This window comes from Ricinus communis, chromosome 6 (genome assembly GCF_019578655.1).
Source record: "Ricinus communis isolate WT05 ecotype wild-type chromosome 6, ASM1957865v1, whole genome shotgun sequence".
NCBI classification, from domain to species: Eukaryota; Viridiplantae; Streptophyta; class Magnoliopsida; order Malpighiales; family Euphorbiaceae; genus Ricinus; species Ricinus communis.
The window spans coordinates 13,298,711-13,352,519 of NC_063261.1; the positions used below are offsets into that span (position 1 = coordinate 13,298,711).

The following is a 53,809-nucleotide window of genomic DNA, read 5'->3' on the forward strand; positions in this document are numbered from 1 at the left end:
CAATAACAAAGAAGCAAATGTGAAATTGAATGTGATTTCACCCTCCACCACACCTATTTATGTAGAGGGTTTTTGCTGAATGTGTGTGGTGTATAGAAGAAACCCATGATTCTTTTGCAATCTAAAGGAAGATTTGCATAATCTTATGAAGTGTAGAGAGAGTCAAAAGATTAGCCCAGAAAACTAGACATTATTTATTGTCTGTTTGGACTTTGAGCAATGGATGAGAGCAGTGACATGTCACTTGTAAGCCCAATCAAAGTCACACTTCCCTTCCTATAATATGCAATGCTTCATTTTTCAGTTTTACCCAAAAGGGGAGAGTGAGAAAGGACAGCAAAACTACAAAAGGATAAAAGCAAAACTATTAAGTCATATAGACACAAAAGGAAAGACAAAGGGTAATGGTATTGTCTAAATTTCAACAAATGTTCTTAAATACTTATTGGACATAGATGATTTGCAGGATATAGCAAGATAATTCTTTTTTTTTTTTAAGAAAAGACTTGACATGGGCACTTGTTGGGCTCCTCTCCTATAACCACTCTTTGCTTAAGCAGCCAAAAAAAGAAAAGAAAGAGGGGTTGGGGATAAATTGAGTGGTGTTTGAAAAGCCAGAGGTGTCTCCTTCTTCCATATCTTACATACACTATCCTCCTTTCTACCTCTTCTGCTCTTTCTCTCATTTTTTTTTTATTGTCTTCTCAAGTGAATGGAAGGAGAAAAAGAGAGAAGTAGGTTTAAGAGAATATGTGTCTTCTGTGGAAGCAGTGCTGGATATAAGCCTTCATTTAGTGATGCTGCTCTTCAACTTGGTAAAGAGCTGGTAATCAACATAATCAAGTAGTTATGCAAGTTTCAAAAGTTTGCTCATATAATATAACCCTCCTTCTGCTTTCATCTTTCATATAATCTCCTCAAGGAGTTTCTTGCATGTGTTCCTTTTTGGATTGAATCTGTTCTTGTTATTAGGTTGAGAGAAAGATTGATTTGGTCTATGGAGGAGGAAGTGTAGGCCTTATGGGTTTGATCTCACAAACTGTGTTCAATGGAGGTTGCCATGTTCTTGGGTATATACTTCTTTCTTTGCAGTAATTTTCTCCGGGTTGCCATTAGAAACTTGACATACTTGTTTTCATGTTTCTGCTTTTACAGAGTGATTCCTAAGGCCTTAATGCCCCATGAGGTACTATATCATCCCAAATATTACATTTTTTTTTTAATAATTAAACACCTTAAATGGAAAGATTGAGTATGCATCTCCTCATGACAGATATCAGGAGAAACTATAGGGGAAGAGAAAACTGTGGCAGACATGCACCAGAGAAAGAAAGAAATGGCAAGGCATGCCGATGCTTTCATTGCACTTCCTGGTAGTACATAAATTAACCTTCTAGGACAACTATGACATGCACAAAATAAAACCTAAATAACATAACCTTAATTCAAAAAAATTTCAAGTTGTATAGGTGGCTATGGAACACTTGAAGAACTGTTAGAGATAATTGCTTGGTCTCAACTAGGAATTCATGACAAGCCAGTAAGATTGGTCTTTGCACCTTTTACTTCTCATCTAATAATTCTTCTCAGAAGAACTCTTTTATGTTTGAAGATTATGGGTTTTGTAACAGGTGGGATTGTTGAATGTAGATGGATACTACAACAGCTTGCTTGCTTTATTTGACAAAGGAGTTGAAGAAGGCTTCATTAAAGATACTGCAAGAAATATTGTGGTAATAGCAGATGCAGCAGCAGAACTCATCAAGAAAATGGAGGTACAGAACAAAGAAAGGCATTTAATTTGGTTGTATTCAAAAGTCATGATTGGGTGTACATACTGTAGTATAAAAATAGCTAGGTTATATAATATTAATAGCAGATGTATATAGATATATAAATTAAGGTTGGTTGCTGAATTATTGGAGAGGATGACAAAGCAAAGTTGCAAAGAGAGAGAAGGAGGTGGCATTTTTATTAATGGGTTAACAATTGTTAAATTGGTGCAGGAGTATACACCAGTGCATGACAAGGTTGCACCTAGACAGAGTTGGGAAGTGGACCAATTAGCAGAGTCTACCACAAGTGGGGGATTCCTAGGATCTTAGATCTTAAGAAGCCATCTGTAAATAATAATATGCATATTTTATCTTAAAGACTATATATAGTCTATATATAATATATATGTTGGTGCATTTCCATTTTGATCAAAAAGAAAAAGACAGCAAAAGATAACCCAATCCCTTTCTCTCACTATAGTGGGGAAGTCTGAAGATCCCCCATATCTTAATCATCCCCATTTGTATATTTATTATGGCAATGTATGTTCTGGTTGCTTTCAACCCAAATTGAATTGCAAGAGATTCTCATCTCTCTCTCTCTCTCTCTCTCTCTCTCTCTCTCTCTCTCTCTCTATTATTCATTTGGGCATTGACCATGTCAAAAAAGCTACAATTGAGACATGGGACAAGGTGGGGAAGAGAAAAAAGGAAAGAGAGGGATGGATGGTTGGTTTCTGTTTGTGGGGAGGGACTATTGATTATCTTGATGGGATGCTAAAATAGGAGGCAAAGAACCTTTTGTCCACTTGCTTTTATTTTCATTAGTGTGGGGCAACTTGCTTATTAGATTCTGATGTGTGGACTGTGGATTGGGAGCTTCTGGATTTTGGCTTGATTGTTCACCTAAGTTCCTGTTTGTTGGGTCCCACAAAACCCCATAAAAATATACACTTTCTTTTGTTGCTTAGTGCCCTTTTCTCAACTCTTATTATGTTATTAATACCAAGGAAAAAACTACAATTTCAGATACAAGTGTTTTTTTCTTTTCTAATGTGTGATGATAGTAAGTAAAGCCAAAGTCTTATTACTAAATTTGAAGCTATAGAAGCACACGTGAAAATGAAATGATGGTCAAGATTGAAGACCCAAAATAAATATTGAAATTGAAACGATGGGTACAGAAGTAGCCAAGTGGGTGATATGTATCAATCCTCGTTAGTGCTATATTTGATTTAAATTTATAAAAAAATTAATTTTATTTAAATAAAATGAGATAAAAAATAAAATAAAAATAATAAAATTAAAAGAGATATTATGGTGTTATGAAATGTATTGACTCGAAATTTATTTAAAAATTTTATTTATTTTATTAAAATTTAGTTTAGCTATAATCAATTCTAAATAAATTTAATTATGTAGAATACTAAATTAACTTTTACTCCGTTTAAAACATATAAATTTTAGATTTATAAATAAATTCTATAAATTTTATGAATTTTAACCAAACAATGTGTAAATATTATTTGTAATTCTACAATTAACCCTAGCATGTAATTCACCCTCACTATTTACTTTGTTTATTTTTCTATTGCATATTTTAAAAAATGAGATTGAGATTGAATATTTTAAAAGACAAATGGGCTTATTTGGCAATAGTTTAATGTATATGATTTGCTCATGAAAAGGAATAGCAAGAAGTTCTTCCTACATGTGGCATCTCTATTCACTCATTCCTATTATATTGGGACACAATTAAAAAAAGAAAAGGACAACGTAAGGAAATAGCCCAATTCTATTAAGTTTTTAAATTTTTATTTTATTTTATTAATTCTTTATATTTTTTATCTAAATTTTATTAAAAATATTTTACATATATTTTATGAGTTTTTTATTTATTTAATTGAGTTCATATATTTTTATTTTTATTTTTATTTTTATTTTTATTTAAAAAATAAAAACAAAAATATAATAGCTTAATAAATAAAATAAAATTAATAAAATAAAATTAAAAGCTAAAAAGGTTAAAAATATATTTTGCCTTCTTAGAAAATGGAGTTCTATGTGGAATTTCTGTTCTTTTTCTTTTTCCTTTCTTCTTGAGAGATCTACGTGGCATGATTTAACTTAACAATTTATATGGCATAACCCATTAGATTAAAGGTGTTTCAGCAAATGAAAACTTATAAAGTAGTTTGTATGTACATATAAAAGGATCTATTCTCAATTAGAATTTCCTTTTCCTGTCCTTTTTTTTAATCATATTATTCTCGTCTTTTTGAATCAGTTTTGTGATTGCTTTCTTCTAAACATTAGTAAGAGTTTAGTTCAAAGATTTTATTTAGCTGATAGCTATTTCTCACTGCACAGCTAAATTAAGGTGTTTGGTAAATTCTTAAAATTAATAATTGATAGCTAATTTAATTTCAATCAACTGTTAATTGTATCAGCTCTATTTTAGAGTTTTTTTCTATGAGAGTTGATAGCTGATTTAATTTTTTATTTAATTGAACACTATTATCTTTATTAAAACTTATTAATAATAACTTATTTTAAATTAATTTCATATAATTAAATTTTTATATTTTAAAATAAATATTATTATTTTGAAATTATTTTTAATAATTAAATAACTATAATATTTAAAATTATAGAATTTGAAATTAAAAATTATTATTAGTAGAATTTAAATTTAAATTTCTACTTTTAAAATAACTTTTATAAATATTTTTAAAAATAAATACAATTGAGCTAAAAAAATTAACTATAAATTTTTTTATTACTATAAGTTATTTTTATTAATTTGTATCACTAAATATAACAATAATATATAATATAATATATTTAACGATAAATTTATACATTCAATGGTAATTTAACATACTAACAGCAATCGCTAATAAGATTCTACTAAACAATTTAACTTATCAGCCATCTAAAGTTCATGTTTAATGAAATTGACACTAACAATAAATGAATATACACTTTATAAGTAATGAATATACTAACTCTGTATAAAATAAATCAGTATTCATATATTAAAAAGCAACGGGTTCATTATCTATAAGCTACAAGTTCATTAAATGTACATTTGAGGTTTATTTAATATAATACACACATTAATATCTATAGAAGAGTTATTTAGTTTCAATTAGCTGTTTCTTCCCTATAATTAAACTTATTAAATGCTTTTCTTAATCTAAATAAAATAATAAAAAATATTAATTAGTATGAACATACACTTTATAAATGATGAATCTAAATTTCATGTTTAATGAACTTAAGTAATGAATATATTATTTGTGCATAAAATAAATTAATATTCATAGGTTAAAAAAAATAATATATTCATTATCTATAAACTACAAGTTCATCAAATATACACTTGAAATTTATTTAATACAGTACACACATTAATATCTACAGAAGAGTAATTGGTCTTAATTAGCTATTTGTTCCTTATAACTAAGCTTATTAAACGCTTTCTTAATCTAAATAAAATACTAAAAAATATTAATTAATTAGTATGAAATAAAGGAAGTAACTATTAATAAAATTTTAAATAAGAAAATAATTAATATTGAATGAAAATAAAATCATTTTTAAATTTAATACACAATAAAATTATTAATTTACTAAAAATATTAAGTATAAATATCTTATTCTGAATTCTATAATTAATTAGTGTGTAATATAACTATTTTATTATCCAAAAGACTATAAAAAAAAAGTTATATACAATCAAAAAAATAACCAAACAAAGTTTTGAAAAATAAATATTATGTACGTATAAAATAACTCGGGTTCACAACGTTGTGTGACTATGAATTCATGATATAATTTATCATTTTATATATATTAAGATAATTATTATATTTATATTAAACTAATATCAATATGAAATACTTAACATATATGCATTATTAATTATGTAATTTATATTAGAAATTATATAATTTAAAAATTTGTTAATTTAACTATTATGAAGATATAATAAATTTAATTTTAAAATATGACTGTAAAATTAATTTATAAATAAAATATGTATAATTTATTAATAAAATATCTAAAGTGTGGATATTAAACTAATTTATTATAAATTAAGAGTGAGTTTTCACATGTTAATTATGAGAATATACCTCCTGTCACGATTTTTTTTTTTAGTACAAATAAAGCAAACATCTTCCACATTTTAAATCAGCCATTGATGTTGCTGTCGCTGCAGAGGTGCTTAAAGCATCTACGGCCACGTTTTCACTCGACTTTGTTGTTTATTCCGACGCATCAGGTGGGCCATTGCTGTACTCATCCTCAGCAAGACACAATGCTGCTTCTTCTTCTTTAGTTTCTGCTTTTGAGATTAGGGAAGAAAGGAGGGAGGCAAGAAGATCACAATGGCGATGTCTATAATATTAGAGAGATTTGGTTAAGTAAAAGGGGAACAAAAAGAAATGAGAGGGAGTGCTTCTAGGTGACGTGGATGCCACATCACTGACCTATGGTTTAGGTGTCAAACATATTCATCAAGTAAAGTCAAAGTACGTGAATGTCGTGTGCTATTTAACAATCGGTTAAAATGATTATTTATTATTAATTTGTAAATAAAAATATAAATAAATTATAAAGTTGAGGATGTTGATCGACTAATTCAAGTAAGCATAGGTATTTTAAGATTTGGTATCCATTATTTCAGATTTAGTACATCTAGTCATCATTTTACTATTAATTATGAATAAGAATTTTAATTTTAAGAAATTAAGAGTGGTTTACCGTATTAAAGTCTAAAATTCAAGTTATTTAAATATAATTAATTTTCTTTTATTTATAGGAGGACCAACGGACTGTGTACTAATCTAAGGCGAAAGAGATGACTCAGATCAAAATCTCTCACTTCTAAGAATAAATACTCTTTAATAATAAGTTTTAAGTATAATTATTCTTTTTCTATAAAGAATAATAGTTGTAGAGTCATTAATAAATCTTTAAGCACAAACATTACTTATCTTGAAGTAATACAGACCAAATTGTTTATTAGAATAAATCTAGAGAGGTTTTCTGGGATGCATCAATAGAGAGAGAAGAAAATAGTGTGTAGCCTTTTCAAAAGCTCAAAAAGGAAATGATAATGAAATTTCCCTCTACCAAATAATCATGATAGAGATCTAATATAGGGGAAGAAAGAGGGGAGATAGCTGCATTTATGGATCACTTAGGATCTCAAGGGTCCAGGCCATCCAAGACTGCTGTTCAGTCAATTGTATCTATTCAAAGGCAGACATGGTTCCATTTGGTGTTATTTTAGTATAAGTTATTGGCGTAGGACCGACCTAGTACATTTTGTCTTGCCAAATATCCTTTTAATGAACGTGGTGATTCACAAGTTATGATAATGTTATAGTTTTAGTTGGCAAATGAGACTTGAATTCTATATTAACAATATGAGGTTTCAATCAGGGATTTATATGGACCAAAATTTTCCATTTTAATGGTTAGCTTTCGAGATGTGTTTTTCTCGAGATTTATAATAATTGGTATCAAAGCCGCTTCTCTATTGCAAACGAGTGGTACAATATCGATATTATAGTGTTCATTTAAGACTGTATTTAATTAGTAATTATATGAGATGGACGTAAGAATATGAAATATAATAAATTATTATAATTATAATTGGAAAAAATTAAGAGTATGAGATGTTGACGAGAGGTATTATGAGTTTAAATTCTCTTATTTCAACGACTAATTTTTGAAGTTAATTTCTCTAAGATTTATATGGGATGAAAAAGTAATTGACCAAAGTACAACTCAAGCTAATAAGTTTTGGTATCTGTGAACAAATAGTGCAACCAGGCGGAGGGGGGCAAGCGGGGCCAAACCAAGGGCCTGCTCTCCACTGGCAAGTAATGGATGTTATATATTATTATTTTAATTTATTATTCCCAGTTTCAGATCAGTTCCTCCCTCAGAATTTCGAAAAAAGAATAAAAATATTCATATGTTTTTTTATTTTTTTATTAAATTATGATTTCTTTTATTTTTCTATGTTAAAATATGAAAATATGGTATTTTTTTAAAAATTTAAAATTATGATTGATTTTTAGTTTTTCTTTTTCTTTTTTATAAAATAATGAACACAATGTAGATTTAAAAAAATTAGAAAATAATATTTTTTTTTTTTAAAATTAAACAGTGAAAACTATATTTCTCATTATTTTAAGATATTTTGTCCAAATTAACTTTTACTAGTATCCTACAGAAGTGTTCAATAGTTTTAAAATACATTTAGGATGATTGTTGGCTATTGAAAAAACACTTTAGAATTTAGATCTTTTTATGTTTTATAAATCACTTTTATACTTTTAGAAAAAGTAATTCTGAAAGCTTCAAAAGTAAAATAAAATAAAAAAGTTGATTTGAGTCTCCAAAAGGTGTTTGATAGCTCAACTCAATACTTAAAATTAAATTTTGTGGATACTTATTGTTTTTAAAATGATTAAATAACTCAGTAAAACCCCAATTTAAAATTTTATTTAAGTCAAAAATTGCTTAAAATATTTAATTTAAAATTTTTCTTTAAACGTTAAGCCATTGAATTTTGACAATTTTTTATTGAGGTGACTTATATTTTATTATAAATTTTAAACTGCGATTTTTAATTTTAGGTGATATTAAATACTCACAATTGCCGTACTCATTTTATCATTTTTATTACTCATTATATCATTTTTATTATGCATTTTTAAAGCTTAATTTGATCTCTTTATTAATTTTTTTATGAGAAATAATATATTCATTATAATTATGGCTTCTAAAATTTTTATTTTATAATTTCTCTTTTAAATAATATAAAAGCTAGCAATTTACTTGTGTTGATTCATAATTATTGATAAATTTGTGTTTTAAATTTTTAATTTAAAATATTTTATTTTAATTATAAATACATTATATTACAAAAAAAGTAATTGTATTTAGCTATTTTTACTTTAATAAGTATTTAATGTTATTATTTTATTTTAATAACGTTAAAATCTAATAGTCATAAAAAATAAAATTAATGGCATTACATAATCATTAATTTTTTAATTATATTTAACTATCATTTTATTTTAATAAATATTTAATTATTATTTTATTTTATTAATATTTAGTGTCATAATAAATTATCATATAATTACATCAAAGCTATATATTTTTTATTGAAATTCTATATAATGTGATTTTATAAAATATTGTAAAATAAAGCTTCGCGGAAAAACTTGGCTTACTTTATAATATAAATATCCTTAAACTAAAACTTAATTTACCTAAATCAATCAACACAGACAAATGAATGATTTTAATAATCTGCAAACATTTCATTTCATTTCATATCAACTTAGATAAGCACAAATCCACAATATCTCATGCAGGCACTCCCTTTCCTTTTTCTTTTTTCAAGTCCCATGAAAAGTTTTACAACTTGTCAAGGAGCTATTTAGCAACAAAAGGAAAACTTTTTCCTGCTGCCTGGAAGAAATAAATCACTTGTACATTCATTCTAGTACACTACAAATTACCCTTGAGCTTTACCCAAAGTGATATGCCTATTGTACCAAGAATAGTGGAGTGGCGCAGAAGGGGATATTTCTCTACCCCAGTGCTCGGAAAATATGTCCTGTGTTGACAAACAGCAAGAGCAAGAGCACATGTCCTGAATTAGTGGGAAGCCACAACAGGACAGACAGCTTGTCCGAATACCATTACCAAGTTTAGTTGCTTCGACATTGCAAAAACATATACTGCAATTATCAACTAGAAAAGCAAAAACAAAAAATGATGCCATTTATAAGTATGTTGTTTTCTCCTTGAATCTATTACCACCAAAACCCCCTACTCATATTCTGCTTCATCTCAACAGGAAAGCTTAGACCTAATGCAGAAAAACTTTGCCCACGTCCACTTAGATACTTGGAACTCCTTCACTCCATCATTAAGGAAGCTGAACATGGTTTAATAAAACTAAGGTCTTTGGAGTTTTACACACTTCACTCTTAAGTTGAGGATGAGTATACACTTCGTTCCTAACCATAGAAAAAACATTTTCATACCTTTTTTTAATATTTTCTTTTAATTTGGGTATAATTGTGCATTACAGAGTTATTTTATCTAATTTCTTAGTAACCAGTTAAACCAAAAATAAAGGCTAATTGTTTTGCTTGTTTGAATTATATACACCGATTTCTACCTTCCATCAATTATGGCCAGCCTAAGAGAATCTTACACTCAATGTGTTAAACCATCAAGAGAATTCTTCAAATCTATTTTGGACTCGGGACATTTACCTCTCCTTAGTGCCTTCCTGTGGTGGTTCACTTGCATGTCGCCCTGCACTCATTCCAAGTCTCCTCAGTCCTCACTATTAGTTAGTACCAATAATGCCATCTCAACCTTTGGCTCTCCAGTCTCCATAAACTCTACAGCCATCACTTGATGCTACTATTGCTACACAAAGTTTCAAATATGCTAGAATTACATTTTAAACGTGAAACAGCATATTCTTAACTTCTAGGTTCCCTGTGTTTACAGGTAAGCAAAACACCCAATTGAACCAAAACTATTCAAAATCTAACTGAAATAAAATGATTCACAGATCTGGTGGTTTCAATTTTTTTTTTTGTGGTTCCAATTTAGATCTTAAGTTTCATTTTCAATTTGATTTCAGTTAATCGAGAAAACTATTTTTGTATATTTTTATTATATTATATATTATACTACCTATATACATGAAAATGACAGAGTCCGACTCAAATTAGAAGCCTAATTGGAGTCGCCCGAGATCTAATCTGTGCAAACTCGAACCTGAAATGATCTGAGACAGAAATTGCCAGAATGCGAATTATTCAAGTCTGAAATGATCTGAGATTCAAATGATCCGAAAGTGATCTGTGACCAAATCAGTCCGAGTCTAAGACAATCAAAAATACCCCAAACCTGAGTAACATGACCCAAGATTCAAAACTATCTAAGTTTATAATTGACATAGCCTGATTCAAAAGTCAAAATAACTCGAAACATAATTTTTATTAAAATAATAATATTTAATTATTTTAATCATAGTGTTTTTGTGACATTTAATTAACATATATATAAGCAAGAACTTTGATATTAATTGTTTTAATACACTTTATGTTTAATTACAATTCAAAAGATATCTTTTATAATTCTATCTCCAAATTTCTAATTTTTAAAATTTTTATTTTATAAATTGTTAATCATTAAAAAAATAATTAACTGGAATTAATATATATAACACATTAAGATATAAAACTATTAACAAGTAATCTACAAAAATATTCAAGTTGGAAAATAATTATAATCAATTTTCTAAAAAGTATAAATTTTATTTGATTAAATATTTATAAACAAATTAATCAGAAATACATTGAATCTATATTAATAGTTAAGTATATTCATAATTTTACTATATGTTAAGTTAAAAAAAAAATACTTAATACATTAATTGATAAATTAAATATTTATTAATCAATAAACCAATAATTATTTAATAATTAATTAATCAATCAATCAATTAATACTTTACTTAATTAATAAAAAAATTAGACTGTTAATTTTATAAAATTTTATTGGATAATTTAAAATCAAATAAATTAATCTAAAAATTTAATCAGAACCAATAAATTAATCTAAATCGAAGCAATTCAAACTAAATTTTACTCAAATCTAAGCTTGATCTGAACTTTAAAGAAACAGTCAGAAAAACTCAAATCTAATCCAGTATGAATCCGATCTAATTTGAACCTAATCCAAACTGAACCTTGAAGGATCCAAATTCAAAATGACTCGAACTGAAATAATCAAACCTAAAATAATTAGAAAATATCTTAATTCGACCCGCCCATTTGTCCTCTTAATATATCTATTTTATTATTTATTGTAACTTAATACATACTCTATATTATTATTTATTGTTATAATTTGGTGGTATCTTATTATTATTATTTTTATTATTATTATTATTTAAGAAATGGAAAAGAAATGGTTTGCCATCCAGTTAACCGAGATGGTTACCTAGTAACCAATTAACCGTCAAAAAATAGTTCAGTTTCAGTTCTGTCAATAAAAAGAATTAGTAATTTCGATTCAGTTCATAAAATAACTTAACGGTTTAATCAAACAGCGTTTACTCATCTACGATGTAGTACAAAGCAGTACAAACGTTAAAATCGCAACTTTCTTTCATACAAATAAAGGAATTGATCCATAATTTGATCATTCATCTAAAGTTATATTCTTGTTTGATGATACGCTGTTTTTCTTTTTCTCACTCAGAAACCAAAGGTCTCAAGGTTCCTAGAATTAGTCTTGTTGATCATATACTTTTCTGAGGATCCAATCTTACCTAATTTCTATAGCTAGAGGCTACTCATGGATGTTAAGTCCTAGGGTAAAAATACAAAGCTGAAATGCTTCGTAGTGAAATTGCATGTCATCCTCTGATTGCCTATGGTAATAGATTTAAAGAATAACACTGAGAAATACCACATTTTCTCTAATCATAAATTATGGCTTTATTTGACACCTTGATAATAAATAAATATAAAACTAATAGCCAATCACTACACATATGTTTACCCTATAAAGGAAAAGGGTGGTTATCAAAGAAATGTGGAGCAAGTCCAATAATCATGTACTTTTAAAGTTTTGCAAATAATTTCCTGTTTGGGCAAGCTCTTTTAGTGGCATTTTAACGTCACCCGTCCAATAGGCGCATGCAGATTGGATAGAGTAGACAACCTAACAGCAATTAATAGTCTGCCTAAAGCAAAATAAATAATTATCCAAGACTAAAAAACATTAGGGGGTCCAGGGTCCTCGTGAACAAGCATAATGCAAATCATTTAGTTAATAGCAGGTATACCGATCTAATCAAATTATCAATTATTTCAGTTGTAATCATTACCATCATTGCAAGCGAGAACAGACACTCAGATATCTTCTTCACTCCTGTGATTAGATACGTTGTGCCCCCATTAATACATTATTTCAAAGATGCATGATCCTGTTTGTTAGTTATTTCAGAATTACCAAGAAATTATAAGACTTGTTGCTACAGAAACAGACATTTGTTATCATAATTTATCCATGATTATAATTATTTCCAATGACTAGCAAATTCACGTCCTATAAAATGAGTAAAGATACACGAGCATATGTTAGAAAAGGTTAAGAGCTGACTAGTAACTACACTAACATACATCACAGTGTGTGCGGAAATTTTCTTTTTCCAGAAGTTCCCAACTCGGTCAATCTATGGTTTCCATCCATGATAACTACCTATTATAATACAAGTAGACAGGTAGAAATAAACGGAATAGTTGACAACTCACTTGTATTTAAATTGTCAGAAACATTTCCTGTGAACAACAGATGGTCCAGCTTCATCATAATCTGACTTGGTAACGTGCTGATTTTGTGGGAACACAACTTTAGCAAGAATGGCACCTCCCACCCATGCCGAATACTGCGTCAGCTCAGCTGGCATATATTCTGGGGGCTGTATTAAACCAGAAAAACACCAAGAAAAAGAAAATCAAAAAAAGAAAAGGAAAAGAAAAATCATTTCAACTTGTAAGGAGTTACTTAATTGCCTCAGGTTTTAAACAGTAATGCATAACCTCATATGCGAATCTATTTAAAGGTGATGTATACATTGGTGGCATCTTATCAAGCAAAATATCAGATGACCATATACAAGGAAATCAGACTCACAGATGATTTATGATAAAAGTCAATCGAATAACATGCTGTAGATCCTTTAACATTCAAAATCCATCTGATAAATTATCTAATATTCCCATGTAGTGTTTAAAATAATCTATAAGGATATTTTATTTGTTCAATACTCAACCCAACAATCTACGATAGATTCACCTGATATTACTTTTATTGGGGAACCTGCAGTTCCACACTGCTTTACAATTTGATTATGTACAACAACCAGGACAAGGATGAAATGCTCCCATCACTCGTCTTACGACTCACTCTAGCCAAAACCACCATCAATCAAGGCCATAAAAACAAATGATATCCATAAGAAAAAATTTAAAAAAAAAAAAAAAAAAAAAAAATCTAAAGACTTAAAATAGAAGCATCTAAAAGATTAAATGGATTACTTTTACAAGTGAAGGACGAATAGCTGACGAGCACAGGTTAGCTTCTTTCTGGAACCTATCTTCAAAACCTGCGGAAAGCAACAAAATAACGAACTATTAGCCCTTCCAAAGCAATAGTTCTTCCATTTAGATTGATTGTATCCGTGTGGGATAATGATAAGGAAGAGAAGAATTTAAGAAAAATGAGATTAAGAAAAAACGAAATGGGTTGTTTGGGAGAGTGGAATCAAACTAGGTGTATGTAATATATATATTGGCTATAAGCCCATTTTCTTTTTGTGAATGTTTCAAAAAATGATTTTAGAATCCGATTGAATCTAAGATATGAATAGTCTCCTATTTAAGTAGATCACATAGAAAAGTAAAAATTAAAAAATCATCCCTAGCCTACTAGATTGACTACGTAAACATGAATTAACATCAAAGTTGCATCTCCATTTCACTCTGAAAACTAAGAACTCACCAGGCATAGAAGTTATGCCACCACAAAGTACAGTATTTTCCAGCAGCTGCCGTTGGTTCTCAGAAGAAACCGTTGAAATTGTACGCACTAGCTGCTCAACTATACCATGTGCCTCTAAACCCAAAATAGATGGTTGGAATAACGCCTCACCAACAGTATATCTTTCTCTTCCAATTTGTATTACCTGTCACCACATTGTAAACTTTGTATAGTGAATCCTAACTTCCATAAAATGAGCAACTCCTGAATGTACCAAGATCAGCTGAACATCCAAGCTAACTCCGCAGAAGAAAAACCAGTTTTCCAAGGTCAGAAGTTCAATCATTGGCACAAAAGGTAGGGGTTACTTAGGTATCAGACAAGATCAACAATCATTTTCATGCAAAGCATTCAAGTTATGTATGCTAGGTATTTACAGGAATGACTTAACGGATAAACTACAATTATTCAAACAGCAAACAAATGAATATCTTTTACTGAGAACTTAGCACCAAACAGCAATTTCTCAATAGGACTGATCAGCCACTAACATCAGCAAACGCACAAAATGCCCAGGCTCTATCCATAATACAACCTATAACCAGGCAGGGTTAAGACCGCTATGTCACCCATTTGAATGGCGAACATATGAATAATATAAAGAAAAGGACATAAACATGTAAGCTTGAACACAGACAATAGACTATACCTATCAACAAGTACCATTCGCTAGGAATACATTGTTATGTAAGCTTAACAGAAAGACTATACCTATCAACAAGTAACATTCACTAGGAATACATTGTTATGTAAGCAGTTAACACAGACAATTTTAGTCCATAAAATAGTACACACTTATTTACTATTACATTTGTTTGCATAAAGTTTAAATCATGGTTCAGACCCTGGATCATGTCGTTTTGAACCCTTTATGCATTTTACTCTTGTAGTTCTGGGGAGGGTCAATTTTCACAATATTGCTGGAAACACAAACCTGTCCATCAGGAAGTGTATGCTCCTCCGTCTCACTTGACTGTTGAATCTTCTCATAAGCCACCTCGTCTTCAGCACAACACGAGTATTTTTCTTTTATTATCTCAACATCAGAGACATTGAGGTTAACCGAGGGATTAGATTTACCCAATTCCTGGACTAGTAACTTAGTCAAATCAATACCACCAATTTCATATCTTCTTGAGGCAATGTGCTGAACGGCACCTTCAATTACTGGCGCAATATCTGGCAATAAAAGGGGAAAATTCACAGTTCAACTGACGGGAGTGGAGCAAATACACTAACTCAAGCAGCCAATCTAACAGAGGATCAGCCTCTGTTGCAAATCCACCAAGTGGATTTCGTGTAAAACTTTTTTAAGGGTTATAAAGCAGCAATTCTCCACCTTCTTTAAACCAAAGATCTCCAGGTTATTCTCAGGAAGAACATAATAGATCAGAATACGAACTGTAAATCATTAAGCAATTCAAAATATTTAATTAATGTGAAATCATTTTCAGTGAGCACCTTGACATGTTTAGGACACAGAAAAAAACACCACAGTAGCCTTTTTGTACCTGCATGAGTCTATCATTATATTTTACAGGTCCATCAGCTTTAAAAGGCTTATGTGATTTGTTATGAGAAATTTTTAACATACCACCCATGGATATCATGCATATGATGTTTATGTTAACCAGGTGCATATAGCAGTTAATTTTTCCATTATATAGCTCTTCATTTAATTTGAAATATGTTTGATCTAGACTAGATTCAACCACTGGCTCAGCAAAAACTGGGTACAGAGAAGTATAAAACTTGTTAGTTTTACTTTTATGTACTAAAAATACCATCCATCAATAAATACATACATCTGCAACTAACTTATTGAAGATATTCAGGAAAATAAGTATACATTCTTTCTTACAGGCACCATTAGGCTAACATATAAATCAGATGCCAAGAAGAAGCATGTTTTGGAGGACTCATATCAGATGGAAAATACATGTGGACAAATTAGTATCAAGTCCTGTACAAAAAGCACCATGTAGAGTAGTCTTTATAAAAACCTTCAGGTATCTCTTTGATTTTCATCATCAAATGATGGCTGAAAGACTTTTTTGTTCTTATTTAGTTATGTTTGGTTTTTGTTGTTATATAATCAAAAACTGATGTAATCATAAATTAACTCACATATAGAGGATCTGTATTTTGAGTACAAGTAATGGTTAGGCATGAAGAGAATCAGAATTATCTCATTAACATCAAAGAGATAGGTTACATACCTATCTTCCCATGACCAATATCAACAGTGCACCCAGATATACGTCCAATTGCATAAAGGGAGAGAACTGCTTGCTCTGATGCATAAAACCCAGAGACATTAAAAGTTTCAAACATCAACTGCACCAATTGTTCCCTGACAGACTGTAAAAGTAGAAATTTAATTTATTTATTAATCAAAGACAATAGCTATGAATAGACATCTAGAAGTTAAAATGAAAACCTCTGCTGGCAACTACAGCGCACTTCCATAGCAGCACAATAAAAGATGAGCAAGGGGCAAAAGAGCATAGTTGTGATTACACGCAACAGACACAAGGAGCAAAGAGAAAAGCAGATAGGATCTCAAGAATCACTTCCGTAGCAACATAATAAAAGATGAGCAAGGGGCAAAAGAGCATAGTTGTGATTACTACGCAACACACACAAGGAGCAAAAAAAAAAAAGCACATAGGATCTCAAGAATACCAAGGTCATCAAAATATGCATTCGCTTTGATAACTCAAACTAGCATACACAGTAGAGCGAAAAACAGAGGAATTATCATCACTTTGTTTAGCAATCTAAAAGAGTTAAACCAAAGTTAGAAACTCAGAAGCCAGTACAAATAACACTGGACCTGATTCTTGTACTAAAGCAGTATAGTTTTTGCTTCCTTAAAAGTAGTTTAACTGTATTTTCTTTTTTCAAACTAATAACTTTAACAATAGCAAAATGCCTTGTTTTTGAATAAATCATGTGGAAGAGTTTAATTGAATTGTTTTCTTGCAAAATCATTTCATTTTTGGCATCTTTTAAGTTGGAAGAATTGAATTCTAGCAACTATGAGGTTTCCAAAAATGAGTAAATTCTAGTATTTTTGGACTTTCCAAACAAGGTATAACAGGTCTGCTTATATTTTAAAAAAGATAAACAAACAAACAAGGTGTTGGGGCTAACCTTGGGAGTACAAAGAGGATCAGTAAACAAAATTTGACCTTCATTACCCTCTTCCCATTCAAGGCCAGTGTAAAGAACATACTGCATTAAATCTTCCATAGCATCCCAATCTCTTATAAAACCTCGAACAACCGGATCAACATTGACATCTTCAAATGAATTATCACCTGATGAACCATCTTCAAGCATTTGTTTCATTTGTGTAGGAATTATCTGTCCACACAACCAAAATAGAATTTAAATTACCTCAGCCGCCATCAAGGCCATTAAGTTTGCAAACATACAGTATATTGATGCTGAAATAAACACAGCATTTACCCTAAAATTCTAACTTTCATATACAAAACAAAAACAAACAACAAGAGGAAAAAGAAATTGAAAGTAGAAAATCTTAACTGTTAATCTCTAAGAAATAAAGTAGGCAGGGATAGAAGTAATTACGATAGGTGGAGCTTGGTCTGGAACTGCCGTACCGGCTTTGAGGAGCTTGGATCCAGCGTCTATCACAGCCGCTTCCATTTCTAGTGCTTTAACTTCAAAACCCTAAGTAGAGAAGTTTTTGGTGCATACGGAGATGTAGGTATGCAAAACCCTAGATTTGGGTTTTAGAGGAATAACTGGAAACTATAATGAAGTGAAAGCATCATAATACTGTAGAGTAAGTTGCTCGCTCTTAGTCCTTAAGAGCTTATTATTCCCAGTTGGCAACTTATAGCGGGTAGTCTGATTTGAAACTCTTCTCTGCCTCTCTGCTTTTGGCTCACCGCTACTTTTTATTTCATTTAGTTTATATATTTTTTAGGCAAAAAGCATATTTAGACCCCTGGACTTTAACTCTTTTATAATTAAACCTCTCATGTTTAAAACGGTTGATTTGGACCTTTTTACTTTATGATTTGGTGTCATGAGCTTCTTTAGTTAACAGTGTAATAAAATATTATTTTATAAGTTGGCGTCATTAGGAATATAATTAAAATAATTCCTTCGTTGTCTTTTGAAAATAAGAAAAGGAAAAGATATAGAAAAGAGTATAAAAACAAAGGGATTGGGTTTTAAGGTTAAGGTTCCATGTGTTCTTGATTTAGAAAAGAAATGAGCTGAAATTGAAAGTGCAAATCTCTCTTTCTTTGTCTTATCATCGTGCAATGGCATCTTAACCAGAAAGTATGTTCCAAAGCCAATCTCGAAGCACATACTCTGTGGGAGCTAGTTTAAGAAATCTTTAAAACTTGAAATGTGATTGTGGATCTCGATTGAAGTTAATGATAGCAAAGATAAAGAACAATGGGGGGATAAAATTTTGGGATTGTCCTCATGAAATTATAAGTGAGAAGATTGTTTGCTGAACTTTTGGATGATTGGCTTAGTGAATTCAATGTGATGTTGCTATAGGAAGTAAGAGAAATGAATCGACTTGCTCAGTTGGATTATGATCGTATGATGACCTCTAATAATGTAAAGAATCAGATGTAGATATTGAAGGATGATTTCAATGTTGAGTTAAAGAGATTTCATTTTGAGTTATGGACTAAAATTAAAGCTTATAAGCAAGAGATAGAAAGGGAGACTAAAGCTCAAAATGAGGATTTTTTAACTTAAAATACAATGGCTTAATTATAAAAAAAGTTAAATTTTAGGAGCTTAATTATATATCTTGCTTTGTTTTAATTTTCAATTGAGGTGGGCATACGCGTTTTTATAAGCGCTCGGTCATATGATATCAAATCGTCAAGGGCCCAGATCAACCATTTTAAACATCAAGGACTTAATTATAAAAAAAAAACTAAAATTTAGAGATCCAATTATACTTTTTATCTATTTTTTAAGTAATTCTATGAGTTCAATTTTGATAAATATTTCATTTGATCCTTTTAAAAGTATGAATCACTTCTTTTAATTGTCAATTTAATAATTAAATATTTAAGGTCCATCCATTAATCTAAATTTATATATTACATTTTGCGATATAAATTTTTTGACATATATCATATTTTAGTATATAGAAATTTTATTTTGACATATTTATTTATTTTTAACTCATAAGATTGAAGCCTATGGATAATTTTATAATTTTTCTATTAATTTATTGATTAATAAGTTATATTTCTAATTAAATAATAATTCTAATCATAAAAAGTATTAAAATGTTCTAAATATTATATTAACTAACAATTTCTTAATATGCCACTATATTTTAATACATGAACTTTTGTTTTGATATATGTATTTATTATATATATATATATATATATATATATATATATATTTAACATATGTGCTTATATTCTAACATATAGAATTTTTATCTAAATATGTATATTTATTTTTGACACCTGAAATTTAAATTTATGTATAATTTTATATTTTTTTATTAATTAATTGATTAATAGATTTCATTCTTAATTAAACACCGATTCTTATTCTAAAAAAAATATATTATTTATATTTTGATATTATATTAACTAATAAATTAAGTTTCCAATTAGATAATGGTTCTAATTATATCTTAAAAAACAGCATATTAATTATATTTTGATATTATAAATTAGTTTTTTAATTAGATAATGATTCTGAAAATGCGGAGTAGATGTCTAAGACGGGGTGTTTTAGACTTCTCAAAAATCTCTAGCTCAGGTAGCTTACTAGTTAATCAACTATTTATGAGTTTGATAAAAAAAAAAAAAAAAAAAACTATTTATGAGATAGTTTTGCAGAGTTCTATTGTAAGCTTGAAGCTCACTGCACGGATATCTAGATAAGCTCAAAAAGCTCATTGTTAGATACCTACAACAGTAAGTCAACTATTTCAACTGATACCTTAACTGCAATAACTTTTAAACTCTTGTAGATTATATGAGCGAAAGGATGTGAGGTGAATACTGACTGATGTTTCTTTTGAAAAACAGTTAAATGTTTAAATAATTGGTCTTTGTGTTTAAGATGTAATAGACAACTAATTGAACATGTATCAGAAACAAGTATTTTATGAGTTGCAAGTTAATAGAGATCAACACAAAGATTTATCATGGTTCGATGCTAAGACCTACATCCAGTCCTTAAGGATTGCACCTTAAAATTGTCTTTGCTATTTGACTCTATTAACGGCTAGAGATCAAGCCTTACGAGGTTCTAATGCTAAGACACCTTATACAGTGTGATATATCTCCTCTCTGATTAACCCATAGAAGTTGTTAGGCTTCTGTCAACCTCTCACTTATTTTCTTAAGCGCAAATGGATCTCTCGCAGACTTAAAAGGGATATTGTGTTACTCTACAAACCACAAGTTTTAATATAAGATGCTTGAAAATCTTTTTTAAGATTTTCTCTTTTGAAAGCAATAAATACAAATGAACATAATTCTTATATGGATCGATTTTAATACAAGTAAAACTTTGAAAGATTATAAATGCAAACACTTAAGAAAAGAAGATGAAGATGAAGAGTAATAATGATTTCCGGTTCTTGAGAGTTTTTGAGAAATAAATACTATCTTTCCTTATATAAATTTTAAATAATATTATATTATGATTTAATAATATTTTTAAATAAAATTATATTATTGCACTAATAAAATCTCTTTTTAACTAATAAAATCTTAAAATACTAAAAAGAATTAAAAAAGACATTTAAAAATATTTAATTTAGTTTTAGTTTTTAAAATACTATAAATACTTATAAAATATTAAAATTCTATAAGTTTTGTCTATAAATTCGATTATATATTATTACTTATAATAAAAAATTACAATAACTATATAATGCGCGGATAAACGACTATTGAGATTTAAATTTATATATAATTTGTGGTATAATAATTTATTGATTAATAATTTATATTTCTAATTAAATAATAATTCTAATTCAAAAAAAAAAATTAATTATGTTTTAATTTTACAATAACTAATAAATTAATTTTCTATTTAGCAATAATTCTATTTCTTGAAAATAATATTTTGAATATGATATTAATTAATAACTTAATTTTTTATTATATAATAATTTATGATTCTAATAAGTAGTAATATCAATTATATTTATAATATTAATTTATATAATAATAATAAATTCTTCTAAAATAATTTTTATATTATTATATTAATAAAACCTTAAAATATTAGAAAAATTCAAGAAAGATATAAAATTTTTATTGATAAACTCAATTTATATTAATATTTATAAATTAAAATAATTATAATAACAATTTATTATGTGAGTAAAATAATTATAATTACATTATTTTTTTGTTATAACCAAAAATATAAATAAAATGATAAATACATTGCATTCTATTACTTCCAGAATTCCATTACTTAATTGATTATATTATATTTTCTAAATTTTATTACTTAATTGATTATATTATATTTCGCTCTACCAAATATAGCACGAGTTTAAAAACAATGCCTTTTGAGTAATTAGAAAATTTTAACTAATTCCCATGAACATGTATTTAGACTTGAATACATCGTTCACGTCGACACTGTTATTGCATCTTTACACAGATTTAATCATATTGAGCAGAAAATATCAGAGAAAGGATACAAGTGAGGGCAACCAAAAACACAATTAACAGACAAATTCTACTTTGTCTGAACCAGAAGCTGTACAGCTTGATATCTACAAGATAGCAGCTAGTCATTTTTAAGATGTGTTGCATCTTCTGCAACCAAAGGCAAGAGCGTTAGATTATAATACTCAGTATCCACAGAAATAAGATTATCAGTTGCAGAACTCATCGCATCCCAGTCCACCGGAATCAAGTCGGATTGAGATCCGATTTGAGAATCATCCTTGCTGCTTCCTTTCATTGGATGAACTTCTTCAACATTCAGACCTGATATGCCAGCCAAAAGTGCCTCAAGGGGAGAGTTGCCATTCAAGTTTTCCTGACAAGTGAACTTCACTTCCAGGATTGGTGTTTCAAAATCCACCTGGGCAGCAGCACGAGATAATTCAACAACATTCTGTAGAATGTCTTGATCAGATCCTTCTTCTGCCACTTCTGTACAAATATATAATTCATTCAAACTAGTTCCTTCCTTTGTAGTATCGGCGCCATCATCAGTCTGATATCCAGAAGCCTGTTCCAGACTATCAGTTCTCTCAACAGCCTTTTTATTGCTTGTTCCATTGCTGACTTCTCCATTACTTGTGTCATTATTTATCCGATCATCATCGTTTATCTGATCAACATTCATTCTCGTCATATCATGCATGGCTGGCGCTGCAAGTTCAATACAAGTTCCCTTGGGACTAGCTTCATCCCCCTCTCTATACCGCCACTGTTCATCAGCTTCTCCGCCTGTTTCCATACAGGTGCTATTGTTAGGCAACCTAGTCACACTCTCATCACTCTCTAAAGAAGAAACATTGGACAAAGATGAAAATGAACTCATCAGGTGCTCTGTCCCTTCAAGTTCACTGAAGCCGGTAAAAAATTCTGTGATGCATTCACATGGAACTTTTAGTAAGGTTGCTTCATCGTTACTATTTCCTTCTTCACATGGAAAATCAGGAGCTTTAACAGCAAGAGTTTTTGTATATCTTGGGGACTGAACAGAAGTTGAAGATAAGAAACCAGCAAGTGCAGATGCTAAAGCATCGTCAATTGACATTGCGAGCCTTTGATTCCCATTTGGAGATTCCTTTGCGAGTTCCAATGCATCATCTTCTTCATCATCATCACAATTTGGGAACTCTGGAGCAGTAACTACAAGACTAGGATGCGACTCGGTCAAATTCTCTGAGATAGGGGTGGCATCTGAATGAATAGATGAAACAGCCAGAAATGAATCCTTCTTATTGGTTTCACAAGCTGCATAACTAAGATCCATGCAACCACTGTTATAAAGAGAATTAGTCTCTGATTCACTGCATGAAAATTCAGGAGCTGAAATTCTTGTGCCAGAATGCACATCAGAATGCTGGGTTTTCTTCATGAGCACTTCAAGTTGCTGTTCTACTCTTTGGAGCCTCTCATCAATGCTTCTTATGGGCTTCAACATACAATCCTCAAACCTCAAAAACATATCTTCTATTCTGCCAACTCGAGAGACAAGCTGGTCCAGAACCCCTTCAATATGATTGTGTGATATGTCAGGCTTGCTCTCTGTATCTGAAACTTGCGGAGGCTTCTCCGGCTGGACTGTTTTGGCAATAAATGTAACTGCTTCTGGAAACTGCAGTTCCTCCTGAAACAATGAACAAGATTTCCATTCCTTCTGCACTGCATCTGTCATTTGTTCGGCTTTACTATTGGCGAGGCTTTTGTTTCCAGCATCAATTGGATCAGATTTTGCTTCAATTTCCTCCAACTTTTGTTCATAAATTCTATCAGTATCATGTTTATCTTGTGCTAGACTGACACCCTTTGTTCTAGATAATTGCAAAAAGGTAGGCACAAGCATGGCCATAAGTGAATTTCCAGCAGAACTTTCCATTGGACTCGCTTTATTATCCAACTCAGTTGCATCAACAGGATCAGCAAACACATAGACTTCATCAATACAAACATAACCTTTATTCTGAAGCGAAAGCAACCTCAATGTAATGGACTTGCAAGGGTTTGCATCACTAATCTCAGCTGTAGCCTCGTACAAATCCTGCAGTTTAATTCACTCAGCTATTCAGTAAGATAATGAAGATTTGTGCTTCAGCATTTTAATGCTTTAGTGCGACTTCAATTAAGGAAACTGCTTCTCTACAGTTATTAATATTTTAAGACCAAAAAAGATGGCTGTTTGTCAAAATCCAATTTCCCTATCTGTAGCAAGATTCTATTACAGCTACTGCTTAGTCTGCAGACCAACATGACTGATATAAGTTTATCAAATTTTACATGACCAATTGTAATGGACCATTACCGACACATATAATTCCCTGTCATTGTTTTACTTGACTTCTACTCATTTGATTTTGTCTCCATTCCGATCACTGTGAAAAACTCCCAAGCTGCTTCTCCTGAAGCGTGGTTTTGGGAGATCTGGACCAACCATAGTACAGGAGAAGCTGAAAATATAAAATGAAAAACAAAAAGCATGTAGGAGAAAGAGGCTGTGCCATGATACCAAACAGGGTCATAAGATAACTGTGATGTGAACTTTATGTTTTGCCCACAGCACCCTGATAAACTGCTGGGCATTAGGGGGTACCACAGAGTGAGGGGGTGACTAACTTGTGAAGAAACTAAGCAAAAGAAACCATCAATACAAAAGCCCATATGATTAAATTATAAAGAAGAGATGGCAGAATAAGCTTAAGCATTGATGAATATGTAAGAGAGTAAACCGAATACCTGCGACTGCAAGTTTCGTTGTCGACTTGTATCAGAACTTGATGACAAAGAACTATCTTCACTGACAACCAAAGGGGAATCAATGACTTTAACTTCAACCCAATCATCTTCATTACTGGTTACATTACTACCGTTGTGTCTGTCTTCAGCTAGTTCTTTAGTAATACCCTTCTGAAGTGCCAATACAGTTTCTTCAATATCAATGGCAGCATGCAGCACTTCTTCATCTCTAGCAGCAATGCCACACCGTACAGTACAGAGATACTCATTTTCACTATTCAATTCAGAAGCACAATATATTTCATAAATTCTAGCAGTACTTCGAACATAAACCTGTTGCACCTCATGTTCTTGCGCAAAAGTAACTGCAACACAATTGGAAAAAATCCTTGGTCATATACAACAAAGTTGAAAAAAAAATTAGAAAACAAAATTGCTTTCAGCTACACAGCTTGAGTAAAATAAGAAGAATTGAATAATAACACTTTTCATGTAATGGAATTAGTCGCCTGATAAATGATGGCATGCATTTTTGTATTAGAATCTATACAGCTCTAGGACCTATAATTTACCAACAATAATTACTGGATGGTTGCAAAAATTAAACAATTATCCTCTTCCATATCACTTAGATAGCTTGTAAAAAATTAACTGAATGGTGATCTTCATATATTTAATGGTTTAGAATCAACTAAACCCTTGTAAGGAAGAAACATATTGCATGAAATTTGAAATATCCATTAACAGTAACAAACGTCTGGACTACATCCTGCCATGAAAAGAATAAGGTGGCAATGTCATGATTCGTTACTCTTGCCGTTGGAATAGGAATGTAAATGCATGTCTATCCCAAGAATCATATTCCAAGTTTATTCTTGAAATAACTAAATAAAAGTTGGTGACACAATCCTAAGCATTAGATGTTATTTCAATAGAAATTTAACTCATTCAAACATAAGAACACTCTAATTGAACAGGAAAAAAAAAAGATCCTGATCCAAGCATTACTCTGCATTCCAAATTTTTAAAGCCAGCCAAACATGAAAAGGGAAAGCTCAGCTCATAATTACTTGTGTTTTCCAGAATTATAAAATGACAAGGCTTTGTATGGAATGATTCATCGAATTCGTGCAAAACCATCTCGAATTTGGAACAATTTCGTTATTTTCAAAATGCCTTGTTTATTCTGGGCCAAATGCATATTTATACACCTAAACTTTGATCATTTAGTCAGTTTAACACTCTAACTTTTGTTTTAACCTAACAAACACCTATATTTGCTTTCTAGTGATATTTTAACACTTTTTGATATTGTGTCTTCATTCAATTCGTCCACATGTATTGCACAAAAGTGTTTAAATACTACCAAAAAATAAAATTCAGGTGTATGTTAGGTTAAAGTGAAAGTTAGAGGTGTTTAGATATTAAAAAAAGTAAAATTCATATGTCTATTAAGTTAAATCGAAAGTTTAAGTATTAAACTAACTAATCGATACAAATTTAAAGTATAAAATGAGAATTGAATTATAGCAACTATAAACATTCCAAACATGAGAACTGGCCAGATAAAATTCAATTCAAATATTTTTAGCCTTCCCAATCAAGGGAATATCAGATCAACTCACTAAAATGCCACTAACAATTCACTATTCAATATTGTTTAATACAAAAAAGTACACCAACATTTAACAGTTAATAAGTTAATTCAACAAAATGCACACTAACATACAAGTCCAATTTACTACTGTATAATTTAGAGACACGCACCTAAAAATATAAACAGACATAAAAGAAATAAAATAATACTCCCCCGTCTTAAAAAGATAGCCCTTTTTTCCTACTCGGTTTCTCCAATTTATAGTTCACCTTTTTTATTTATTAATTTAGTAATTATCAAAAACACCTTTCAATTATTAACATAGATATTGTCACAATTAATTAATTTTCACATTTTGTACTTTAAAATGATAGCTTTTAGAAAATGTTTAACGAGGATACTTTAGAGAAATAGTGCTAAAATTAATGAAATTAACTAAAAAATTCTACCTTTTTATTTTTTTGGACGGAGGGAGTAAACAAGAAGTTCACTAATTAGTTGACGTCAGTGTCTAAAATATCGGAAATTTAAAACGCCATCGCTTCTGTCATTCTCTCGACAACTATCGAAAAACTCAAAACAGTAACCAAGCAGAAATTACAAACGATAATAGCTTAAATTGCACAAAATCAACAAAACGAATTACTAGTAAAAAGAAATCGCGGAAACGTACTAGTGATCTCGCACGGAGTGGAATGATCAGGGGAGGTAGGGCATAGAATAAGAGGGGATTTAGCAGTCGAATCAACGGTCGTGGTGGAGGAGGAGGATTGATCGTTGATTAGAGAAAGAGACGATTCGAAGGTTATACAATCTTCGAGAGAGCCACGAGCGACGGTCCATGAAGTGTCGTAGTTAATAGTAGTCTCCGGCGATCCCATTGATTAATGTTTGAGGTTTTTTTTTTTTTTATATAATTTTTCTTGAGGGTTTTGGTTTTGGTTCTGATGATATTTGTTTTGCGTGGTTTTCACAAGTTCATGAAATTACTTATTGGAGGAGGAAAAGAAGAGGAGTAACAGGCAAAACTGTAATTTGCGAGAGATTTAGGGATATTTGGAAAGGAACAAGGCTCCATTTTGGCCCCTGAACTTAACGCTGAGGTTTAACGTAGCCCCTTTTGATCTTGTCGACCATTTAAGTCCAACATTTAGTTTTTATTTTCTTTTTTTAATGCAAAAGTTTATAGATAAATTGTTAAACTTTCTTCTAAAATGTAATTAAACTTCTAAACTTTAACTTAGCTCAATTAAGTTTGAAAAATAAATTAATTATATCCTTAAATCTAATTTCATTTATTTCATCATCTAATAATATAAATATCTAATTTAATTTATTTCATCGTCTAATAATATAAATTTAGCTTAATTAAATTTGAAAAAAATAATAATTATATATCTTTAAATCTAATTCTTTTTTATAAACTAATAATATAACACTTAGTCTTATGTGCTAAAAAAATTAATTTAATTTTATTCGACTTTCATCTTTTTACATGTGATAAAATATATGCTCTACTTTAGTGTATGAGAAATATAAAATGATAATTATCTTTTAATTTAATAAGGAAAAATCGATATTATTATTAATTAGAAAAAAGTTAGTTCTAATAATACAGTCATTTTTTTATAAAACTTTAGGGGTATAACTAAACTTGCAATTTGAAGTTTGAATAAAATCTATCTTTTTTTTCTTATTTTTAGAATCTATTTAAGATTTTAAAATCTTTTTCTTTAGGAAGAAAAATGTGAAATGGTAAAAGTTTAAAAAAAATAAATATAAATGGATAAAACTATTGATCAACAATTATAAATAGGAAATTATGTAACTAGTGCTTGAGATTACACAATTACAAAGCCTTGATTCTTGTTTAAACAACAAAAATAATATCCAAAAAAAATGAAAGAGCTAAAGACTATCAATTACAATAATTTATGTTTGGATTGGCAAAGATTTGATTTCTCCTTAAAGATATAGTGTTTTGCTAGAATATTATTGTAGCACTTTACTATTATAAGTCTATTTTTTAATTATAAATTAATATTATTTAAATAATTATTTATTTTATATGTTCTTTTACTAATATAGTTTTCAATAAATTTATATATAATTTTAAATTATTTATATAAATCAAATTTTTATAATTGGATTTTATAGTTGTTATCATTAATTAAATTATAAAATAAATAAAAATAATACATTCAATTAATCAATAATTAAATATTATATAAAATTAACTAATATAGTATTTAATTATGTTAGTAAATTATTAAAATTATTTTAATATCAATATTTATATTAGAATAACTCAAAGATATATCATACTTTTAATACTATTTTTTGTTTTGAAAAGCACCTCATTCTTAGTATTTCTCTCAGACATTGTATTGAACACCTTGAGAGCAAAAAGTTTTACATGAAAAAAATTCTCAATTTGGCTTTAGCATTTTTCTTTTCTGAAAATATTGTACACGCACACACAACTGCTTAAAAATGGACTTAATTGAACTATAAAGGGAAAGTATTGAGCTAAAAAAGCCCCAAAATTGAAAAGGATCAGAATGGACCTAAGCTAAAAATTAAGGGCCAAACTGAATTTATTCCCACTTGAAATTATGCACACCTTGGTTGTTATTTATTTGATGCTAAAGATTTTCTTTTTTTTTTTTTTTAGTTTTGTTAATTATAGTTTAATGAGTCACAGATCCCATAATAAAGACCATCATTCCCTAACTTTTATATAAAGGCAAAAGTTCACATTGCTAGAAGAGGAAGGAGACTTGAAATGGAAATCTCAAATTTTATAAATAAATGATACCAACTAGACTGCTAACAGACTAGATTTTTTTCTTACATAGTATAAAGCTATAAAAGCATACTAAACAGCTCCAATTTGACTGGAGGGTTTATAATCCACTAGCATTGTGCTTAATTATTTCCTGATATCATAACTAACAGACATGAACCAAGGTTTTAAGAACCTCTGGTTTAATTCTTTTGATTGAATTGGCCTGCTGAACTTATTTGGATGTGTATATGTTGATGCTAATTTGATTAATCTTGGGTCACATTTAATTAATAAGTATATTCTTGTTAAGGAGATTTAGACAATTTTTGGAGCTTTGAGATCTCAAATAAGTATACTATTTTAGACTTTCTGTTTTGGAAAGATTTGCTGTTATGGGTTGTTCCTTATATTATCTTGAATCCTTAGCCCTTGAGGCAACTAAGCACCATAGAAATTACCAGTTTTCTCATTTGTGTTTTTTTCTTTTTCTTCAGCATGCCTCATTTCCTGGCAGTTCAGAACTTAGGACAAGAAGGTAGAATGTTCCAACACAATCAGATTTAATAGCAGAATTTAGATTGCATGCAGTAGGAGATTACAACATCATATATCAGGGCTCACAAAAAAAATTTAAAAATAAAAACAGCCACAACAGATCAGAAGACACTTCATTTGTGACATATCCTAGCTGTAGGCATAGTAACACAAACTGGTGAATAAAATTTCTTGGCTTCTGGGGTTCCTGCTTTTGGCTCCTCAGCTGCTGCAACCCCAGCAACAGAGCAGGCAGCAGCAGCAACTGCAGCAAACATCAAATCTCTCCTCCCATTGCTGCTCTCCTTTTCACTGTCATGGTTCATCTTAACCTTCTGTCCACCAGCAGCAGCATTTGCTACCACAAGTGTCCGGCGGGCGGTCACCGGAGACTGGCTGCCAAGGGAGTTGCTGCTGAGGAATGAGGCTGCCATGGTGATTGAGGCCATTTTTTGCGATGAGGGATATGCTCAATTCTACCTCTCCTTGTTCTTCTGTGTTGTCTTCTTTATCCTTTTGGAAAATATTAGGGGCAGATAGATTATTTAAGTGGATCATCCAGTAAATCTTATCCCTATATATTTGACCCAATAGTTTAATGCCACCTATCACAAAATAGTAATGGCCTTGAATTGTCCTGATAGTTGCTATTCTCTGGTTGACCAATAAGAAGTGAAACCAGTAGTTAAGGATATACATTTTCTTTTTTGTGGTCTTGGGTCATTGAAGAGGGCAGTCTAGTTTCGTAAGAATATTGAGCTACCAAGATTGTTGCACACAACAGAATGCAGATAACACCATACCTTGAAACAAAATTCTTGACTAAGATTAAGTCCAGTAAAACCTTCACTAAGAAAGACAATAAGCAAGTCGAACTCCAATATATTAAGAGGCTTAACTTTACTGTAGATAAATATTTCAACTTGAATAAAAAATCGTCTACTAGAATAGAAATTAAAGATCTGGTATCCAGTGTAAGTGATGATTACGAACTGTAACAGCCAAAAGAAATTTTAATGAAACAAATTTCGTAAAGAAGACAATTTTTTTCATAGAGCAAACTACAGATGGCTCCATATACTGTCAAATTGCAGAACCTGTAAAGACTAGTCTATTTTGCAACTCTTCCTATTTGCAACTCTCCTGTGTTTAAGCAATTTCGTATTGATGTACCCAAGATCTGTCTATTGTTGAATGTTACACTTGTACAAAATTCAGCTCAAAAGTTCAGCAAGATACTCATATATCAAGGATCAGAATACATGTCATACACTTGTATTTTGTCTGTAAATTGAGTATCTTATCCTAATCCTGGCCTACTGTATTGTGATACATGTCGAATTGTTCTGTATCTCACCATCCAGGGTGTCACTCCTTTGAATATCCTCTAGTATACTTGGTACATAATGTTAGACGAATTTATCAGCTTGTCCAAAAAATTTCAACGAATATGTGTGATCATAGTATAAGATTCAGGAAATGGCAGTTACAAGATTTGGACCACTCATAAAAGCTAAGCATATGCTACGTCCTGTTCTCTTGTTGCATATGGTGGTGGAAGCAACCCTCTTACATTGGTAAAAAGATCTTGACGACCAGATGGTGCCTCCGCAATGGGCGAATCCAAGACGGTGTCAGGAATTGCTACTAGGGTTTCCTCAAAAAAGGATTTGATTGTCTGCAAAGTTCAACATTATAAGAACAACTTTAAAGCAACAGCTGATCAATAGAAAAGAAATCTTCATTAAAAAGAAAAAGAAAAAAAGATGTCAAAACAATGTTTTTAAAGATTCTGCATTCACAGCTTTCACTATTAAAGGTCCATAAAAGATCAGAGGAAAAAAAATAAGGAAAAGGTTAATAGCATTGACATACCGTGCAACTCTGGAAAGCAGCATCAGCTCTGCGCTTCCATAGACCATTTCCAGGCTCAGAATAGAAAAGACCAAGCAAAGGCTGCATCGAGAAAAAGAGTATATTGGCAGAAAAAAAAACCAAGAAACTACTCTTAGGGTCTTTTGCCAGAATTTACAGGGTGGACGTAGAAATCTTGAGAACTCCAAAAAATTATGGTGTCCTTTAGATGTATTAAGAACAACTAAATTCTCTAGGAATTTAAAAATTAGGAAAGAAAAGGCTAAAATTTTTGAGACTATTATAAGATTTTTTTCTTCTTTAGCTTATCTTGTAACTTTTACTTAAATTTAACTTGTTATGCAATATTTGTGTAGTTTTAAATATTAAAAGATAATAGATTTAAGAACTTGAGATGTAGGTATTTGAACTTTCAAACAAAAAGAATAATAAACTTTAAATTCTTAAGACACCAGAAATTTGAGATAATTGAGTATCAAAACTTATAATTTTTATGAATTTAAATTTTCAAACTTTGGCGTAATGACCACTTAAATTCAATGATGAAATACTCTTGCTGGCTTATTCAGTAAATCCAACTTGTCATTTGGCATGAGATATTGAAAAGTGAAAGGATGATTGACGTAACTGATTGACGTAACCTCTCACTTTGTCAAAAACAGGGATGTGCGACTCAACAAATCATTAGTGCCAAACTCTCATAATTATTGCAGTGGAGATGATGTCGCTATTTAACAGATATGGTTATAGGACAATAGTAAATAGAGATAGGCTTATCGTACACTTATTCAATGCTAGCACATAATAAGGCTTTAAAGAATGATTAATTATTTGATAAAAATTATTAAGAAAATAATCCAATTAAGTAAGCGATTTTACCTTGACCACATCCCTGACATTAGGTCTATTATTTCCATATGTTCCCAAAATGGCATCTGCATATGCTTGATATTGTTCAAGGACCTAAGCATCAATCAAAGCAAAAGATAATGTCAATAGCATATAAAATTTAAGTACATTCAACTGCAAACCAAATGAGTTCTCAAACCTGACGACGAGTAAGACCACTCTCTGGCGCACCATAAATTGCAGAATCAACATGTCCCAACACAGTCCAAGGACTGTCAGAAGAATAATCCAGTAGATTATTTATCAGCAAAAGCATTACAACAAAGAAAGGGCTTGGAACAAGTAAAAGGCCTCGGGAGAGAGAAATGCCAAAAGAGTTTGTTATCCACTGAATTCGACAATATACTAGCAATGTCGAATAATTTTGTACCGGTTAATACTATTAACTTTGGTCAGTGTGTCCATGAGGCGCCAAAGAACAAGGTCTTAACGACAAACGCAAGAAATAGGCATCCTCTCATGCAATTTTGCATGAAGTGACTACTCTGAGGTCTTGAACATGAAACACTTTGGTTACACACGACATATAAGACATTAACATTGCATTGTGCAACAGACTATAATGTTTCTACGAGGGGCCAGTTATCCCAATAATACGAAACAATTACATGATAATTAGCATGTATCAACTCAGTATCTAATAAATTTGCAATGTACGTACAACATATACATGATATACTTTAGGAGAAGTGCAGACACGTGAAGAGTGCGTGTGTATGTCATATATATTTCTTTACATCTCCCATTATAACACAAAGAAGGCACTTCAAGGTATGAAAAACAAAGAAAAGAAATACATCTAAAGGCTAGTTCATATCCTTGTTTAAAATCTATTTCATTGATGTCACCCAGCATCCTGAGACAGACACCCAGTCATGTTCATCAGGACATTCCAGGTTGATTTGCCCCCATCAACTTTTACTATCCCACTTTTGATTTTAAAAAATCAACTATTGATGAAAAGAAATGCACATATAGAGATACATACACACACTCATCTATGAGGGTGGTGGAGGGGAAGAGAGAATAATCTGAAGTTCATCTTGTGCAGTAAACTTCATTAGGAGCATAGAATCAGTAAAGTCCATTATAAGCATAGAGTAAAATTCATATCAACAAATTTCAACATACTTATTGAAGGCAGCACGCCCAACCATTACACCATGTGCTCCCTCCCTCAGTGCCAAATTTACCTATAATTGGAAATGTTAATAAAAAGAAAAGGTGAAATAAGAAATTAGCAAAGCGAAATATTCATGAAAAATAGGTGAATGAGAAATTAGCAAAGCAACTCTCTGCCCTACAATAAGAGATTATCACGTTATAATTAAAAGTGAGACACCTGTGGATAAAAATCTCTGCATAATCTAACTGGTACCTCATCAATACAATTTATGCCTCCATTTATCGTAAATCTCAAGTCTGGAAAGTCACGTAAGAGAGCAAAATAATATTCATACCTACACTAGGATAAAAAAAAAAATTACCAATTGCACATAATACAGACATTATTTTAATCAAGGATATTTAAAAAAATAGCGATAAAATTAGATTATTCAGAATTGTACTACATTATGAATTAAACTGAGCCACTAAATATATGATGTTCAACATACATGATAATAAAGTCCAAAATCAATAAGAGCTAAATTATTTAAGTCGTACTTAAGAGGAGGAATTTTTCGGTTTTCAGCTGGACTGATGCCATTCAGCAGAGCTTTACGTGAATGTATTATGAAGTGCTTTGTTGGGGACAGAGAAGAGACCTTATAGATAAAATCACCTGGAAGAGAAATAAACAGCCAAATCAAGATACAAATCCAATAATCTTAGCAATTCACAGTATAATGCAAGAGCAGCTACTATCCAATGCAAAGTCCAATGCACAAGAAATTTAATGTTTGCAAAGGTTAGTGAAATAGCATGACAACATGAGAAGATAAGGAGTAAAATCAGGGCACAGCTAACTTGACATGGCTATTAGACAAGCTATGGTTGCAGTCAAAATATTATTTTGTCCTCTTCACTTTCATTCATCTGCCTTCCTCAAGTTTATGCCTGGAATTCAGGCTACACCTTTTCTTCTTTCTCTCCCTCTCTATCTCTCTCTCTCATTTTTTTTTTTTCAGCCTGCTTAAGGAGGACAGCATGAGTAAGTAACATTTAGAAGTGCCTCAGATTTTATGGCATGGAGAAACCATAAGACTGTGGTGACACACCCCTGGTAAATAATAAATTCTACATGGCCCAATGTGCATCAATTGCTATGCTGTTGACATGCATCCTTTCAGCATATTTATAAGCAGACGATTTATGGAACTTGGATTGAAGTAAATAGCAATTTACCATAGGAAATGCCATATGAAGTAAATAGCCATACTTATTTCCAATTTTCTTATCCATAGAAAGATAAAGAAAGCAGATAAAGGAACCTTACAAAGCTCATTATATGAATCATGATTATCTACTCCAATTCGGCATTTAACACTAACAGGAACATCTGTGTTGGCTGCAATAACTGACATAGCTTCACCAACAAACTTTCCTTGTAAATATCAAACGATTATATGAGATCACACTTGAAAAAGATAAAGAAACTAGAAAAGGAATTGACAATTTAATTTGAAAATTTTATCAAACCTTTGGATCAAGCATAAGACGGACACCAAAGCACCCATGTCCAGCCACTCTTGGACTAGGACAACCGCAACTGATAATGTTTAAGAAAAGAAAAGAGGCTCCTGAATTCAGCCGAAAGAGAAAGGATGACAAGAAAAGCAAGACATAAGGCATAACAAGTCAATCCTACTAACTTGAAATTAATCTCATCATAGCCATATGCAGTAGCAAGTTCAGTCGCTTTTGCTAGGTTGTCCAAATTACTCCCACCAATTTGCAGAACAATTGGATGCTGTTGAGGAGAAAATGCCAGAAATCTGTCCTGAATAACATCACAAGCAATAGAGTTAGTGATTCTTAAAGGCAAGCTTATCAAGAACATAAAATACCATCAAATAAGGGATTAGAACCAATGCTGATGGTAGCAATAAAAGAAAAAGGATGCAAAAATAAGACCAATCCCTTGATAGGATGCCAAGGATGAAAGCTATTTCTTATGGGTATGGGAAAGCATGACAGAGAAAACTGCATGTTTTGAAAAGAAAAGAATTGAAAAAGCAGAGAAAATATGATGTTCCCAAGGCATCAAATTTAATTGTCCATGCCGTCTTTTCATTACAAAGAGGTCGCGCACATAATTTTATATAAATCTCACCAAAACCAGCTATCCCATCAGTAATCCAATCACAGCCCCAAGAGTATCACAAAAGAAACTTATATAAATTATCTCCTAGTTTCAATGTCAATCTCAATATTCACAGCGAACTCCTGGTCTCAAGTTCTTAAGATACTCCGCAATGATGAGTTCAAAACCTTTCTTCAAGCTAATATTTTATCATTGCATAACATAAAAAGTAACACTAATTGTCCATGAGCTCTTCTAATCTAGCAAATAGATACCAGGTTTCCCTGTTGATAGACAATTGTTTCAGCTGCAAGCATCTCTGTATAAAGCCAAGAATGCTTTGATATGAGGCGAGCAAGAGTCCTATAATGATGATCTGTCCAGTCCATCATAGGAGCAACACTGGAAAATAAAGCAGCCAAAAAGAATTAGAATTTCTATAATTACTAGATACAGCAGGGCAGAGAAAACAAGAAAGCTTAATTTGCATAAGAATTGAAATCTATGCGTGAATTTGTAATTGTATCCCAAATTGCAGAGAATTTTATTCCAACATCCTAAATCTAGTTGCAACTTTATCCAGCTAGTTAAAATTGCACAAAAGAATTATTTATTTAAACTAATGCAAATAAAAAACAAATATTTCACAGTAAATGTATGTAATTATTCATCTTATGGAATAGTTATGTGCATTTAGTGTTTTTATTTATGTTAGCAATAAGAACACCATTTTTATTCGATTTTGACTAGTTGGATAATCCTTTAGGATAAGTTGCCTTTCTTTTTTGAAAGGAAAAGAACATACATACTAACCTAAACAAAGGAGGATGATATCGGCCAACACCCATCTCAGCTTTTGCATGCAGTTGAAGTTTTTGAGGAGAAGCAGAGAAGCTTCTTGACTTAGTTGAATTGTTGAAACATAAATTTAATGATAATCTGTGATGTTTATTAAGAATAATAGAAGGAAATGGAGTAAATGAAGAAATCAAAGAACAATAACCGGTGAACTTCACCATCCCTTTAATCAATCAGACAAAGCCTGCTCCTTTTTAGGTACCTATTCATTCATTAATAAAACTAAATCACATTCAATTACAGACACTAACAAGGTGTCTTTTTTTGCAACTACTGTACCAGCACTATTCCCTATTGAGAAAGTAAACATACATTCAAGAATAATAATTTACTCTAATCAGAGAAAAATAGCAACCCAATTATACGAACATTACGATGTGCTGTTTTTGGCTAATAAGAATAACTAAAGGAAAGGAGAGAATCTGGTAGGCATTTCATCAAACAGGAAGAGTGCACAAGTTCTACACAATAACTAACACAAGTAATGCAGGTATAAATGCATCTGTGTTGTGCTGGTGAGTTGTATGCATGTGAAGATAGAGAGATTAGGGTTTACACGAAGGACGATATCGGCCGCAGCAAATGTGGAAGGGAGCTTTCGCAGCCTTTCTTCAGGGAGGAGGGACCTAAGAGGCTTTATAGTTTTTATATTATAAACTTATCCGCCAAAATTAAATAGTGGTACCAAATCATTCACTTTGGAATTCTTGCTCTTCTTGTACTTGCCGTACTACTTTTGTGTTTCAAACCAAATATATGTTTGCAAAATAAACCATTTAAAATTAAAAAATAAATTTCAAGAAATTAAAAAATGATTTTGCAAAAAAAAAAAAAAAAAAGGAGTCATAGATAATATTTTCACGCTGTGATAACTGAAAGTTAAAAATCTGATTCCAGGCCAATTGTTTATTTCTTGAGTTCCAAATAAAAATAGAAAAATTGAAATTTAAAATTAATTTAGAATGTATTGAACAGAATTCTTACAAGTGGATCATATATAGCTGCATATATTGGATCATATAGCTGCATATATAATGTTCGAACTTAAAACTTTTATTATCTTATCTACTTATTTAATTAATTTTAAAATAATATAATTAATTTTAAATTTCACGTGACATCTAAATTAGTTATTTACGATCAATCGTGACAAGAGCTAACAAATTTATTTATTTATGTTACAAAAAATATTTATTTATTTATTAGATGTCTAATAAATTTTAGGCTATATAACAAAAAAATTAATTATTTTTTTAAAAAATATGAATTTAAATTTTTCTTTTAAATATTTTCAAGTGATTCATTTTTTAAAGTAAAATTTAAGAACTTATTTTATGGCATGTATGGTTATAGAGTTCATAAATTTTGTGCAATTAATAGATATTTTTCACTGAACAGTTGTATTAAACGTATTTGATAAGGTTTAAGTATCAGCTGCAGCTGATAACTGATTTTGTTATAATTAGTTGCTCATTCTATTAACTATATATTAAAGAGTGTTTAGTTCAAAGATTTTGTATAGCTGATAGTTGTTTCTCATTAAACAATTATATTAAAATTCAGTAAATAATTAAGAATCAATAGCTAATGGTTGATTTAGTCTCATCAGCTACTTACCGTATCTGTTCCATTTTAGAGTTTTTCTTATCAGGTGATAGTTGATTTGAATTTTTTATTTATTTGAACAACATTATTCTTATTAAAACTTATTAATTATAATTTACTTTAAGTTGATATCATATAATTGATTTTTTATAATTTATAATAAATAATTATTATTTTAAAATTATACTTAATAGTTAAATAATTATAATATTATAATTATAGCATTAGAGATTATAAATTTCTCATTAATAGAATTTAAATTTTAAAATGATTTTTATAAATATTTTTAATATAAATAAAATTGAATTAAATAAAATTAACTATAATATTTTTTAATTATTATAAACTATATTTATTAATTTATTTTATTAAAAATAATATAATAAAATAAAATATATTTAATCATAAATTATACATTCGATAGTCATTTAACATATTAACAACAACTGCTAATAAAATTTTATTAAACAGATTCATTAATCGGCTACCAGTTACTAGCTACCAGCCACCAGCTATTCGCCACATTGATTAACCGAACCATATAGGTTATTAGATTTTTTCTTATGAGCTGATAACTAATTTTATTTTTTTATTTACTTGAATAACATTATTTCTATTAATATTAATTGATATTATATAATTATTTAATTTTTAATTCATAAGAAATAATTATTATTTTAAAATTATATTTAATAATTAAATAACTATGATATTTATAATTTATTAGTGGGATTTAAATTTTAATCCCTAATTTTAGAATAATCTTATAAACATTGTTACTAATAAATACAACTGTGTTAAAAAAATTATTATAATATTTTTAATTATTATAAGTTATTTTTATTGATTTGTATAATTAAAAATAGTGAAATAAAATAAATATATTTAAAAATAATTATAACATTAATGGTCATTTATTATACTAACAATAACCACTAAATATTTTACCAACTGGTTTAATTTATGGGCTGTCGTCTATTATCTATCAACTACCAACCTGTATTGATCAGCTAAAGCAAATATGTCTTTATTATAATATTATAAATGATATTTTATAAATTTAGATTTTAGGTAAATACATTAAAGTTAACCATTTAGAATTTATGGTCTTAGATCTTATTATTTGAAATTTTTCGGGAAAGTATGTTTGGAACTTTTTTTAATCTAATATATTAAATTTTAAATTTTTTATAAATTCTTTTATTTAAATATATTTTTGAAAAAAATATCAATTATCTATTTTAAAAAAATAATTTTCAAAATTCAAATGATAATATAAAATGCTTATCTAACTTGAATGCCAAATACATCCTAATTAATTATTGAATATATTAGCAATTAAACTCCCTACCCATAATGGTTTTTTTCACCTAAGGTCAATGGGGGCATGGACCTACAAAACCTCTGATGAAGTAGCCTAATCCTATCTTGTGCCAAGCCCACAACCAACGGATACGAGTGGTTGATGAATAACTAACAAACCCACCTACACTCGAGCTCTCTTTTCACAGAGCTCCAATGGCTACTCTTAGCTTCAATCCTACAAGAATCCCTCACAAACCCATCTCCAAAATCACTTCTTTTTCAAAACCCACAAAAGTCTACTTCCCTGTCTCTCAAAAACCCCCCAAAACACACCAAAAACAGCTCCATTTCCAATCCAAACTCTCAGTTTCAACACAAGAACAAGTGGAAGTTGAAGACTATGATAATGAAGAAGAGGAAGAAGAAGTTGATGATGACCCGACTGCAGAAGTGAGCTATCTAGACCCAGAAACTGATCCGGATAGCATTGTTGAATGGGAATTGGATTTTTGTTCTAGGCCTATTCTTGATATTAGAGGCAAGAAAGTGTGGGAGCTTGTTGTTTGTGATGATTCATTGTCACTTCAATTCACTAAGTATTTTCCTAATAATGTTATTAATAGTATCACTTTAAAAGATGCTCTTGTTTCCGTTAGTGAGGATCTTGGTGTCCCTTTGCCAGAAAAAATTCGGTTCTTCAGGTGATTATTCTTATGATAATTTGTATATTGCATGTAAGTAACTATGTGTTTCTTGATAATGTTATTTGATAAGAACAATTGGTTTTGTTTGTTGTTGATTTACAGATCACAGATGCAGACAATTATAACAAAAGCTTGCAAAGAGCTGAACATAAAGCCTGTTCCAAGTAAACGGGTATGTATTTTGGTTTTTGTGTCATGGCAAGCAATTTTTTTTTCTTAATTTTTCTAACCATGTATTAGTGCCCTACAGAATGTTAGATGGTGTAAGCGAACCTATATATTCCTTTCTGCTATTGCTACTAGTTTAATTCACTTGTTAGGAAGTGTAATTGGCATTGTGCATTAAAGGCTATTCAAGTAGAAGTGTTTCAGTTTCCCCTTTCTAATATGTGGTAGGAAGAATTTAGGGTCTTGCTGAGATGAGTACGTAAACTTTTATAGTTTCTTCAACTCCAGAATATTCTGTTTCATTTCATCTGTGAATTTTCTGCTTTGGAATCTAATTGTATCCAAGCACTCAAGTTTATATGATACTCCAAGCAACAAACATTACACAAATTTAATGCCCTTGTACTTATTTAGCCCATCCTTGATTTTGGTTTGTAGAGTTTCTAGTTAGCAACTGCCACATTCCATATCCTGACTGCCTATATTTGCTTTGCTTTGTTTTACAGTGCCTATCATTGCTTTTATGGTTGGAAGAACGATATGAGACTGTATATACTCGTCATCCTGGCTTTCAAAAGGGATCTAAACCACTCCTGGCTTTGGATAATCCTTTTCCCATGGAACTTCCTGAGAACCTGTTTGGAGAGAAATGGGCCTTTGTCCAATTACCTTTCTCAGGTAAATTGAGGGTGGGATTTGCACTTCTAGCTCTCTATAATACCGTATAGGTTAATGGATCTCCTGCTTTCGCTAGAAATTCAATTTTCAATCTGAACATAGGATATGATTGCAGAAATAATCAGATATTTATATTCAACTTGACAAGTTCTTTGCTGAAAAGTTGCACTGAACTATCAACCATTCTGTCCATATTTTCCTATGCTCAGCTGTTCAAGAGGAAGTCTCATCACTGGAAACAAGATTCATGTTTGGGGCAAGTCTAGACTTAGATCTCTTGGGAATTGAAATTGGTGAGAAAACCTTGATTCCAGGACTTGCTGTTGCATCTTCGCGCGCTAAACCATTGGCAGGTGTAGCTCCCTCTAACTTCTTCATGTAGTATAAAAGCAAGTTATCCTGTTTCATTTTCAAATATATTTGTTTCATCATAGTCAATCACTATTTCATATAATTGTTAACCTATCCCTGGATACAGGTTTACTCAATACCACATCCCAGCAACATTTTAATTCTGTTGTGAGAGAATTGATTATTGCATGTTATACTAGGATCAAGTTTTCATAGACAAATATAAGTACTAAAAAAAGGTGGCCAACATAGAACCAGCAAGCTTCTTTTGAACATCATATGCACGAACATTATTTTTGTGATAATAAATGAAAGACCTGAAGCAGATGTCCTGTCACAAATCTTAAAAGCAAGTTTCCTCTGATGCAGTTAGTTTTTACGGGGATTGCCTTCTAAATATCATTATTTTTTATGTTGTGAACATCACAATGGTCTCCATTGTCAGTTCCAAGGCCTAGTTGGAGGCCGTATTAGATTGACAAGGAGCACACATTTAGACAGACAGAACTGCAATGTTAGTTGTCACATTGGTGGTGCAAGAAATCTTGGGTTTGATTTTTTTCTTTTTAATATTTTCTTGGTAAAATCAATCCATATATGGACATAAAAAGATAATTTCATTTTGGTATGATTTCTCTTTCTTATAAGCAGGAATCGTGTCCTCTATAAGCTTCACCACTTTCTTCATTTCATGAGAATCTTGAAATACTTGTGATGTTTGAATGCACCACTCTTTTTAAGCATACCTTCAGTTATATTTCTATGATTGAAAATTCAATTAAACATTTCCATGTGCTGTTGCAGCCTGGATGAATGGACTGGAAGTGTGTTCGATAGAAGCGGACACATCTCGTGCTTGCTTGATTCTATCAGTTGGACTCTCCACCCGCTATATTTATGCTACCTATAAGAAAAATCCAGTAACAACAGCAGAAGCTGAGGCCTGGGAAGCAGCAAAAAAAACTTGTGGAGGCTTACATTTCCTTGCCATTCAAGAGGACTTAGATTCAGAAGACTGTGTTGGGTTTTGGCTTTTATTAGACTTGCCACCTCCTCCTGTCTGATTTAGTCAAAAAGTAGAAATCAACAATACAGTGTTCACACTTTTTCTGCTTCTTTATTTTGTTTTAATTAATAGAGAGAGAGGTTAAGCATCAAATCCATGGTCCTAACCTGCAATTTTAATTCCCTGCAGTTTTATAATTTAGAAATCAATTGAAACTACATGTCTTGTTAAATTGAAACTACATGTCTTGTTAAATTGAAACTACAATCTATCGTAATATAATAAAATTGGAAACACTATGAACAGTGTTCTCTAATTGAATTGCAAAAGTCGGAGATTACATGCGTGTCCTTGGCTCGCGCATAATCAGCTCACGAGAACGACGTCACATCAATATTTTCGTCAAAACACAAGCCCTTTTACTTTGTTACATGCATATGTCAATTACAGTAATATCCACGCTGCCTACTTCACACCCTTAGCACAAAAAGTTGTATTTAATTGTCTCTAAATGTCTTTACACCATCCTTTGAAATATGTGTCAGACCACTCTAGGGTCCTCAGATATCTATTCTACATTTACTATTATATAATACCCATAAAAGATTCTTTAATGCTTCAAAAGCCCTTTAACCAAATTGGATTGGATTGTCATTGTATTAAAATTTGACAACACGTGTCTACCCCATCTCTCAAACACTCTTTCAACTACTCAAACCATAGGTAAAACTACTTCAATACCAGGGGTTGCTACAATTCAGGAATCCTCGGTTCCAGTTTGTAACTGCCGGTTCATAGTTCAATGGAAATTGGAACCTGACCAGAATCGCCCCTTGAACGGTTTAGTGCCAGTTTGGAGCTGAACGGTTTCAGTTCACAGTTTTAGTTTGTTCGATTCAGACATATTAAAAAATATATATAATTTTTTAAAATTCTTTTAAGAAAGAATAAAAAAACTTGAATTTAATTTTGTTACTAAAAATTAGACCTGTTCATGGGCCGGGCCTGGGCGGGCTCGGACCGGGTCTGACTTGATTTTGGACAAGCCTAAGCCTGCCCAAGCCCGATGATTTTTTAATATCTCTGAGCCCAAGCCCGAACCTGAAATTTTTTGAAAAGCTCGGCCCGGCCAATTGTTAAACCTGTATAAAGAGGTTAGGCCTAGGCGGGTTCGGGTCGGGTCTGACTCGGTTCTGCAATGTACAACAAGGTTGTTTAGGGTTTGATATTATTAATAACATGGAAATTATAAATAGGAATAATAGGTAGTTAAGTGGTTTATAACACTCAATTATAAGCTGAAGGTCACAAGTTTGAGTGCTAGGTATGACATTTCTTTTTTTTAACTAAATTAGACCTCGGGCCAGGCCGGGCTGGGCCAGGCTTGGGTTTTTATATAAATCCCAAGCCCGGCCCAAGGAGTGCGGGTCTGGGCAGGCCAGACGGATACCCAGGCCCATGAACAGATCTATTAAAAATTAAGGTACATATGTATCCTATTGGGATTTAGACGAATCATCTGCTTTCTTTATGAATTTTATTTATTTATTATTATTGTTAACCTTTTATTCATTATCATTTTTCATTATCAAATATTTTTAATATTATTTATGTTATTATAATTGTTATTATACGTATTATTATTAATATTTAAAAGAAATTATTCTTTATTGAAATAATAAATTAAATTATAATTTAATAAATATATTTACTATTTATTATAATTTATTTTTTAAATGGGCGATTTGGGACTGAAACTGTCGGTTAGTACATGTTGAACCAACCCCTTTGATTTTGGATTTGACTGGTTTCGAGGTTTGACCAGTTTCAATTCCGAGTTTGACCGGTTCGATTTCGGTTCTAAACCGGCCCATGGCTAGGTCTACCGAATACCCTATAAAACTATGGGTCATATATCAAAACAGTGTCGTCTCATATATGTTCTATAGTAATTACAATGAAAAGCCTTACATGTATTTAACTCATAGCCCATCAACAATATGAGCAACATATGTTTAAAATTAGCTATATTATTAGAACTTTTATATTACTAAGTTTATTTACATTTATAATTAGTATGTTTTGCTTATAATATGTATTGCTTATGTTAACATTAATTTTAATTTCCAATATTATTTATTTTGATAAAAAATAAAATTTACAGTGCATTATGCTTCATTCTACACAGTAAAGTGGTTTTTCTTATAATAGAATATTTTGCATCGCCAATTTTTTACCACACTAACTAAGTAAAAGAAATTCAAGTAATTTTTTTTCATTGATTCCCTTTTAAACAAGCATAATATTAATAGTCTTAAATTTTTAATAAATATAATCAAACACATCTTATAATTTATTTATTTTTGCATTCAATGAGCAATATATAGATATATACCAATTCTTAATATGTTACGAGATACATACTATGTATAGGTATACAAATTGTTCTGTATACAGTATAGTTGGGGAATACAATACCAAAGGATAGAAGTGTAACAAAGGGTAGAAGTGTGGCCCTATATATTTGTTGCTTGGTTTTCATTGTAGGATTAGGGGAAATAGAATCCTTCTCAACATGGTACCAGAGCAAGGTGAGCGGCGTAACGGAAATGTGGTGGATTCTTAATCCACAGGTCACGGGATCGATCCAAAGGAAATGCAGTTTATTTCGGGGTCCAAAAAATTTTTTTTTTCCTTTCGAGACACGTATTCGAAGAGAGGCGCGTCGTTGGGGACACTCCAAACCCTAAGTTTTTTTTCCTTTCTGCGATTTTAAGGATATGGCCAACGACGGCGACAAATCTTCCTCCAGTCATGCCATTGGAAATGATAGGAAGATCGATGTCTTCTTCTTAGGCTCCTCAGACAATCCCAGTAATCTCATTACTCTGATTCAGTTGAATGGAGACAACTACGACGAATGGGCGAGGACTGTACACATAGCTTTGCGAGTGAAGCGCAAGTTCGGGTTCTTGGATGGCATCGTCGACAAGCCAACGAAAAATGATGCCAAATTGGATGACTGGTACACTGTGCACTCGATGCTGGTGGCTTGGCTTATGAACATGATCGAGCCTTCGATTCGGACGACGCTTTCATTCTATGAAGATGCTCATGAGTTGTGGGTTGCTCTAGAGAGGCAATTCTATTAGTTAATGGCACCCGTATCTGTCAACAAAAGACGTCTTTGGCTGAGTGCAAGCAAGGAAAAACGGAATCGGTGGCTTCATACTTTGGGCGGCTGAGTAAAATCTTTGACGAGCTGTTGCCCCGGTGTACGTGCAATGGGTGCATTTGTGGCGGTTGTAGGTGTCGTCTGGCCACCCAATATCAGACCCACTTGCGGGAGGATCAACTTCAGTGGTTCCTTGTTAGTTTAGATGGTGCATATGCTTTGGTGCGGTCTCAAATTTTGAATCATGATCCTCTGCCTTCTATGGACCGTGCGTACCAAATTATGGCTCAAGAAGAACGTTTGCGTGGTGGTCACAAGGACGATCATGAGATGGTCATGGCTTTTAGGGTTCAATCTGACCCTAGAGGTAAACCAAAATTTACTGCTCATTCTGAAAAATTTTGTGCTAATTGCAATCGTGATGGACATAATGAAAGCATGTGTTTTCAAATTCATAGATTTTTGGATTGGTGGGGAGATCGACCTCGTGGTGGCCGCGGGCTTGGTCGTAGAGGCAGAGAAGGACGTGGTGTCATGGCGGGGAGAGGGCGAGGAGGCATGGCTGCCAGGGCAAACAAAGCCACTGCTAGCACCTCGACACAACAACAACAGACCCAGGGACACCCGTCTAGCACCGTGGAGCAGGCTGGATTGTCGAACATAACTCCGGAATAATGGCAAAACATTCTTAATCTTCTCAATCTGCCGACACCCAAGGATCGACTCTCTAGTGAGTATTCTTGGATTTTTGATACAGGGGCAATGCACCATGTAACCAGAGATTAGATTGGATGATTGATGTGCGAAAAATTAGTTGCTGCCTTGTAAGCTTGCCAGATGGTAGTAGTTCACAAGCTACTCATGAAGGGAGTGTGGTGTTGCCAGGGTTCTCAAAATTAATAATGTGTTGTTTGTTCGCAAATTTTATTGTAATCTAATTTCTGTTATACAGTTGTTGGATCAAAAGAATTATACTGTTCAAATAACTAACACATTGTGCGTTGTACAGTATCGAACCTCGAGGCAGTTGATTGGAGTGGGTGAACATGGAGATGGACTTTTCTTTTTCTGGGGTATGCCTCGAGCTTGGACTCTAACTCTTTGTTGTGGAAGCTCAATGGAGTTGTGGTATCAGCGCTTGGGACATCCATCAGAGACTGTGCTTAAGAAGGTTCCTAATGTGAGTCTATCTAGTAGGTCGAATAAAGATGGTTGTGATGTCCGTTATCGTGCAAAGTAGCCTAGAAAGAGTTTTCAATTAGTAACAATAGAGCTGGTAGACTTTTTGAATTCGCACATTGTGATTTTTGGGGACCATATAGGACTCCGTCCTCTTGTGGGGCATATTATTTTTTGACTATTGTTGATGACTATTCGATAGCAGTTTGGGTTTATTTATTATTTAATAAATTAGAAGTTGAATTTTCATTTATGAATTTTGTGGCCTTGGTAGAATGACAGTTTGATCAGAAAATCAAACGAGTTCGTAGTGATAATGGAATCGAGTTTAACTGTCTAAAAAATTACTTTGTGAAGAATGGCATGATTTTTGAGACGTTGTGTGGGTACCGCGCAACAGAATGGCCAGGTAGAACGTAAATATAAACATATCTTCAGTGTAGCACGTGCTCTACGTTTCCAAGGACACTTGCCAATGATATTTTGGAGGAAATGTGTGATGGCAGCATATGTCATTTAATTAATCGTACGCCTTCTAGTGTACTTGATTTTAAAATTCCGTATGAATGTTTGTTTGGAAAGGAACCTGATTTAAGTGCAATACTAGTGATGGGATGTTTGTGTTATGCTTATAATCAAAAATCGAAAGGGAACAAATTTGAGAGTAGGAGTCGTAGATGCATCTTTCTGGGTTATCCGTTTGCTAAAAAGGGATGGTTGTTGTATGATTTAGAAAAAAAAGAGTTACTTATTTCACGTGATGTTGATTTCTATGAACATGTCTTTCCTTTGGCTGGGAGCAATGTGGACCGGGATTCTCAGACCGTAGGAAGTGATGCGAGCCTGCATTGTGATGAGCTTGATGAAGCAGTGGACAGTGAGGATAATTTGAGTATTGGTAGGGTCACGATGAACCTGCTGGTAGCAAGGAGGAGATGGGAACAGCAGGAGGTGGTGTAACGGGAGGCGAAGCAGATGAGGTTAGTGTGCTACTGGGTTCTGGCAGTGACAGTACTGGTCTTAAAGAGGTGGAGGTTCGTACAAATAAAATTGGTATAGAGGCAGATATGGGAGAAAGGAAACGAGTTAAGATTCTAAATTCTCGCTACCAAGGTTTCGTTACACATATAATTATGAAAAAGAAAAGTCCGTCTGAAAAATCGCTCCCTTTGTCGACCACCTTAGGTACTCCTTATCCTATTTCGCATTATGTATCTTGTAAACAGTTTTCAAATAATTACAAAAAATTTGTAGTAGCTGTGAATGCAGGCACACCACCTAAAACATTTAGAGAAGCAGTGAAACATGAAGGTTAGAGACAAGCTATGGCACAGGAAATTAGAGCGTTAGAAGATCAAGAAACATGGTTGCTGCAAGAGTTACCTCTTGGGAAGAAAGCTCTAGCTAGTCAATGGATATATACGGAGAAACGAGATGTAGACGGAAATTTAATAAGATTAAAGGCAAGGCTTGTGGTTTTCGGAAACCATCAGGTAGAGGGTATTGACTATACCGAGACCTTTGCCCCTGTGGAAAAAATGGTGACAGTACAGACATTTATGGCAGTTGTAGCGATCAAGAGTTAGGAAGTACATCAGATGGATGTTCACAACGCCTTTCTACGCGGTGATCTGGAAGAGGAAGTTTACATGAGGATACCTCCGGGATTTGAAAAAAGTGACAACAAGAATATGGTGTGTAGAATGAAGAAGTCGTTGTATGGATTAAAACAGGTGCCTAGATGTTGGTTTGCTAAACTAACATTGGCACTAAAGAGTTATAGCTTTAAACAGTCTTATTCAGATTACTCTTTGTTTACGATGACTAAGGGAAAAATCCAGATCAATGTTCTTGTATATGTGGATGATATGACAATTGCAGGAAATGATAAAGTGGCATTAACAGTGTTCAAGGATTATCTTGGGAAGTGCTTTAAAATGAAGGATTTGGGCCCTTTGAGATATTTTCTGGGGCTCGAGGTAGCACAGAATAAGGAAGGTATTTTTGTCAACAGAAGTATGCATTGGATATTATATTTGAGTCGGGTCTGTTGGGGTCAGAGCCAGCAGAATTTCCTATGGAGTCTAATCACAGATTGTTATTAGCCAGTGGGAAACTGCTCGGAAATGCAGAGCGATACAGGCGGTTGGTGGATCGACTTATTTATCTCAGCGTGACTAGGCCAAATTTAGCGTACTCTGTTCACATTCTGTCTTAGTTTCTGCAGGATCCACACGGAATAACATTAGGAAACTGCTTTGAGAGTTGTCCGTTATTTGAAGAAGAATCCGGGGCAAGGTGTATTGCTAAGGGCAGATAGTGAGCTGAGTTTGGAAGGATGGTGTGACTCTAATTGTGCTAGTTGCCCGGTGTCCCGCAGATCGCTGAGTGGATGGTTTGTGTTGCTCGGTCATTCTCCAATCTCCTGGAAAACCAAGAAGCAACACATTGTGTCTCGATCATTGGTAAAGGCAGAATATCGTTCAATGGCATCTATTACGTGTGAATTAAAATGGTTAAAGCAACTACTAGGAGATTTAGGAGTACATCATAAGAAGGAAATGAGACTCTATTGTGATAATTAGTTGGCTTTGTATATTGCTCACAATCGAGTTTTTCATGAGTGCACTAAAAACATAGAAGCCGATTGCCACTTTGTTAGAGATGCAATTTTAGAGGGCTTGATTGATCCATTGTATATTTCTATGAAGGTTCAGTTAGCAGACATATTCACAAAAGCCTTGAAAAAGTCTCAGTTCGAATTTTTGTTGGCTAAGTTGGGCGTCCGAGATTTACACGCTCCAACTTGAGGAAGGTGTTACGAGATACATACTATGTATAGGTATACAAATTATTCTGTATACGGTATAGTTGGGGAATATAATACCAAAGAGTAGAAGTGTAACAAAGGGTAGAAGTGTGGCCCTAAATATTTATTGCTTGGTTTTCATTGTAGGGTTGGGAGAAATAGAATTCTTCTCAACATAATATGATAAGTAAAAATAGTTATAAATTAAAAAAAAAAATTACTTGTGTATCAATTTATTATATGTCTTCTTTTGTGGACAATTTTTATGGTGTAGCTATTCTTCACGATGTTAAGGTGGGGAGCCAAGACTCTAAGAGACATAAATTTGTCTTTTTAATTTTCTTTTTCAATTTCTTTTAATAGGCTACTTGGCATAGAAGAATATTTTATTGATTGACTTGTGGTTTTATGTTGACAATGTGTCTCAAAATCTAATGTGCTTTTATGTGAAAATTGAGAAAATACAAGAAATTAAATAATTTCTAACTGCAATTGTTGAATTTTGATGAGATAAGTGTAAAGAAAGTGAGAGGAAAGTGATGTTTTGGGTTGAAATCGATTTTGTTTAAAGATTGTGATTTTGGATTTCATATTATAATGAATGTAGTCTAAGTGTTTGATAAAATATAAACAATTATAAGGACACTGAGGAGAGCAGAAAAGAATATGAAAATAGTGATGATGTGGAGGAAGGTAGTGATTAGTAATTTGGTTAATAGAATTAGACTTTTTTTGCAACTTAATTTCAAAGGATATTACTAGAATTAACAGTCAGCATATGCATTCCTTGCATATTTTGAGATAAAAGATTTAAATCACATATGCATTTGTTGTTGTGCCCATATTAAAATTTTCAAGAACTTATTCTTCTTCCACATAACTTGTCTTTGATTTTTTTATTTTGCAACTAATCTTTGAACAGGCACCTAAAGTGTTTGATAAATTTTTTCTGAGAAATATATATATTTTTATTTTTATTTTTAGTGATGGCTTAATGGGTATGATATTGATGAGTTTGATATTATATCAAAATAGTATACACATACTATGAAAGATATCAAAATATGTATATAAATATTAATTTTCATATAAGTTTAAGAAGAGAGAAATTTTGTTTGTAACTTTCTTATTTTGATATGGTAGAAATTTTTATGTATAGTGGTGCAGATATTATTGTTTCCTTTTCATTTCTATGTTTAGAAATATATAGTGAAGAATGAGAAAGAGGAGAATGAATTTATAAGACGATCAAAGAAAAAATAGATTATTATACAACTAGTAAAGAAATGAGATGACATAGAAAATCAATTCAAGACTTGTTGGCTAGTTATTCAATTTAATTTGATTTTTCTCTTATAATAGTAGTATCCATGTATGGAAAATAATAAAACAACCATTTGAGCTAGCTAATAAATTAGATTAACTAAAATTATATTTTACATTGATGATGTTTGATAATATACTTACTCTAAGAAATTGGCAAAATATTTTAAATGGTGGCCAAGTTTACATGTGCATAGATACCAAAAGTACAAAGCAAAAATCAAAAAATAGTTTTAGATACTGTTTATATACTATATGTATATTAAACATATATGCAACCATTTTCTCTAATTTTTATTTCTATTTTTCTAAAGATATAAATATATAAGCATTTTATATAAGGAATATATATTAAAATAAATTAAATATATTCAATAATATTACATGTTCTTAGAGCTTTTTATTTTCAGCTGATAGTTGATTGTGAATAAATAAAAAAAATTAAATCAGCTATTGGTTAAAAACAAAAAGCTCTAAAATAGAGCTAATACAGTCAACAGTTGATTGAGAATAAATCAGCTATCAACTGTTAACGTTTATGTCTTACTAAACAATTAAATGTAGTTGTTTAATGAGAAACAACTACCAACTGCACAAAACTTTTGAACTAAATACTAGGATAATCTAATAATTATGATATTTACAATTATAGTATTTGAAATTAAAAAATTTATTATTGGAATTTAAATTTTAATCTCAATTTTTAAATAACTTTTGTGGATATTCTTAATAATAAATACAATTGAGCTAAATAAAATTAATAATAATATTTTTAATTATTATAAGAAATTTTTATTAATTTATATCATTAAAAATAGTATAATAAAATAAAAATTTAATAGCTTAAATAACCCAAATTTTTATGAAATTTTGCTATTCTAGTCAAATCTTTAAAAATTATCAATTCAACCATGATTTAGCCAATTGAATGCAATTTTGGTCCAATTGAGTTATTTGTTAAAATAAGCAACGTGAACAGTGACATTGCACCGGTTAGGAAATGAAAAATCTAATTGAGGGGTCCTAATGCCACATTAATTATACACATTGTATAATTTTAAATTCTCATCTTCTAAATGGCATCCACATTGCTTAATTTTGACCAGCAACTCAATTTGACCAAAATGATATTTAATTGGCCAAATCATGCTTAAATTGATAATTTTTAAAAAATTAGCCAAAATAGCAAACTTCCGCAAAAGTCTAAAGGCCTAAAATAAAATATATTTGAAGATAAACTATACTATCATTGGTCATTTAACATACTAACAACAACCGCATATATAAATTTTTATCAATGATTTAATTTATTTACTACCAACTATGAGTCATCAACTACTAATTGCATTGATCACAGTTAAACCAAATAGCCCTAATTTTAGTTTTAAGCTAAGTTCGTTTGATTGTATTGGCCTAAGATTGTAAGCAAACTCAGCCTATAATTTAAAATATTTCATCTTTATATTAAAAGTTTTTTTTATACCAAAACTAGGGTTATCAAAAGATTTTCATGGTACAATTGATCTTCTTTAATTTTTAATAAATAAATGGTTTTATCAATTAATATACTGTTTAAGAAACCAAATTTTCTATATATGTGATAATTAATATTTTTATTATTTAAAAATTAATACATTTTAATAAAGTGAATTTATAAGTCTTAATTATTGAAGAAGATATCTAGGTCACAACAAGATTTGTTAGTAATGAAAAAAATTTAATTCATTTTATCAAATTTCTTTTTTTTAATTTATATCATAGAAAATGATATCACTTTAAATTATTACATTTTTTTATTCATTCAAGATATTTGAGAGAAAAACTAGGATATGAGCAAATAAAGCAATTTCAATCATTATTCATATATAAGATATTAAAAGTTATTTTTAGAGCATGGCCTTTTTAAGTAATCACTTATTGAATTAAAATGTAAGTATTAATTTTAGAATATAATTTTTTTAATTATTTATTGACTTTAAATCTATGTATCAGTCTGATAAAAAATATATATATAGATTATTTCAAATACATTAATTTTATAATTATTTTATTGCTATTAATTTACATCTAATATTTTAACTTACTATATATATAAAATATAAATTACTAGGCGACTATCTGCGCAATGCCACGAATATCTATTATTTATATTTATTAGTATAATTAGTATTTACATATTTACTATGATTTAACACCTAAATAAACAACATAAGAGATTAAAAGCATAAGACATAGAAATTTAGTCATTAAAATATAAAACAGCGCAATGTGTTTAAACAACTTAGAGCATAAAAAGTATAAATACGTTACTTTACGACTAAGCGAGACACAATATGAAAATTAAATCGTCCAAGAAGCATACCGAATAATACACCACAAATGTAACAATAGAATAATATTTGCAGCGTTTGGCTGATGTGGATACTATCTGCCAGCAATTCAGAAAATATTAATATAAAAATATTTATCACGTAAATTTTAAAATAACATAGTTATTTAAACTTATTGATTTTGTATTTTTATTATTTAGTTAAAAGTCGTTGATAGATCCAAATTGTATATAGATATTTAAGGATATTTTTAGAGCTTTAATGATATATTTCTATATATAATATGGTAAAAATATGTGTTTTTACCTTACCTTAATTTTCTTATCTAAATTCAGGAAATAATCGCCAAAGAGGAGAATTTGAGCTAAAAATGTACTAATCGACTTTAATTGGACTGCGGCTATAAAAGGCTCGAAAATCAAACGTGTGGGCTATTAATAGCTTGGGCCTAACTTAATTCATTAAGGCCCAAA

At 31.1% G+C, this 53,809-nt stretch overlaps 6 protein-coding genes across 16 annotated transcripts; 2 read left to right on the top strand and 4 right to left on the bottom strand.

The window, feature by feature from the left end:
* The first annotated feature begins 314 nt into the window (after positions 1 to 314).
* On the top strand, positions 315 to 2,383 carry LOC8259323 (cytokinin riboside 5'-monophosphate phosphoribohydrolase LOG1). 2 transcript variants are annotated; one of them, XM_048375396.1, is made up of 7 exons: positions 315 to 826; positions 973 to 1,070; positions 1,156 to 1,186; positions 1,274 to 1,373; positions 1,470 to 1,540; positions 1,651 to 1,775; positions 2,007 to 2,383. In XM_048375396.1, exons 1-6 carry the CDS (start codon positions 713 to 715, stop codon positions 1,735 to 1,737), a joined length of 501 nt encoding a protein of 166 aa, XP_048231353.1. In that variant the 5' UTR covers positions 315 to 712; the 3' UTR covers positions 1,738 to 1,775; positions 2,007 to 2,383. The 2 variants fall into 2 exon arrangements, with proteins under 2 accessions (XP_048231353.1, XP_002517820.1); XM_002517774.4 differs by having other exon boundaries at positions 318 to 826; positions 1,632 to 1,775.
* A 6,720-nt stretch (positions 2,384 to 9,103) lies between these two features.
* LOC8259322 (actin-related protein 7) lies at positions 9,104 to 18,360 on the bottom strand. Of its 8 annotated transcripts, none has more exons than XR_001535127.3 (9): positions 18,045 to 18,360; positions 17,604 to 17,816; positions 16,667 to 16,808; positions 15,382 to 15,626; positions 14,409 to 14,592; positions 13,946 to 14,013; positions 13,160 to 13,326; positions 10,094 to 10,253; positions 9,104 to 9,426 (listed from the first exon to the last, which is right to left on the bottom strand). XR_001535127.3 is itself a non-coding variant. In XM_015718407.3 (8 exons), the coding sequence occupies exons 1-7, from the start codon at positions 18,120 to 18,122 to the stop codon at positions 13,174 to 13,176; spliced, it is 1,083 nt and encodes a 360-aa protein (XP_015573893.1). In that variant the 5' UTR covers positions 18,123 to 18,360; the 3' UTR covers positions 9,104 to 9,426; positions 13,160 to 13,173. The 8 variants fall into 8 exon arrangements, 5 of the variants coding, with proteins under 5 accessions (XP_015573893.1, XP_048231884.1, XP_015573892.1 ...); XR_007216417.1 differs by lacking the exon at positions 10,094 to 10,253 and adding an exon at positions 12,733 to 12,776; XM_015718407.3 differs by lacking the exon at positions 10,094 to 10,253.
* A 3,649-nt stretch (positions 18,361 to 22,009) lies between these two features.
* Positions 22,010 to 27,680, bottom strand: LOC8259321. Its single transcript, XM_002517772.4, has 3 exons — positions 27,169 to 27,680; positions 24,899 to 25,263; positions 22,010 to 24,206 (listed from the first exon to the last, which is right to left on the bottom strand). Exons 1-3 carry the CDS (start codon positions 27,374 to 27,376, stop codon positions 22,236 to 22,238), a joined length of 2,544 nt encoding a protein of 847 aa, XP_002517818.1. The 5' UTR covers positions 27,377 to 27,680; the 3' UTR covers positions 22,010 to 22,235.
* Positions 27,681 to 29,837: 2,157 nt separating this feature from the next.
* LOC8259320 (photosystem II 5 kDa protein, chloroplastic) lies at positions 29,838 to 30,352 on the bottom strand. The gene has a single exon (XM_002517771.4). The coding sequence runs from the start codon at positions 30,264 to 30,266 to the stop codon at positions 29,952 to 29,954; it is 315 nt and encodes a 104-aa protein (XP_002517817.1). The 5' UTR covers positions 30,267 to 30,352; the 3' UTR covers positions 29,838 to 29,951.
* A 678-nt stretch (positions 30,353 to 31,030) lies between these two features.
* On the bottom strand, positions 31,031 to 37,476 carry LOC8259319 (tRNA-dihydrouridine(20/20a) synthase). 3 transcript variants are annotated; one of them, XM_015718365.3, is made up of 13 exons: positions 37,260 to 37,476; positions 36,659 to 36,905; positions 36,121 to 36,247; positions 35,415 to 35,542; positions 35,242 to 35,311; positions 35,039 to 35,141; positions 34,267 to 34,384; positions 33,980 to 34,061; positions 33,733 to 33,794; positions 32,741 to 32,813; positions 32,572 to 32,655; positions 31,693 to 31,773; positions 31,031 to 31,495 (listed from the first exon to the last, which is right to left on the bottom strand). In XM_015718365.3, exons 2-13 carry the CDS (start codon positions 36,862 to 36,864, stop codon positions 31,331 to 31,333), a joined length of 1,299 nt encoding a protein of 432 aa, XP_015573851.1. In that variant the 5' UTR covers positions 36,865 to 36,905; positions 37,260 to 37,476; the 3' UTR covers positions 31,031 to 31,330. The 3 variants fall into 3 exon arrangements, with proteins under 3 accessions (XP_015573851.1, XP_015573852.1, XP_025012862.1); XM_015718366.3 differs by having other exon boundaries at positions 36,659 to 36,784; positions 37,260 to 37,455; XM_025157094.2 differs by lacking the exon at positions 36,659 to 36,905 and having other exon boundaries at positions 37,260 to 37,456.
* Positions 37,477 to 39,716: 2,240 nt separating this feature from the next.
* Positions 39,717 to 42,673, top strand: LOC8259318 (protein TAB2 homolog, chloroplastic). Its single transcript, XM_002517769.4, has 5 exons — positions 39,717 to 40,314; positions 40,420 to 40,489; positions 40,992 to 41,163; positions 41,373 to 41,516; positions 42,319 to 42,673. The coding sequence occupies exons 1-5, from the start codon at positions 39,827 to 39,829 to the stop codon at positions 42,576 to 42,578; spliced, it is 1,134 nt and encodes a 377-aa protein (XP_002517815.1). The 5' UTR covers positions 39,717 to 39,826; the 3' UTR covers positions 42,579 to 42,673.
* The last annotated feature ends 11,136 nt before the right edge of the window (positions 42,674 to 53,809 follow it).

Bases quoted from the DNA above. Each gene is read 5' to 3' on its own strand.
- LOC8259323 (XM_002517774.4), top strand. From the start codon at position 713: ATGGAAGGAGAAAAAGAGAGAAGTAGGTTTAAGAGAATATGTGTCTTC. The intron at 1,374-1,469 runs GTAGTACATAAA...CAAGTTGTATAG, and splicing joins TGCTTTCATTGCACTTCCTG to GTGGCTATGGAACACTTGAA. The intron at 1,776-2,006 runs GTACAGAACAAA...AAATTGGTGCAG, and splicing joins AACTCATCAAGAAAATGGAG to GAGTATACACCAGTGCATGA.
- LOC8259322 (XM_015718407.3), bottom strand. From the start codon at position 18,122: ATGGAAGCGGCTGTGATAGACGCTGGATCCAAGCTCCTCAAAGCCGGT. The intron at 17,817-18,044 runs GTAATTACTTCT...TTGTGTGGACAG, and splicing joins CAGACCAAGCTCCACCTATC to ATAATTCCTACACAAATGAA. The intron at 14,593-15,381 runs GTTTGTGTTTCC...ATGTGGTGACAG, and splicing joins ATACACTTCCTGATGGACAG to GTAATACAAATTGGAAGAGA.
- LOC8259321 (XM_002517772.4), bottom strand. From the start codon at position 27,376: ATGGGATCGCCGGAGACTACTATTAACTACGACACTTCATGGACCGTC. The intron at 25,264-27,168 runs GTACGTTTCCGC...ATTGTGTTGCAG, and splicing joins CACTCCGTGCGAGATCACTA to TTACTTTTGCGCAAGAACAT. The intron at 24,207-24,898 runs GTATTCGGTTTA...ATTAAACTGCAG, and splicing joins AACGAAACTTGCAGTCGCAG to GATTTGTACGAGGCTACAGC.
- LOC8259320 (XM_002517771.4), bottom strand. From the start codon at position 30,266: ATGGCCTCAATCACCATGGCAGCCTCATTCCTCAGCAGCAACTCCCTT.
- LOC8259319 (XM_015718365.3), bottom strand. From the start codon at position 36,864: ATGGTGAAGTTCACCGGTTATTGTTCTTTGATTTCTTCATTTACTCCA. The intron at 34,385-35,038 runs GTAAGGTTCCTT...TTTCTCTTCCAG, and splicing joins TGATTCATATAATGAGCTTT to GTGATTTTATCTATAAGGTC. The intron at 34,062-34,266 runs GTACGACTTAAA...ATCCTAGTGTAG, and splicing joins CGAAAAATTCCTCCTCTTAA to GTATGAATATTATTTTGCTC.
- LOC8259318 (XM_002517769.4), top strand. From the start codon at position 39,827: ATGGCTACTCTTAGCTTCAATCCTACAAGAATCCCTCACAAACCCATC. The intron at 40,490-40,991 runs GTATGTATTTTG...TTTGTTTTACAG, and splicing joins AGCCTGTTCCAAGTAAACGG to TGCCTATCATTGCTTTTATG. The intron at 41,164-41,372 runs GTAAATTGAGGG...TCCTATGCTCAG, and splicing joins TGTCCAATTACCTTTCTCAG to CTGTTCAAGAGGAAGTCTCA.